This window comes from Salmo salar, chromosome ssa01, assembly GCF_905237065.1.
Source record: "Salmo salar chromosome ssa01, Ssal_v3.1, whole genome shotgun sequence".
NCBI lineage: Eukaryota > Metazoa > Chordata > Actinopteri > Salmoniformes > Salmonidae > Salmo > Salmo salar.
Window position 1 is genome coordinate 2,458,119 of NC_059442.1, and position 72,089 is coordinate 2,530,207.

The 72,089-nt window shown below is 43.1% G+C and overlaps 2 protein-coding genes across 2 annotated transcripts in view; both read left to right on the forward strand.

Annotated features, from left to right (window-relative positions):
* The first annotated feature begins 5,142 nt into the window (after positions 1-5,142).
* Positions 5,143-54,193, forward strand: LOC106560213 (phospholipase B1, membrane-associated). Its single transcript, XM_045705021.1, has 16 exons — positions 5,143-5,276; positions 5,447-5,505; positions 5,592-5,667; positions 5,915-5,973; positions 7,591-7,658; positions 11,933-11,976; positions 13,115-13,235; positions 13,707-13,758; positions 23,729-23,809; positions 26,980-27,045; positions 27,579-27,670; positions 28,412-28,493; positions 28,670-28,771; positions 31,633-31,728; positions 32,244-32,315; positions 53,602-54,193. The coding sequence occupies exons 1-16, from the start codon at positions 5,222-5,224 to the stop codon at positions 53,713-53,715; spliced, it is 1,239 nt and encodes a 412-aa protein (XP_045560977.1). The 5' UTR covers positions 5,143-5,221; the 3' UTR covers positions 53,716-54,193.
* Positions 54,194-60,372: 6,179 nt separating this feature from the next.
* LOC106601271 (membrane-associated progesterone receptor component 2) overlaps positions 60,373-72,089 on the forward strand; it is an 18,720-nt gene continuing 7,003 nt past the window's right edge. Inside the window, exon 1 of the mRNA XM_014193723.2 lies at positions 60,373-60,734. Within this exon, the coding sequence (XP_014049198.2) occupies positions 60,410-60,734 (325 nt within the window). The 5' untranslated portion in view covers positions 60,373-60,409. The remainder of the gene's footprint in view (positions 60,735-72,089) is intronic.

Here is a 72,089-nt window from a genome sequence, read left to right on the forward strand (position 1 = left end):
GAGTATCCTCTTTTTGACTCAGCCACATGAGGTGAAGCAAATGTCTAAGATTGTATGTGGAGGTTCTACTTTTTAATATGAGGTAAAATCTTCTCCAGCCTCATGGCTAGTACTTTGGAGAGCACCTTGCAATCACCTCCAATTAAATCTATGGTCCGAAGCCTCCAGTGATGATCCATGGCACAAAGCCTCCAGTGATGATCCATGGCCCGGAGCCTGTAGGGATGATCCATGGCGTGGAGCCTGCAGCGATGGTCCCCAGTCCGGAACCTCCTGAGACGGCCTACGGTCCTGAACCTCCAGCGACGTTCCCCGGTCCGGAGCCTTCGGCGACGTTGCCCAGTCCGGAGCCTCCGGCAGCGGTCCATGGTCCGGTAATACAAAAGCGGAGGGATCAGCGGGCAGAGCAGGGGCTACGCCCCGAACCGGAGCCGCCGCCATGAGTAGATGCCCACCCGGACCCTCCCCTATAGGTTCAGGTTTGCGGCCGGGAGTCCGCACCTTTGGGGGGGGGTACTGTCACGCCCTGACCTTAGAGAGACGTTTTATTTCCCTCTAGTTTGGTTAGGTCAGGGTGTGATATGGGGTGGGCATTCTAGGTTGTTGTATTTCTATGTTCCATTCTATGTTTTCTATTTCTTTGTGTTTAGCCGAGTGTGGTTCCTAATCAGAGGCAGCTGTCTATCGTTGTCTCTGATTGGGAATCATATTTAGGCAGCCCTTTTCCCCTCCTTCAGTTGTGGGATCTTGTTTTTGTACAGCTCAGTAAAGCCTGCAGAACGTGACGTTCGTTTTCCGTTATATTGATTTTGTGTTCTGAGTTACAATAAATATAAATATGAGCACTTTCCACGCTGCACCTTGGTCTCCTTCACCTTACGAAAACCGTCACAACAGGAGCATCCAACTGGGACGCCGTCTAATCCTGGTGACTTTCCAGACTTCATTGAGGTGATGGCTGTTCTTAAATCAGATCCTTGTATAGGAGCATCTACCTGGAAAGCCATTTAATACTGGTGACTTCCCACAATTTGTTGAGGTGATGACTGTTCTTATCTCAGATTCTAGTATAGGAGCATCCAACTGGGAAGCCGTCTAATCCTGGTGAATGCTGCTCTTATCTCAGATTCTAGTATAGGAGCATCCACATCCTGTATTTGGCCCTCGGAAGCTCTATCTTATAAAGAATGGCGTTACATTTAGTTGGGTCTCAGTAACATTCAGACTTATAAAGAGCTGAATGAAAGTCACAAGACACATTGCTAATATCTTTTGTACCAGTCATTACCTCCCACTTCCATTTTTGATAGCAGTTATTATGAAACTGGCTTCTTTTTGTTTAAATTGTCTAGCCAATAATTTACCAAAAACATTCACCACATTCATCAGTTTGTCGTCATCCTTTTTGTTATAGATCTCTTGTAATTGGAACTTCAGATCACAGACTTGTTTCGACAGTGACTCAGTATTTCTTTTGAATAACTATTTCTCCAGCTCTTTGATTTGAGACTCCAGCTTTTCAACTCTCTCTATCTTCCTTTTTCTTTCTACTGGTCTGTGCTATTATTTTGCCCCTGACATAAACTTTGGTCCTCCCATACTGTACTCAATTTGTCAGTGGAACGAATGTTTGTTTGCAACAAAAAAAAACTTGAGCTCTTCATTCAGGTGAAATGTTTTGTCTTGGAATAAGGACGTATTCATCCTCCATCTAACGCTTTCCTCAGCCATATCAGCCTCCACTGCTATACATAATCCCACTGTTGTGTGATCAGTCAAATCAATAACCCCTATTTTACTATCTATCACATCTTTAGTCATACTCTTGGAAATTAGGAAGTAATTTATCCTGGAATGAGATTTATGGTTATGCGAATAAAACGTATATTCCTTCTCTCTAGGATTGACAAGCCTCCATATATCTACCAGACCCAGATCCCTCATTAATAGGTGTGTCGCTGCTCTGTCCCTTGGTACAGTTTTAGAATTACTAGTTTTATCAAGTATACCATCTTGAACCTGGTTAATTTAGGGCTAGGCGTCCCGCCTGCGGGACACCTGTCGATAACTTCCTGTGAAATTGGAGGGAGCGCAATTCAAATAAACAGTCATAACAATTATGGATTTTAAACATTTAGGTACATACAACTGTCTTATATCGGTTAAAAGTTTACATGCTTGTTCATCTAACTGCATTGTCCGATTTACAACAGGCTTTACAGTGAAAGCATGCCATGAGATTGTTTGAGGACGGCGCCCTACATCAACATATTTTTCCACCGGCACAGGCTTCATAAAATCACAAACAGCGATTAAATATTCACTTACTTTTTGAAAATCTTCCTCTGATTTGCAATCCAAAGGGTCCCAGCTACAACATGTATGGTCGTTTTGTTAGATAAAATCCTTCTTTATATCCCAAAAAGTCTGTTTAGTTGGCGCCATCGATTTGAGTTCAACATGCAGAGAAAGGAATCCAAAAAGCTACTGCTAAACTTTGTTAAAACAAGTCAACCTACGTTTCTATTCAAACCTCAGGTACCCTAAAATGTGATTAAACTATAATATTTCATACGGAAAGAAGTATGTTCAATAGAAAAGTAAAATTAGCAAGTGCGCATCCTCTTCGTCACGCGCCCACAGACTGATTTCCAACTGTGACTCCCTGTACCAAAACTCAAACTTCTTCCTCGTTTTGGAAGAAACAAGCCTGAAACCTTGAACAAAGACTGTTGACATCTAGTGGAAGCCATAGGAATTGCAATCTGGGAGCTGGAATTGCATAGGACCCATAGCTTTCCATTGAAAGAGAATGGGCTCTCCAAAAAAAATATTCCGGTTGGTTTTTCTTTGGATTTTCTCCTACCATATCAATTGTGTTATAGTTTTCTATCCAATGGTACCAATTATATGCATATCCTGGCTTCTGGGCCTGAGTAACAGGCAGTTTACTTTGGGCATGTCAGTCAGGCGGAAATTCTGAAAAAAGGACCCTAGCCCTAACAAGTTTTTAAAGCCCTCCCTTACTCGGTCCGCGAGAGACTACAAGTGGTCACCCTAGTCCCAAGCCCCTCCCCCAATCCCCTCCCCTTCTCAATTTAGCCATCTACTTGAAAATATACAGCACACCTTAGTAAAATATTAAAGGGAATATGAAAGAGTGCCTTCCACTTATTTAACCAGCATATAGCTAACAATACTTGTATTCACCCACCAATTGGCAATAAGTAAAAAGAGTAGAGAATAAAAATAAACAAAACTGAAATTAAGGAAAGGGAAACCATATAAAATCAGATCAATCAACCTGTTGGGGCTAGGGGGCAGTATTGACACGGCTGGATAAAAAACGTACCCGATTTAATCTGGTTACTACTCCTGCCCAGTAACTAGAATATGCATATAATTATTGGCTTTGGATAGAAAACACTCCAAAGTTTCTAAAACTGTTTGAATGGTGTCTGTGAGTATAACAGAACTCAAATGGCAGGTCAAAACCTGAGAAGATTCCAAACAGGAAGTACCCTGTCTGACCATTTCTTGGCCTTCTTTGCCATCTCTATCCATTACAAAGGATCTCTGCTGTTACGTGACACTTCCTACGGCTGCCATGGGCTCTCAGAAGGCGGCAAAAAGCTGAATCGTGGCTTTGCAGGCTCTGGCTGAAAAAAAAGTAGCGCGTTTGGGTAGTGGCTGGTTACAGTACTGTGAGACTCAGGCTCGTGCCCGCGTCGACCGAAAGCTTTGTTTTCTTTCCTCTGTTTAGCTAAATGGAGATTCCCGGTCGGAATATTATCGCTTTTTTACGAGAAAAATGGCATAAAAATGGATTTTAAACAGCGGTTGACATGCTTCGAAGTACGGTAATGGAATATTTAGAATTTTTTTGTCACGAATTGCGCCATGCTCGTGACCCTTATTTACCATTTCGGATAGTGTCTGGAACGCACGAACAAAACGCCGCTATTTGGATATAACGATGGATTATTTTGGACCAAACCAACATTTGTTATTGAAGTAGCAGTCCTGGGAGTGCATTCTGACGAAGACATCAAAGGTAATCAAACTTTTGTAATAGTAAATCTGACTTTGGTCAGGGCTAAACTTGGTCGGTGTCTAAATGGCTAGCCGTGATGGCTGGGCTATCTACTGAGAATATTGCAAAATGTGCTTTCACCGAAAAGCTATTTTAAAATCGGACACCTCGATTGCACAAAGGAGTTCTGTATCTATAATTCTTAAAATAATTGTTATGTTTTTTGTGAACGTTTATCGTGAGTAATTTAGTAAATTGTTAGTAAATTCCCCGGAAGTTTGCGGGGGGTATGCTAGTTCTGAACGTCACATGCTAATGTAAAAAGCTGGTTTTTGATATAAATATGAACTTGATTGAACAAAACATGCATGTATTGTATAACATAATGTCCTAGGTTTGTCATCTGATGAAGATCATCAAAGGTTAGTGCTGCATTTAGCTGTCTTCTGGGTTTTTGTGACATTATATGCTAGCTTGAAAAACGGGTGTCTCATTATTTCTGGCTGGGTACTCTGCTGACATAATCTAATGTTTTGCTTTCGTTGTAAAGCCTTTTTGAAATCGGACAGTGTGGTTAGATTAACGAGAGTCTTGTCTTTAAAATGGTGTACAATAGTCATATGTTTGAGAAATTGAAGTAATAGCATTTCTAAGGTATTTGAAAATCGCGCCACGAATTTGTCCCGCCTAGCCCAGAGAGGTTAACCTCTCTAGGGTAGGTGGCACCAAATCGTCCCACCTACGCAACAGCCAGTCTAATCCCGTGGCGCGATATTCAAAAAGGTCGTCATTGAAAATAAGAATTTGTTCTTAACTGAATTGTCCGGTTAAATAAAACAAAAACAACTGAAAACATGATAATAATATTAAATTGTTTTCTGGTTTGGGTGAGAAGTTTACAAATGGGGAAATAAAATGAATCATATTGAGTAACTATGCCTAATGAAAGCAGTCTGATTCTATGCATTTGACTACATGGTACTCATGTATTTTCTATGCGCCTTCCACCATTATGTAATCAGATATGGCTGAGAACATCCTATCGTTACTCCCTACAATAATGACTGCAAGGCAGACTTTGCCACATTATTAATATTTATACAGCTGTGAGAAGGCTCACTCAAAGTCAATGATTCCAGATAACAGCTCATTGAAAACACTGTCCACTGTCCAGGGAGGGAAAAGATCATGATTGCTCCAGCCCTGTTTTCAGCCTGTATACTAGCCTGTTTTTGTGTTCATGGTAAGTACAGGTTGTTTTTTCCAGAGAGACAGTTATATTTATCAACACTTTAACTTCCTGAAATGACAGAGCATCACATTGTTCCAAGCCTCCATAGAATGTTACTCCATACAAAATTGCACACCAGTATGTATGTATGTATGTTTACTTTCTAATAATTTCTCTCCAAGGCAACGAAAGGTGGCAGGAGTCCAACCAGCCTCAGAATGAAGTGAAGGAGAATCTAAAGGTACTGTAGATTTACACATCCTCCACAAACATCCCCTTAGCTACATCAGCTAGTTCATCAGACATGTTTATTATTGTCTTGTCCAGGAGTTCCCTGCGACCACAATACACCCCGTCTTTCACTGCCCAGACATGAGCCCCTCTCCCACGGTTCCCACCTCAGGTGAGTCTCTCCTCTCCTCCTGTCCTTTCCTCTCCTTCTCAACCTCAGGTGAGTCTCTCCTCTCCTTCTCAACCTCAGGTGAGTCTCTCCTCTCCTTTCCTCTCCTTCTCAACCTCAGGTGAGTCTAATCACAAGACGCTGTCCTTAATTCAACTGAGAGAAAAACACACCGGACAAAGTTGTTTCAGAACACTGCAGCCAAACAGTCTCCGTGTGTGGTGTTAATGCTGATGTCCTTTGATTCCAGTGGAGTTGGTGAAAGCTGCAGATATCAAAGTCATAGCAGCCCTGGGGGACTCTCTGACGGTAGGGTAGAATCCGACATTAGTAGCTATTCATCTCAGTAAATATGTCACTTTCCTCCTTAACAAATGTGGTGAATATTGTCTATGATCAATGTGGTGAATATTGTCTCTGGCCAATGTGGTGAATATTGTCTATGATCAATGTGGTGAATATTGTCTCTGGCCAATGTGGTGAATATTGTCTATGATCAATGTGGTGAATATTGTCTATGATCAATGTGGTGAATATTGTCTCTGGCCAATGTGGTGAATATTGTCTATGATCAATGTGGTGAATATTGTCTCTGGCCAATGTGGTGAATATTGTCTATGATCAATGTGGTGAATATTGTCTATGATCAATGTGGTGAATATTGTCTATGATCAATGTGGTGAATATTGTCTATGATCAATGTGGTGAATATTGTCTATGATCAATGTGGTGAATATTGTCTATGATCAATGTGGTGAATATTGTCTCTGGCCAATGTGGTGAATATTGTCTATGATCAATGTGGTGAATATTGTCTATGATCAATGTGGTGAATATTGTCTCTGGCCAATGTGGTGAATATTGTCTATGATCAATGTGGTGAATATTGTCTCTGGCCAATGTGGTGAATATTGTCTATGATCAATGTGGTGAATATTGTCTATGATCAATGTGGTGAATATTGTCTATGATCAATGTGGTGAATATTGTCTATGATCAATGTGGTGAATATTGTCTCTGGCCAATGTGGTGAATATTGTCTCTGGCCAATGTGGTGAATATTGTCTATGATCAATGTGGTGAATATTGTCTCTGGCCAATGTGGTGAATATTGTCTCTGGCCAATGTGGTGAATATTGTCTATGATCAATGTGGTGAATATTGTCTCTGGCCAATGTGGTGAATATTGTCTCTGGCCAATGTGGTGAATATTGTCTATGATCAATGTGGTGAATATTGTCTCTGGCCAATGTGGTGAATATTGTCTCTGGCCAATGTGGTGAATATTGTCTATGATCAATGTGGTGAATATTGTCTATGATCAATGTGGTGAATATTGTCTATGATCAATGTGGTGAATATTGTCTATGATCAATGTGGTGAATATTGTCTATGATCAATGTGGTGAATATTGTCTCTGGCCAATGTGGTGAATATTGTCTCTGGCCAATGTGGTGAATATTGTCTCTGGCCAATGTGGTGAATATTGTCTATGATCAATGTGGTGAATATTGTCTCTGGCCAATGTGGTGAATATTGTCTATGATCAATGTGGTGAATATTGTCTATGATCAATGTGGTGAATATTGTCTATGATCAATGTGGTGAATATTGTCTATGATCAATGTGGTGAATATTGTCTATGATCAATGTGGTGAATATTGTCTATGATCAATGTGGTGAATATTGTCTCTGGCCAATGTGGTGAATATTGTCTATGATCAATGTGGTGAATATTGTCTCTGGCCAATGTGGTGAATATTGTCTATGATCAATGTGGTGAATATTGTCTATGATCAATGTGGTGAATATTGTCTCTGGCCAATGTGGTGAATATTGTCTATGATCAATGTGGTGAATATTGTCTCTGGCCAATGTGGTGAATATTGTCTCTGGCCAATGTGGTGAATATTGTCTCTGTTGCAGACAGCTATTGCTGCCAATGGCTCCACCATCCTGTCGGTCCCTGTTGAATATCGACATGTTTCATGGAGGTGATTTTTTTACTTCAACAACAATTAAAGTGTAACTCAAATCAAATGTTATTTGTCACATGCGCTGAATACAACAGGTACAATACAACCTTACAGTTAAATGCTTACTTACAAGCCAACAATACTTTAAGAAGTTAAGATTTTTTTTTTTAATAAGTGTTATGTAAAATAGATAAGTAAAAAAATAGAAAATAAAAGTAACATAATGAAACAGCAGTAAAATAACAAGCGAGGCTATATCCAGGGTATTACGGTACAGAGTCAATGTGGAGGCTATATCCAGGGTATTACGGTACAGAGTCAATGTGGAGGCTATATCCAGGGTATTACGGTACAGAGTCAATGTGGAGGCTATATCCAGGGTATTACGGTACAGAGTCAATGTGGAGGCTATATACAGGGGGTACCGGTACAGAGTCAATGTGGAGGCTATATACAGGGGGTACCGGTACAGAGTCAATGTGGAGGCTATATACAGGGGGTACCGGTACAGAGTCAATGTGGAGGCTATATACAGGGTGTTACGGTAAAGAGTCAATGTGGAGGCTATATACAGGGGGTACCGGTACAGAGTCAATGTGGAGGCTATATACAGGGGGTACCGGTACAGAGTCAATGTGGTGGCTATATACAGGGGGTACCGGTACAGAGTCAATGTGGAGGCTATATACAGGGTGTTACGGTACAGAGTCAATGTGGAGGCTATATACAGGGGGTACCGGTACAGAGTCAATGTGGAGGCTATATACAGGGGGTACCGGTACAGAGTCAATGTGGAGGCTATATACAGGGGGTACCGGTACAGAGTCAATGTGGAGGCTATATACAGGGGGTACCGGTACAGAGTCAATGTGGAGGCTATATACAGGGTGTTACGGTACAGAGTCAATGTGGAGGCTATATACAGGGGGGTACCGGTACAGAGTCAATGTGGAGGCTATATACAGGGGGTACCGGTACAGAGTCAATGTGCTGGGGGCGGTGAGTTGAGGTAATTGCGGTAATATGTACATGTAGGTAGAGTTAAAGTGACTATGCATAGATAATAAACAGAGAGTAGCAGCAGCGTAAAAGAGGGGTCTGGGTAGCCCTTTGATTAGCCGTTCAGGAGTCTTATGGCTTGGGGGGTAGAAGCTGTTAAGAAGCCTTTTGGTCCTAGACTTGGTGCTCCGGTACCACTTGCCGTGCGGTAGCAGAGAGAACAGTTTGACTAGGGCGGCTGGAGTCTTTGACAGTTTTTAGGGACTTCCTCTGACACCGCCTGATAGAGGTCCTGGATGGCAGGAAACTTGGCCCCAATGATTTTTACATTTACATTTACGTCATTTAGCAGACGCTCTTATCCAGAGCGACTTACAAACCACTTTACAATAGTACAATAGTACATCTATATCTTTTTTGGGGGGGGTTAGAAGGATTACTTTATCCTATCCCAGGTATTCCTTAAAGAGGTGGGGTTTCAGGTGTCTCCAGAAGGTGGTGATTGACTCCGCTGTCCTGGCGTCGTGAGGGAGCTTGTTCCACCATTGGGGCGCCAGAGCAGCGAACAGTTTTGACTGGGCTGAGCGGGAACTGTGCTTCCGCAGAGGTAGGGGGGCCAGCAGGCCAGAGGTGGATGAACGCAGTGCCCTTGTTTGAGTGTAGGGCCTGATCAGAGCCTGATATACTGGGCCGTACACACTACCCTGTGTAGTGCCTTTTTAAACTTTTATTTCACCTTTATTTAACCAGGTAGGCCAGTTGAGAGCAAGTTCTCATTTACAACTGTGACCTGGTCAAAATAAAGCAAAGCAGTGTGACACAAACAACAGAGGAACATGGAATAAAGAAACATACAGTCAATAACACAATAGAAAAAAGTGTATGTACAGCGTGTGCAAATAAGGTAAGATAAGGGAGGTAAGGAAATAAAACGGCCATAGTGGCAAAATAATTACAATTTAGCAATTTAAACACACGAGTCATAGATGTGCAGAAGATGAATGTGCAAGTAGAGATACTGGGGTGCAAAGGAGCAACAAAAAAATAGCAGTATGGGGATGAGGTAGTTGGATGGGCTATTTACAGATGGGCTATTTACAGATGGGCTATTTACAGATGGGCTATTTACAGATGGGCTGTGTACAGGTGCAGTGATCTGTGAGCTGCTCTGACAGCTGGTGCTTGAAGTTAGTGAGGGAGATATGAGTCTCCAGCGATTTATTTTTTCAATTCATTCCAGTCATTGGCAGCAGAGAACTGGAAGGAAAGGCGGCCAAAGGAGGAATTGGCTTTGGGGATGACCAGTGAAATATACCTGCTGGCACGCGTGCTACGGGTGGGTGCTGCTATGGTGACCACTGAGCTAAGATAAGGCGGGGCTTTACCTAGCATAGACTTATAGATGACCTGAAGCCAGTGGGTTTGGCGACGAATATGTAGCGAAGGCCAGCCAACGAGAGCATACAGATTGCAGTGGTGGGTAGTATATGGGGCTTTGGTGACAAAACGGATGGCACTGTGATAGACTGCATACAATTTGCTGAGTAGGGTGTTGGAGGCTATTTTGTAAATGACATCGCCGAAGTCAAGGATCGGTAGGATAGTCAGTTTTACGAGGGTATGTTTGGCAGCATGAATGAAGGAGGCTTTGTTGCGAAATAGGAAGCAGATTCTAGATTTAATTTTGGATTGGAGATGCTTAATGCGAGTCTGGAAGGAGAGTTTACAGTCTAACCAGACACCTAGGTATTTGTAGTTGTCCACATATTCTAAGTCAGAACCGTCCAGAGTAATGATGCTGGATGGGCAGGCAGGTGCGGGCAGCGATCGGTTGAAGAGCATGCATTTAGTTTTACTAGCATCTAAGAGCAGTTGGAGGCCACAGAAGGAGTGTTGTATGGATGAAGCTTGTTTGGAGGTTTGTCAGGTCCAAAGAAGGGCCAGATGTATACAGAATGGTGTTGTCTGCGTAGAGGTGGATCAGAGAATCACCAGCAGCAAGAGCGACATCATTGATATATACAGAGAAGAGAGTCGGCCCGAGAATTGAACCCTGTGGCACCCCCATAGAGACTGCCAGAGGTCCGGACAACAGGCCCTCTGATTTGACACACTGAACTCTATCAGAGAAGTAGTTGGTGAACCAGGCGAGGCAGTCATTTGAGAAACCAAGGCTGTTGAGTCTGCCGAAAAGAATGTGGTGATTGGCAGAGTCGAAAGCCTTGGCCAGGTCGATGAAAACGGCTGCACAGTACTGTCTTTTATCTGTGGCAGTTATGATATTGCTTAGGACCTTGAGTGTGTCTGAGATGCACCCATGACCAGCTCGGAAACCAGATTGCATAGTGGAGAAGGTATGGTGGGATTCGAAATGGTCGGTGATCTGTTTGTTAACTTGGCTTTCAAAGATTTTAGAAAGGCAGGGCAGGATGGATATAGGTCTGTAACAGTTTGGGTCTAGAGTGTCATCCCCCTTTGAAGAGGGGGATGACTGTGGCAGCTTTCCAATCTTTATGGATCTCAGATGATACGAAAGAGAGGTTGGACAGGCTAGTAATAGGGGTTGCAACCATTTTAGAAAGAGAGGGTCTAGGCCAGCTGATTTGGAGGGATCCCGATTTTGCAGTTCTTTCAGAACATCAGCTGTCTGGATTTGGGTGAAGGAGAAGCGAGAGGGAGGATTGAGCAAGTTGCTGCTGGGGGTGCAGAGCTGTTGGACGAGGTAGGGGTAGCCAGGTGGAAAGCATGGCCAGCTGTAGAAAAAAATGCTTATTGAAATTAGCGAATATTGTAGATTTATCGGTGGTGACAGTGTTTCCTAGCCTCAGTGCAGCGGGCAGCTGGGAAGAGGTGCTCTTGTTCTCCATGGACTTTACAGTGTCCCAAAACGTTTTGGAATTAGTGCTACAGGATGCAAATTTGTGTTTGAAAAAGCTAGCCTTAGCTTTCCTAACTGACTGGGTGTATTGGTTCCTAACTCCTGATGGAGGTTCCAGCTATAATGTATAAAAATAGCAGATCTGTACCACATTGGGTGAGGCAGGTTGCAGGAAAGTATATTTAGATCGTAGGTGGAAAGTGAGATTAAATTATACACGAAGAAAAAAAACGACGAAACCGACTATTTACGTGACGGGATAAGACGGGATAAGACGGGATAAGACGGGATAAGACAAACACACGTCCGACTGCTACGCCATCTTGGATCTTGACCCTTGACCCTCTGTTAGGAGTAGGGGTTCTGGGTAAGGTATCGGTGTCAGTTCATTGTCCCTTTCCTTTGTGTTATACAGTATTGGAGGTTACGGAACTTATCAAGATGTCATCACACTTGCAAGTAAGTTACAATATAAGTGTTACTGTTTTCAAACCAGAGATAAAAGTTAATTGAAAATGAACACAACATACACGTTTAGAATTGCTCTTTGCTTATTTCTTGTTTTCAGTTTTAATTACCTAACAAGAGTTCAGTGTCAAGAACCATGAGTAAGGTTCTGAGTATCCGTAACAACCGTGAGTAAGGTTCTGAGTATCCGTAACAACCGTGAGTAAGGTTCTGAGTATCCGTAACAACCGTGAGTAAGGTTCTGAGTATCCGTAACAACCGTGAGTAAGGTTCTGAGTATCCGTAACAACCGTGAGTAAGGTTCTGAGTATCCGTAACAACCGTGAGTAAGGTTCTGAGTATCCGTAACAACCGTGAGTAAGGTTCTGAGTATCCGTAACAACCGTGAGTAAGGTTCTGAGTATCCGTAACAACCGTGAGTAAGGTTCTGAGTATCCGTAACAACCGTGAGTAAGGTTCTGAGTATCCGTAACAACCGTGAGTAAGGTTCTGAGTATCCGTAACAACCGTGAGTAAGGTTCTGAGTATCCGTAACAACCGTGAGTAAGGTTCTAAGTATCCGTAACAACCGTGAGTAAGGTTCTGAGTATCCGTAACAACCGTGAGTAAGGTTCTGAGTATCCGTAACAACCGTGAGTAAGGTTCTGAGTATCCGTAACAACCGTGAGTAAGGTTCTGAGTATCCGTAACAACCGTGAGTAAGGTTCTGAGTATCCGTAACAACCGTGAGTAAGGTTCTGAGTATCCGTAACAACCGTGAGTAAGGTTCTGAGGAGCCGTAACAACCGTGAGTAAGGTTCTGAGGAGCCGTAACAACCGTGAGTAAGGTTCTGAGTATCCGTAACAACCGTGAGTAAGGTTCTAAGTATCCGTAACAACCGTGAGTAAGGTTCTGAGTATCCGTAACAACCGTGAGTAAGGTTCTGAGTATCCGTAACAACCATGAGTAAGGTTCTGAGGAGCCGTAACAACCGTGAGTAAGGTTCTGAGTATCCGTAACAACCGTGAGTAAGGTTCTGAGTATCCGTAACAACCGTGAGTAAGGTTCTGAGTATCCGTAACAACCGTGAGTAAGGTTCTAAGTATCCGTAACAACCGTGAGTAAGGTTCTGTTTCTCTGTGGTTCCAGACATCTTTAAGCTGTTTAACCCCGAGCTGCTGGGTCCGGCTCCACTGTGGACGCTCCATGGCTACCCTACTAGCATCAATAAGACAGGATTCAACTTCGCTGTGACAGGACACAACACTCTGTGAGGGACTGACTAGAACATTATATGTATTTACTGATGACAGAAAGGTCAACTGAGGCTGCGCTTAGAGGATGGATGTGAAATAACAAGCAGTGTGTACTTTGGGTTCAAATGTTTGTTTATTAACTTTAATAACTATGATAACACTTTATTGTTGCCATTTTATTACTGACGCAAAACCAATGAACCTCAAAGCTTTTTTCCAGATAACTGTATGTGTTTTTCCAGATAACTGTGTGTGTGTGTGTGTGTGTGTGTGTGTGTGTGTGTGTGTGTGTGTGTGTGTGTGTGTGTGTGTGTGTGTGTGTGCGTGCGTGCGTTTTGGGACTTTGTTGTACAAAATAATATAATGTCATATGTGTGTGTGTGTGTGTGTGTGTGTGTGTGTGTATAACGAGAGAGAGCTAGATGGTTTGGTCTGAATATATCTTAAATCATTAATGTTTTATTATTGATGTTTTTTCCTCTCAGGAATGTCTCTGACCAGACCAGACATATGATCGACACGTTTAGGTCCTACCCAGTAAGCCTCATCACTATTCACAGACACCTTCCTATTGGCTACTTCTATTTATTATGGATCCCCATTAGTTCCTGCCAAGGCAGCAGCTACTCTTCCTGGGGTTTAATATGGATCCCCATTAGTTCCTGCCAAGGCAGCAGCTACTCTTCCTGGGGTTTATTATGGGTCCCCATTAGTTCCTGCCAAGGCAGCAGCTACTCTTCCTGGGGTTTATTATGGATCCCCATTAGTTCCTGCCAAGGCAGCAGCTACTCTTCCTGGGGGTTTATTATGGATCCCCATTAGTTCCTGCCAAGGCAGCAGCTACTCTTCCTGGGGTTTATTATGGATCCCCATTAGTTCCTGCCAAGGCAGCAGCTACTCTTCCTGGGGTTTATTATGGGTCCCCATTAGTTCCTGCAAAAGCAGCAGCTACTCTTCCTGGGGTTTATTATGGGTCCCCAGTAGTTCCTGCAAAAGCAGCAGCTACTCTTCCTGGGGTCCAGCAAAATTAAGGTAGTTTATACAATTTTCAAAACATTACAATACATTCACAGATTTCACCAACACACTGTGTTCCCTCAGGCCACTACAACACCACATCTACGTGTGTGTGTGTGTGTGTGTGTGTGTGTGTGTGTGTGTGTGTGTGTGTGTGTGTGTGCCAATGTTTGTGTCTCTTCACAGTCCCCGCTGTTCCATAAGGTGTATTTTTTATCTGTTTTTTAAATCTGATTCTACTGCTGCATCAGTTACCTGATGTGGAATAGAGTTCCATGTAGTCATGGCTCTATGTAGTACTGTGCGCCTCCCATAGTCTGTTCTGGACTTGGGGACTGTGAAGAGACCTCTGGTGGCATGTCTTGTGGGGTATGTATGGGTGTCCGAGCTGTGTGCCAGTAGTTTAGACAGACAGCTCAGTGCATTCAACATGTCAATACCTCTCACAAATACAAGTAGTGATGAAGTCAATCTCTCCTCCAATTTGAGCCAGGAGAGATTGACATGCATATTATTAATATTAGCTCTCTGTGTACATCCAAGGGCCAGCCGTGCTGCCCTGTTCTGAGCCAATTGCAATTTTTCTAAGTCCTTTTTTGTGGCACCTGACCACACGACTGAACAGTAGTCAAGGTGCGACAAAACTAGGGCTTGTAGGATGTGGCGGATGAATCAGAATGTATCCCTTTGGACTCTTGGTGTTGGAAGCCTGAATTCTTCCCTCCGCTGGGGCTCAGTCACTTGGGGCCCAGAGATGGGAGAGGTCAGGCTTGTCTTTTACATATCCCTGGTGCTATGCAGAATATCAGAAAGGGAAGAGGACAGGATGGAACATTGTCTTCATATGTGAATGGATCTGTTAAACCATGTGAAGGGGTGGCGTGATTAATGGGGAACCAGTTACTTGTCTCCACAATGTCTGTGCGCAAGTCACTCCCTCCTTTGGCATTGGGGGGAGGGCATGGCAGTGTATGGCAGTGTCTGGAACCATTGTATGTCCTCTCTGATGTTGCACTTATCCTGGGATAGTGTATGACCTAGAGACTCACTCCCCTCAGTGAGCTTGTCCAGGAGTGGGGTCAAGAGGGGGTTTGCTTGAGATGGGAGTATCTAGAGTTGACAATTGATATATGCCATTGGATGAGATGGTGTTTTTGTGCTATGAAGTACCAGGAACGGGATTAGAACCTCGTTTTAGGGACCAAACTGAACGATAATTTATAGCGAATGCTATCTGGCTATGGGATACTCCTTTCTCAATTATAAAGTCCCTTTGTGAACTCTTCCTAAGATCTGTGGTTCGTCTTGTACGTTGAGAGGGGTGTATCTTGGCTATAAAAGATCTTTGTACTTTTGTGTTGTCACTCTCAACGGTTCATTAGAAATGGTGAATCGTTGAAAGTCTAGTGCTAATGCAAAGCTCTAATTATTAAAGATGTAGTTTAAGTATAACTCTGACTGGTGTGTGAAGTTTAACTCTCCTCATTTGGTAATGCAGAAATTAGCCACCACAAGGACCTGCCTTATTGATAGTGTTGTTAAGAAGGTAGAAACTAGGGCCTGTAGGAGCTGCCTTATTGATAGTGTTGTTAAGAAGGTAGAAACTAGGGCCTGTAGGACCTGCCTTGTTGATAGTGTTGTTAAGAAGGTCGAGGTCTAGGGCCTGTAGGACCTGCCTTGTTGATAGTGTTGTTAAGAAGGTAGAAACTAGGGCCTGTAGGACCTGCCTGGTTGATAGTGTTGTTAAGAAGGTAGAAACTAGGGCCTGTAGGACCTGCCTTGTTGATAGTGTTGTTAAGAAGGTAGAAACTAGGGCCTGTAGGACCTGCCTTGTTGATAGTGTTGTTAAGAAGGTAGAAACTAGGGCCTGTAGGACCTGCCTTGTTGATAGTGTTGTTAAGAAGGTAGAGACTAGGGCCTGTAGGACCTGCCTTGTTGATAGTGTTGTTAAGAAGGTAGAAACTAGGGCCTGTAGGACCTGCCTTGTTGATAGTGTTGTTAAGAAGGTAGAAACTAGGGCCTGTAGGACCTGCCTTGTTGATAGTGTTGTTAAGAAGGTAGAAACTAGGGCCTGTAGGACCTGCCTTGTTGATAGTGTTGTTAAGAAGGTAGAAACTAGGGCCTGTAGGACCTGCCTTGTTGATAGTGTTGTTAAGAAGGTAGAAACTAGGGCCTGTAGGACCTGCCTTGTTGATAGTGTTGTTAAGAAGGTCGAGGTCTAGGGCCTGTAGGACCTGCCTTGTTGATAGTGTTGTTAAGAAGGTAGAAACTAGGGCCTGTAGGACCTGCCTGGTTGATAGTGTTGTTAAGAAGGTAGAAACTAGGGCCTGTAGGACCTGCCTTGTTGATAGTGTTGTTAAGAAGGTAGAAACTAGGGCCTGTAGGACCTGCCTTGTTGATAGTGTTGTTAAGAAGGTAGAAACTAGGGCCTGTAGGACCTGCCTTGTTGATAGTGTTGTTAAGAAGGTAGAGACTAGGGCCTGTAGGACCTGCCTTGTTGATAGTGTTGTTAAGAAGGTAGAAACTAGGGCCTGTAGGACCTGCCTTGTTGATAGTGTTGTTAAGAAGGTAGAAACTAGGGCCTGTAGGACCTGCCTTGTTGATAGTGTTGTTAAGAAGGTAGAAACTAGGGCCTGTAGGACCTGCCTTGTTGATAGTGTTGTTAAGAAGGTAGAAACTAGGGCCTGTAGGACCTGCCTTGTTGATAGTGTTGTTAAGAAGGTAGAAACTAGGGCCTGTAGGACCTGCCTTGTTGATAGTGTTGTTAAGGTGAATGCACCAATTTGTAAGTCGCTCTGGATAAGAGTCTGCTAAATGACGTAAATGTAAATGTAAATGTTAAGAAGGCAGAGCATCGCTTTATTATAGACTCCTCCCCATCTTAGCTGCTACTGCATCAATATGTTTTGATCATGACAGTTTACAATCTAGGGTTACTCCAAGCAGTTTAGTCATCTCAACTTGCTCAATTTCCAAATTATTTATTACAAGATTTAGTTGAGGTTTAGAGTTTAAGGGGAAACTTTTAAATGTCTTGGAATGGTCTAATCAAAGCCCAGACCTCAATCCAATTGAGAATCTGTGGAATTACTTAAAGATTGCTGTACACCAGAGGAACCCATCCAACTTGAAGGAGCTGGAGCAGTTTTGCCTTGAAGACCGGGCAAAACTCCCAATGGCTAGATGGGCCAAGCTTATAGAGACATTTTATTTACCTTTATTTAACCTTTATTTAACCAGGTAGGCCAGTTGAGAACAAGTTCTCATTTACAACTGCGACCTGGTCAAGATAAAGCAAAGCAGTGCGACACAAACAACACAGGGTTACACATGGGATAAACAAACGTACAGTCAATAACACAATAGAAAAATCTATGTACAGTGTGTGCAAGTGTAGTAAAGTTAGGGAAGTAAGGCAATAAAAAAAAATGTAAATGTAAATAGGTCATAGAGGCGAAATAATTAATTAAGCATCAACACTGGAATGATAGATGTGCAGATGATGATGTGCAAGTAGAGATACTGGGGTGAAAAGAGCAACAACAAACAAAAACAATACAGGGATGAGGTAGTTGGACGGGCTATTTACAGATGGGCTATTTACAGATGGGCTATTTACAGATGGGCTATTTACAGATGGGCTATTTACAGATGGGCTATGTACAGATGGGCTATTTACAGATGGGCTATGTACAGATGGGCTATGTACAGATGGGCTATGTACAGATGGGCTATGTACAGATGGGCTATTTACAGATGGGCTATTTACAGATGGGCTATTTACAGATGGGCTATGTACAGATGGGCTATGTACAGATGGGCTATTTACAGATGGGCTATTTACAGATGGGCTATGTACAGATGGGCTATTTACAGATGGGCTATGTACAGATGGGCTATGTACAGATGGGCTATGTACAGATGGGCTATTTACAGATGGGCTATTTACAGATGGGCTATGTACAGATGGGCTATTTACAGATGGGCTATTTACAGATGGGCTATTTACAGATGGGCTATTTACAGATGGGCTATTTACAGATGGGCTATTTACAGATGGGCTATTTACAGATGGGCTATGTACAGATGGGCTATTTACAGATGGGCTATGTACAGATGGGCTATTTACAGATGGGCTATTTACAGATGGGCTATTTACAGATGGGCTATTTACAGATGGGCTATTTACAGATGGGCTATTTACAGATGGGCTATTTACAGATGGGCTATGTACAGATGGGCTATGTACAGATGGGCTATTTACAGATGGGCTATTTACAGATGGCTATTTACAGATGGGCTATGTACAGATGGGCTATTTACAGATGGGCTATTTACAGATGGGCTATGTACAGATGGGCTATTTACAGATGGGCTATTTACAGATGGGCTATTTACAGATGGGCTATGTACAGATGGGCTATGTACAGATGGGCTATGTACAGATGGGCTATTTACAGATGGGCTATTTACAGATGGGCTATGTACAGATGGGCTATTTACAGATGGGCTATGTACAGATGGGCTATTTACAGATGGGCTATTTACAGATGGGCTATTTACAGATGGGCTATGTACAGATGGGCTATGTACAGATGGGCTATGTACAGATGGGCTATGTACAGATGGGCTATTTACAGATGGGCTATTTACAGATGGGCTATTTACAGATGGGCTATTTACAGATGGGCTATTTACAGATGGGCTATTTACAGATGGGCTATGTACAGATGGGCTATTTACAGATGGGCTATTTACAGATGGGCTATTTACAGATGGGCTATTTACAGATGGGCTGTGTACAGATGGGCTATTTACAGATGGGCTATTTACAGATGGGCTATTTACAGATGGGCTATTTACAGATGGGCTATTTACAGATGGGCTGTGTACAGATGGGCTGTGTACAGATGGGCTATTTACAGATGGGCTATTTACAGATGGGCTATTTACAGATGGGCTATTTACAGATGGGCTATTTACAGATGGGCTGTGTACAGATGGGCTATTTACAGATGGGCTATTTACAGATGGGCTATTTACAGATGGGCTATTTACAGATGGGCTATTTACAGATGGGCTGTGTACAGATGGGCTATTTACAGATGGGCTATGTACAGATGGGCTATGTACAGATGGGCTATTTACAGATGGGCTGTGTACAGATGGGCTATTTACAGATGGGCTATGTACAGATGGGCTATTTACAGATGGGCTATTTACAGATGGGTTATGTACAGATGGGCTATTTACAGATGGGCTGTGTACAGATGGGCTATGTACAGATGGGCTGTGTACAGATGGGCTGTGTACAGATGGGCTATGTACAGGTACAGTAAGCTGCTCTGACAGCTGATGCTTTAAACTTAGTGAGGGAGATATGAGTCTCCAGCTTCAGTGATTTTTTTTTGTTGCAATTCGTTCCAGTCATTGGCAGCAGAGAACTGGAAAGAAAGGCGGCCAAAGGAGGAATTGGCTTTGGGGATCACCAGTGAAATATACCTGTGATGTAGTGATGCTAGTCGGGTGGGCGGGCGGGAGCAGGCAGCGAGCGGTTGAAGAGCATGCATTTAGTTTTACTTGCATTTAAGAGCAGTTGGAGGCCACGGAAGGAGTGTTGTATGGCATTGAAGCTCGTCTGGAGGTTAGTTAACACAGTGTCCAAAGAAGGGCCAGAAATATACAGAACGGTGTCGTCTGCATAGAGGTGGATCAGAGAATCACCAGCAGCAAGAGCGACATCCTTGATATACACAGAGAAGAGAGTCGGCCCGAGCATTGAACCCTGTGAAACCCCCATAGAGACTGCCAGAGGTCCGGACAACAGGCCCTCCGATTTGACATACTGAACTCTGTCTGAGAAGTAGATGGTGAACCAGGCGTGGGAATAATTTGAGAAAACAAGGCTGTTGAGTCTGCCGATAAGAATGCGGTGATTGACAAGTCGAAAGCCTTGGCCAGGTCGATGAAAACGGCTGCACAGTACTGTCTTTAATCGATGGCGGTTATGACCTCGTTTAGGACCTTGAGCATGGCTGAGGTGCACCCATGACCAGCTCGGAAACCAGATTGCATAGTGGAGAAGGTATGGTGGTATTCAAAATGGTCGGTGATCTGTTTGTTAACTTGGCTTTCGAAGATTTTAGAAAGGCAGGGCAGGATGGATATAGGTCTATAAAAGTTTGGGTCTAGAGTGTCACCCCCCCCTTCGAAGAGGGGGACTACCGCGGCAGCTTTCCCATCTTTAGGGATCTCAGATGACACGAAAGAGAGGTTGAACAGGCTAGTTATAGGGATTGCAACAATTTTGCTGGATCATTTTAGAAAGAGAGGGTCCAGATTGTCTAGCCCGGCTGATTTGTAGTGATCCAGATTTTGCAGCTCTTTCAGAATATCAGCAGTCTGGATTTTGGGGAAGGAGAAGCGTGTGGGGGGGGGTGCTTGGGCAAGTTTCTGCTGGGGGTGCAGAGCTGTTGGACGGGGTAGGGGTAGCCAGGTGGAAAGCATGGCCAGCCGTAGAAAAATGCTTATTGAAATGATCAATTATCTTAGATTTATCGGTGGTGACAATGTTTCCTAGCCTCAGTGCCGTGGGCAGCTGGAAGGAGATGCTCTTATTCTCCATGGACTTTACAGTGTCCCAAAACCTTTTGGAATTAGTGCTACAGGATGCAAATTTCTGTTTCAAAAAACTAGCCTTAGCTTTCCTAACTGATAGACTGTGTATATTGGTTCCTGACTTCCCTTAAAAGTTTAATTTCGCGGGGGCTATTTGATGCTAATGCAGTACGCCATAGAATGTTTTTGTGCTGGTCAAGGGCAGTCAAGTCTGGGGTGAACAAAGGGGTACATCTGTTCTTAGTTCTATATTTTTTGAAAGGGGCATGCTTATTTAAGATGGTGAGGAAGGCACTTTTAAAGAATAACCAGGCATCCTCTACTGACGGAATGAGGTCAATATCCTTCCAGGATACCCGGGCCAGGTCGATTAGAAAGGCCTGCTCACTGAAGTGTTTTAGGGAGCGTTTGACAGTGATGAGTGTTGGTCGTTTGGCCGCGGACCCATTTCGGACGCAGGCAATGAGGCAGTGATCGCTGAGATCTTGGTTGAAAACAGCAGAGGTGTATTTAGAGGGCAAGTTGGTCAGGATGATATCTATGAGGGTGCCCATGTTTACGGATTTGGGGTTGTACCTGGTAGGTTCCTTGATAATTTGTGTGAGACTGAGGGCATCTAGCTTAGATTGTAGGACTGCCGGGGTGTTAAGCATGTCCCAGTTTAGGTCACCTAGTAGCACGAGCTCTGAAGATAGATGGGGGCAATCAATTCACATATCGTGTCCAGGGCACAGCTGGAGGCAGAGGGAGGTCTATAACAGCTGGGGGCTGAGAAGGGTCTATAACAAGCGACAACGGTGAGAGACTAATTTCTGGAGAGATGGGTTTTCAAAAGCAGAAGCTCAAACTGTTTTTTTGTTGTGTTTTTTAGGCCTGGATAGTAATTCTGCAGAGTTCTGTCAATCTCTGCAGTAGGTTGAAACTCTGATGTTAACATGCATGAAACCAAGGCTTTTACGGTTGCAGAAGTCAACAAATGAGAGCGCCTGGTGAATAGGTGTGGTGCTGGGGTCAACAGGGCCTGGGTTAACCTCTACATCACCAGAGGAACAGAGGAGGAGTAGGATGAGGGTACGGCTAAAGGCTATAAGAACTGGTCGTCTAGTGAGTTGGGGACAGAGAATAAAAGGAGCAGATTTCTGGGCGTGGTAGAATAGATCCAGGGCATAATGTACAGACAGGGGTATGGTGGGGTGTGGGTACAGTGGAGGTAAACCTAGGCATTGAGTGACAATGAGAGAGCTTGCATCTCTGGAGACACAAGCTAACCCAGGTGAGGTCTCATGTGTGACAAAAAGAGCTATCTAAGGCATGTTGAGCTGGACTAGGGGCTCTACAGTGAAATAAAACAACTACCCAAAACAGCAGAAGACAAGGCATATTGACATTAGAGAGAGTCATGTGTAGCCGAGGGATCATAGGGTCCAATGAGCAGCAATAGGTGAGTCCGGGAGCCATTCGGTAGTCGCTACTATGCTAGGTGAGCGGAAGTCACGGCATTCGGAAATCTAGCGGGCCGGGGCTAGCAGATGGGTCTTCGGCACGTCACAACGGAAAAGCCTGTTGAAACCTCCTCGGAAGATTACGTCGGCAGACCAGTCGTGATGGATCGGCGGGGCTCCGTGTCGGCAATAAAGGGTCCAGGCCAATTGGTAAAAGAGGTTTTGGTGCCCAGGAATTAGCTGGTGGACTTCTTCGGCTAGCCGGGAGATGGGCCTAGCTCGAGGCTAACTCAAGGCTAACTGGTTCTTGCTTCGGGACGGAGATGTTAGCCAGGAGTAGCCAATCGGATTGCAGCTAGCTAGCTGCGATGATCCGGTGTAAAGGTCCAGAGCTTGTGGTACGAATCCGGAGATGTGGTAGAGAAAAAGCAGTCCGATATGCTCTGGGTTGATATTGCGCTGTGCAGACTGGCAGGTATTGACCGAACTGAGGCTGGCTGATGTCCGAGTTAACGGTGAGGACCGCTAGCAGTGGCTAACTGACTGACTAGTAGCTAGTTAGCTGGCTAGGTTCTGATGGGGGTTCTGGTTCTAAGGTATAAAAATAGCAGATCCGTACCACATTGGATGAGCCGGGTTGCAGGAGAGTGTATTCAGTCCTTAGATGGAAAGTGAGATTGAAATATATACGAAATATATACCAAAAAAATGAGGAAAACGACATTTACTCGGGACAGGACAAGACAAAACACACGTCCGACTGCTACGCCATCTTGGACTTGTAACTGTAATTGCTGCCAAAAGTGGCTCTGCAAAGTATTGACTTTGGGGGGGTGAATAGCTATACACGCTCAAGTTTACTGTTTTTTTTATGTCTTATTTCTTGTTTGTTTCACCCAAAAATATATTTTGGATCTTCAAAGTGGTAGGCATGTTGTGTAAATCAAATGATACAAACCCCCCAAAAATCTATTTTAATTCCAGATTGTAAGGCAACAAAATAGGAAAAATTCCAAGGGGGGGTGAAGACTTTCGCAAGCCACTGTAGGTAAATGTGATATTTCCATTTTTTATTTGGAAATTAGCAACATTTCTAAAAACCTGTTTTGGCTTTGTCATTATGGGTTATTGTGTGTAGATTGATGAGGGGGAAACTATTTAATACATTTTAAGGCTGTAACCTAACCAAATGTGGAGAAAGTCAAGGGGTCTGAATACTTTCCGAAGGCACTGTATGCACATCTGGCACAAAAGTGTTTCGTTATCGTAGAAATACGGGACGTGTGGAGGGTCGTTACAAGGCTGGACAAATTCCAGAAACTGTACGTTTTCAGACTTGTGCACTGGAGTGTTCGAGCCATAAGTGTGGCTTTCCATGCAGAGATGAACTACAAAATGCATTTATATGACATAATATTACTATATTTCAGGGACTGAACTACAAAGACGATTGGAAGCTGGTGACAGTGCTTATTGGAATGAATGACATCTGTGATTATTGTAAAAACAAAGTAAGGAAAAACATTTTTTTTCATAGATTGTTGGATATAAAGTCACCCCTGCCCAGTAGATGCAGTCACTCCTGCCCAGTAGATGCAGTCACTCCTGCCCAGTAGATACAGTCACTCCTGCCCAGTAGATGCAGTCACTCCTGCCCAGTAGATACAGTCACTCCTGCCCAGTAGATGCAGTCACTCCTGCCCAGTAGATACAGTCACTCCTGCCCAGTAGATGCAGTCACTCCTGCCCAGTAGATACAGTCACTCCTGCCCAGTAGATACAGTCACTCCTGCCCAGTAGATACAGTCACTCCTGCCCAGTAGATGCAGTCACTCCTGCCCAGTAGATACAGTCACCCCTGCCCAGTAGATACAGTCACTCCTGCCCAGTAGATACAGTCACTCCTGCCCAGTAGATGCAGTCACCCCTGCCCAGTAGATGCAGTCACCCCTGCCCAGTAGATACAGTCACTCCTGCCCAGTAGATACAGTCACTCCTGCCCAGTAGATACAGTCACTCCTGCCCAGTAGATACAGTCACTCCTGCCCAGTAGATGCAGTCACTCCTGCCCAGTAGATACAGTCACTCCTGCCCAGTAGATGCAGTCACTCCTGCCCAGTAGATACAGTCACTCCTGCCCAGTAGATACAGTCACTCCTGCCCAGTAGATGCAGTCACCCCTGCCCAGTAGATGCAGTCACTCCTGCCCAGTAGATACAGTCACTCCTGCCCAGTAGATGCAGTCACTCCTGCCCAGTAGATGCAGTCACTCCTGCCCAGTAGATACAGTCACTCCTGCCCAGTAGATGCAGTCACTCCTGCCCAGTAGATACAGTCACTCCTGCCCAGTAGATACAGTCACTCCTGCCCAGTAGATGCAGTCACCCCTGCCCAGTAGATGCAGTCACTCCTGCCCAGTAGATGCAGTCACCCCTGCCCAGTAGATACAGTCACTCCTGCCCAGTAGATGCAGTCACTCCTGCCCAGTAGATACAGTCACTCCTGCCCAGTAGATGCAGTCACCCCTGCCCAGTAGATGCAGTCACCCCTGCCCAGTAGATACAGTCACTCCTGCCCAGTAGATACAGTCACTCCTGCCCAGTAGATGCAGTCACTCCTGCCCAGTAGATGCAGTCACTCCTGCCCAGTAGATGCAGTCACTCCTGCCCAGTAGATGCAGTCACCCCTGCCCAGTAGATGCAGTCACCCCTGCCCAGTAGATGCAGTCACCCCTGCCCAGTAGATACAGTCACCCCTGCCCAGTAGATACAGTCACTCCTGCCCAGTAGATGCAGTCACTCCTGCCCAGTAGATGCAGTCACTCCTGTCCAGTAGATGCAGTCACCCCTGTCCAGTAGATGCAGTCACCCCTGCCCAGTAGATGCAGTCACCCCTGCCCAGTAGATGCAGTCACTCCTGTCCAGTAGATGCAGTCACTCCTGCCCAGTAGATGCAGTCACTCCTGCCCAGTAGATGCAGTCACCCCTGCCCAGTAGATACAGTCACTCCTGCCCAGTAGATGCAGTCACCCCTGCCCAGTAGATGCAGTCACTCCTGTCCAGTAGATGCAGTCACTCCTGCCCAGTAGATGCAGTCACTCCTGCCCAGTAGATGCAGTCACCCCTGCCCAGTAGATACAGTCACTCCTGCCCAGTAGATGCAGTCACTCCTGCCCAGTAGATGCTGTCACCCCTGCCCAGTAGATGCTGTCACTCCTGCCCAGTAGATGCAGTCACTCCTGCCCAGTAGATGCAGTCACTCCTGCCCAGTAGATGCAGTCACTCCTGCCCAGTAGATGCAGTCACTCCTGCCCAGTAGATGCAGTCACTCCTGCCCAGTAGATGCAGTCACTCCTGCCCAGTAGATGCAGTCACCCCTGCCCAGTAGATGCAGTCACTCCTGCCCAGTAGATGCAGTCACTCCTGCCCAGTAGATGCAGTCACCCCTGCCCAGTAGATGCAGTCACCCCTGCCCAGTAGATGCAGTCACTCCTGCCCAGTAGATGCAGTCACCCCTGCCCAGTAGATGCAGTCACTCCTGCCCAGTAGATGCAGTCACCCCTGCCCAGTAGATGCAGTCACCCCTGCCCAGTAGATGCAGTCACCCCTGCCCAGTAGATGCAGTCACCCCTGCCCAGTAGATGCAGTCACCCCTGCCCAGTAGATGCAGTCACCCCTGCCCAGTAGATGCAGTCACCCCTGCCCAGTAGATGCAGTCACCCCTGCCCAGTAGATGCAGTCACCCCTGCCCAGTAGATGCAGTCACCCCTGCCCAGTAGATGCAGTCACCCCTGCCCAGTAGATGCAGTCACCCCTGCCCAGTAGATACTGTCACTCCTGCCCAGTAGATGCAGTCACCCCTGCCCAGTAGATGCAGTCACCCCTGCCCAGTAGATGCAGTCACTCCTGCCCATTTAGTCTTTCTGCCCTACTTTAGATACATTGCAATGTTTGTTAACTCAAATAACTAGAATATCTGTTATCTAAACTCACCAGATGATCTGTTATCTAAACTCACCAGATTATCTGTTACCTAAACTCACCAGATTATCTGTTACCTAAACTCACCAGATTATCTGTTACCTAAACTCACCAGATTATCTGTTACCTAAACTCGCCAGATTATCTGTTACCTAAACTCGCCAGATTATCTGTTACCTAAACTCGCCAGATTATCTGTTACCTAAACTCGCCAGATTTTCTGTTACCTAAACTCGCCAGACTATCTGTTACCTAAACTCGCCAGACTATCTGTTACCTAACCTCGCCAGATTATCTGTTACCTAAACTCGCCAGATTATCTGTTACCTAAACTCACCAGATTATCTGTTACCTAAACTCACCAGATTATCTGTTACCTAAACTCACCAGATTATCTGTTACCTAAACTCACCAGATTATCTGTTACCTAAACTCGCCAGATTATCTGTTACCTAAACTCACCAGATTATCTGTTACCTAAAGTCAGCAGATTATCTGTTACCTAAAGTCAGCAGATTATCTGTTATCTAAACTCACCAGATTATCTGTTATCTAAACTCACCAGATTATCTGTTACCTAAACTCACCAGATTATCTGACAGAGTAATAATCGGTGTATATTAAACAGAGAAATAGAGCAGTGCTGTTCTAGCTGCTGTAAGACTGATACTGTTTAACTATTGGTTATTAATATTCCACAGACTCTCTTCTCAGCGGACAACTTCATCTACTACATGACAGAGATGCTTGACACGATGATGAACGAGGTATAGTCAAGTTATTTTGTAACATTTTATTATGCACTGAAGGGGATTCTATGATGACTAATATTGTGGTCCTTTATTCTTCACTGATTTCTCTTTCCGTCTCTTTTCTCCCCCCTCACTTCTCTCTCTCTTCTCTCTCCCTCTTCTCTCTTTCCCTCTTCTCTCTCTTCTCTCTCCCTCTTCTCTCTTTCCCTCTTCTCTCTCTTCTCTCTCCCTCTTCTCTCTCTTCTCTCTCCCTCTTCTCTCTCTTCTCTCTCCCTCTTCTCTCTCTTCTCTCTCCCTCTTCTCTCTTTCCCTCTTCTCTCTCTTCTCTCTCCCTCTTCTCTCTCTTCTCTCTCCCTCTTCTCTCTTTCCCTCTTCTCTCTCTTTTCTCTCTTCTCTCTTTCTTCTCCCCCTCGCTCTCTTCTCCCCCTCTCTCTCTTCTCCTCTCTCTCTTCCCCTCTCTCTCTCTTCCCCTCTCTCTCACTTCCCCTCTCTCTCTTCCCCCTCTTGTTCTCGTTCTTTCTTTCTTTCTCTCTCTCTCTCCCACTCAGGTCCCTAGGATGATCGTGAACATTGTGCAGATCCTACCCATGGAGGCTCTCAGAGAAGTTCAGAGGCCCTCCATCGGCTGTGAGCTCCAAAAGTAGGACTGCTCTCCCTAACCTTGATACAATTCCACTCAAGTGTCTTTAAATGTTGTAATTTCTACCACGGAGGTTCTGCTCCCGCTTGGTGTTACCAGAGGATAACTCTACTGACCTGAAGGAACTAGGGTTTGGTGTTACCAGAGGATAACTCTACTGACCTGAAGGAACTAGGGTTTGGTGGTACCAGAGGATAACTCTACTGACCTGAAGGAACTAGGGTTTGGTGGTACCAGAGGATAACTCTACTGACCTGAAGGAACTAGGGTTTGGTGTTACCAGAGGATAACTCTACTGACCTGAAGGAACTAGGGTTTGGTGGTACCAGAGGATAACTCTACTGACCTGAAGGAACTAGGGTTTGGTGGTACCAGAGGATAACTCTACTGACCTGAAGGAACTAGGGTTTGGTGTTACCAGAGGATAACTCTACTGACCTGAAGGAACTAGGGTTTGGTGGTACCAGAGGATAACTCTACTGACCTGAAGGAACTAGGGTTTGGTGGTACCAGAGGATAACTCTACTGACCTGAAGGAACTAGGGTTTGGTGGTACCAGAGGATAACTCTACTGACATCTGTTAGGGGTTGGGGTTAAATTACTGAAATGTTGTAATCTCTACCAAGGAGGTTCTGCTCCTGCTTGGTGTTACCAGAGGATAACTCTACTGACCTGAAGGAACTAGGGTTAGATGTTAGGGGTTGGGGTTAAATTACTGAAATGTTGTCATCTCTACCAAGGAGGTTCTGCTCCTGCTTGGTGTTACCAGAGGATAACTCTACTGACCTGAAGGAACTTATAGAACTCAACTTTGAATTTCAGGTGCGTGTTGATACAACCCTCTATCCCAGGGGTGGGCAACTCCGGTCCTCAAGGGCCTGATTGGTGCCCACCCCTGCTCTATCCCAGCATGCAACTTGTGTGTACACTTCCCTATCTTCCACTGAGTACCCTTGAAATGATACTGTATTGATACCTATCTCCCATTGTGTTTCCAGTGGAGGCTGGAGAAGCTTCTGGAAAGCGACCGCTTCTTCAAAGAGGACTTTGCTGTGGTTCTGCAGCCCTATCTTCAAAACATCCAGCCACCAAGATTGCCTGTTCGTTCCCTACCCATGAACCTCTAACCTCTAACCCCTACCTATAACGCTCCCAACCACCAAGATGACCTGTTGTCATTTCCTAACCCCTAACCCCTAACCCCTACCTACAATACGCCCAATCACCAAGACTAACTGTTCGTTCTCTAACCCCTAACCCCTAACCCCTACCTACAACACACCGAACCACCAAGACTAACTGTTCGTTCTCTAACCCCTAACCCCTAACCCCTAACCCCTACCTACAACAAGCTAAACCAGACTAATCGTTTGTTCACTAACCCCTAACCTCTAACCCCTAACCTCTACCTACAACAAGCTAAACCAGACTTATCGTTTGTTCACTAACCCCTAACCCCTAACCCCTAACCTCTACCTACAACAAGCTAAACCAGACTAATCGTTTGTTCCCTAACCCCTAACTCCTAACCCCTAACTCCTAACTCCTAACCCATAACCCCTAACCCCTAACCTCTACCTACAACAATCTAAACCAGACTAATCGTTTGTTCCTTCAGGCCAAAGAGTTCAATCTTGGTTTCATCAGACGAGAAAATCTTGTTTCTCATGGTCTGAGAATCCTTTAAGTGCCTTTTGGCAAACTCCAAGCGGGCTGTCATGTGGCTTTTACTGAGGAGTTGCTTCCGTCTGACCACTAACCACAAAATGCCTGATTGGTGGAGTGCTGCAGAGATGGTTGTCCTTCTGGAAGGTTCTCCCATCTCTACAGAGGAACTCTGGAGCTCTGTCAGAGTGACCATCGGGTTCTTGGTCACCTCCCTGACCAAGGCCCTTCTCCCCCGATTGCTCAGTTTGGCCGAGCGGTCAGCTCTAGGAAGAGTCTTGGTGGTTCCAAACTTCTTCCATTTAAGAATGATGGAGGCCACTGTGTTATTAGGGACCTTCAATGTTTTGGTACCCTTCCACAGATCTGTGCCTAGACACAATCCTGTCTCTGAGCTCTACGGACAATTCCTTCGACCTCATGGCTTGTTTTTTCTCTGACATGCACTGTCAACAGTGAGACATGTTAAAGGATGCACCTGAGCTCCGTTTCTAGTCTCATAGTAAAGGCTCTGAATACCAATGTAAATAAGGTATATATATATTTTTTTTAAATGTTTATTTCTAAAAACCTGTTTTGGCTTTGTCATTACGGGGTATTGTCTATAGATTGATGAGGAAAGGTTTTTATTTAATCAATTTTAGAATAAGGCTGTAATGTAACAAAATGTAGAACAAGGGGAGGTTTCTGAATACTTTCTGAATGCCCTGTAAGTAACTCTACATGAAGCATATAGGAGTACCTGTGTCCTTTTTGACCGCTCTACACAGAATGGCCACATGAGGGCGCTCCCTCAAATCCTTTGGAGAAAACATCCTTTCTATTTTATTCAGCTTTGTTCAATTATATTCCTCATACTATAAAATAATGCCATGGAATTCTGAGCAAATCTGTAGAACAGCCATATGGCATAACCACATCAGGACCTTAACATCAGGACAACTCAGAGGATGCTATTCTGTTCTTCTGAAATAGACTACATTTTCTTCATATCATGTTTCTTTAAACCTGTCTAAAATAAATAATGGATTTATTGTGAAGGTGTAGGCTATATTACATGGGTTTATTAGACTTTTTACATAACCCATTAAATGTTAAGGAGCCTTTTGGACCTAGACTTGGCGCTCCGGTACAGCTTGCCGTGAGGTAGCAGAGAGAACAGTCTATGACTTGTGTGAGTGGAGTCTTAACCCCTAAACCCTAACCTCTAACCCTTAGCTACAACACGCGCAACCACCATGACTACTGGTTTTCATTTCCTTACCTCTAACCCCTATCTATAACACCCCAACCATTAAGAAAAAAGGTTTGTTTCCTAACCCCTAACCCTTACCCCCTAAACCCTAACCTCCAACCCCTACCTACAACAGGCCCAAACACCAAGACTACCTGCTCGTTCCCTAACCCCTAACCCCTAACCCCTAACCCCTACCTACACTACAACAGACTGCCTATTAGTTCCCTAACCCCTACCCCCTAACCCCTACCTACACTACAACAGACTGCCTATTAGTTCCCTAACCCCTACCTACACTACAACAGACTGCCTATTAGTTCCCTAACCCCTACCCCCTAACCCCTACCTACACTACAACAGACTGCCTATTAGTTCCCTAACCCCTAACCCCTACCCCCTAAGCCCTACCTACAACATTCCCAACCACCAAGACTACCTGTTTTGTTCCCTAACACCTACACCACAACAGACTGCCTATTAGTTCCCTAACCCCTACCCCCTAACCCCTACCTACACTACAACAGACTGCCTATTAGTTCCCTAACCCCTACCTACACTACAACAGACTGCCTATTAGTTCCCTAACCCCTACCCCCTAACCCCTACCTACACTACAACAGACTGCCTATTAGTTCCCTAACCCCTACCCCCTAACCCCTACCTACACTACAACAGACTGCCTATTAGTTCCCTAACCCCTAACCCCTAACCCCTACCTACACTACAACAGACTGCCTATTAGTTGCCTAACCCCTACCTACACTACAACAGACTGCCTATTCGTTCCCTAAACCCTACCTACCCTCCAACCGAGGCTGCCTGTTTGTTCCCTACCCCCTAACCCCTACCCCCTAACCCCTACCCTCTAACCTCTAACCTCTAACCCCTTCCTACAACACGCCCAACCAACCAAGATTTACACAGTATTCAATAAATCAAGTCGATCTGCAATCTATGATCTATGATTTTACTAAATAACCGAATCACTTAAAAATATATATGTTTTAGCATAGCACCCTTGATAAATTAATGAAAGTCTGTTATTGATTTTCACTTTAGGATGGAAAAATAGATCTCAGCTTTTTCACCGCAGACTGTTTCCACTTCAGAGTGAAGGGCCACGAGGAGCTGGCCAAGGGTTTATGGAACAACATGGTGAGTTAGGGGTAAAGGTTAAAGGGTTAAGGTTAGGAGCTGGCCCAGGAACAATGAAACAACATGGTGAGTTAGGGGTTAAGGTTAGGTTAAAGGGTTTAGGTTAGGAGCTGGCCAAGGAACAATGGAACAACATGGTGAGTTAGGGGTAAAGGTTAAAGGGTTAAGGTTAGGAGCTGGCCCAGGAACAATGGAACAACATGGTGAGTTAGGGGTTAAGGTTAGGTTAAAGGGTTTAGGTTAGGAGCTGGCCAAGGAACAATGGAACAACATGGTGAGTTAGGGGTTAAGGTTAGGTTAAAGGTTTTAAGGTTAGGAGCTGGCCAAGGAACAATGGAACAACATGGTGAGTTAGGGGTTAAGGGGTTAGGATTTAGGGGTTTGGGTTAGCAGTTGGGACTAACCTTTCTATGTTAAATAACGATATGGGAAAATATTGCATACATTTTTTTGCAAGACAACACCGAGTTGTGGTTTTGTTAATTTGAGCATAATGTCCTCCCATTTTTTTCCAGTTCCAACCGGAGGGACATAAAGAGTTGGTGAACACATTCTCAAACCCTATCAAACTCATCTGCCCTCCCAAGGTACTTGTATTGTATTTATTATGGATCCCCATTAGTTCCTGCCAAGGCAGCAGCTACTCTTCCTGGGATCCTGCAAAATTAAGATAGTCGTATACAATTTTAAAAACAACAATAAATTTCAAAACCGATTTCACAACACATTAAGTGTTACTCTACAACACAAAATCCATGTGTACGTGTGTGTATAGTTCGTATGTTATAGTGTGTGTGTACAGTATGCATGTGTCTGTGTGTGTGTGTGTGTGTGTCTCTAAGATGGCGCAGACAGACATGGCCGCTCTGCTTCTGGCTCCAAAGCAACTTTGCAATATTTTTTTTATTTTTGTGTGTTATGTCTTACATTATTGGCCCAGAAATGTTTTTCCATTATTACATTCAACCAGAAATAAGTTTTGGATATCAGAGCGATGGTAATTCACTAGCATTCTGACCAGAAATACGACCGAATTGTTGATACCCCCCCCAAGGCAATGTAACTTATCCCAGAGGCTGCTCCAAGATCACACCGGCGGAGAAGAGGTTTTTGGAGTGGACTTCTAGTCCGACTCATTAGGTGTGCACACCATCCACCACTTCCGAGTATATTACTCGCTAATGTTAAGTCTCTGGACAATAAAGTAGACGAACTCAGGGCGAGGATCTCCTTCCGGAGAGACATCAGGTACTGTAACATACTCTGGGTTCTCAGTACATTGCGCAGACAGCAATAAAGAACTCTCCAGGAAGAAGAAAGGTGTATGTTTCATGGTTAACTACTCATGGTGTGATTGTCGTAATGTATAGGAACTCAAGTCCTTTTGTTCACCCGACCTAGAATCGCTCACAATCAAATGCCAACCGTATTACCTCCAAAGAGAATTCTCTTCGGTTATAGTCACAGCCGTGTATATTCCCCCTCAAGCCGATACCACAGCGGCCCTCAAGGAACTACACTGGACTTTGTGTTAACTAGAAACCACATATCCTGAGGCCACAAATATTGTAGCTGGGAACTTTAAATAAAGCAAATCTGAGGAAAACTCTACCGAAGTTCTATTAACACATTGCCTGTAGTATTCGTGCTTCAAAAACTCTCAACCATTGTTCCTCCCCCTTCCGGGATGGCTACAAGGCACGACCCCACCCTCCCTTTGGGAAATCAGATCACGACTCCATTCTGCTCCTCCCTTCTTATAGGCAGAACCTCAAACAGGAAGTACCCATGCTAAGGTCTATTCAACGCTGGTCTGACCAATCAGAATCCATGCATCAGGATTGTTTTTAAACACACAGACTGGGATATCAATTTATCAATCAAATGTATTTATTAAGCCCTTCTTACATCAGCTGATGTCACAAAGTGTTGTACAGAAACCCAGCCTAAAACCTCAAACAGCAAGTAATGCAGGAATAGAAGCACGGTGGCTAGGAAAAACTCCCTAGATAGGCCAGAACCTAGGAAGAAACCTAGAGAGGAACCAGGCTATGAGGGGTGGCCAGTCCTCTTCTGGCTGTGCTGGGTGGAGATTATAAGCAGAACATGTTCATAGATGACCAGCAGGCTCAAATAATAATCACAGTGGTTGTAGAGGGTGCAACAGGTCAGCACCTCAGGAGTAAATGTCAGTCGGCTTTTTCATAGCCGATCATTGAGAGTATCTCTACCGCTCCTGCTGTCTCTAGTGAGTTGAAAACAGCAGGTCTGGGACAGGTAGCACGTCCGGTGAACAGGTCAGGGTTCCATAGCCGCAGGCTGAACAGTTGAAACTGGAGCTGCAGCACGGCCAGGTGAACTGGGGACAGCAAGGAGTCATCAAGCCAGGTAGTCCTGAGGCATGGTCCTAGGGCTCAGGTCCTCCGAGAGAGAGAAAGAAAGAGAGAATTAGAGAGAGCATACTTAAATTCACACAGGACACTGGATAAGACAGGATAAATACTCCAGATATAACAGACTGACCCTAGCCCCCCGACACAAACTGTTGCAGCATAAATACTGGAGCATGAGACAGGAGGGATTGGGAGACACTGTGGTCCCGTCCGATGATACCCCCGGACAGGGCCAAACAGGCCGGATATAACCCCACCCACTTTGCCAAAGCACAGCCCCACACCACTAGAGGGATACCTTCAGCCACCAAGTTACTACTCTGAAACAAGACCGAGTATAGCCCACAAAGATCTCCCCCACGGCACGAACCCAAGGGGGGGAGCCAAACCCGGACAGGAAGATCACGTCAGTTACTCAACCCACTCAAGTGGCGCACCCCTCCTAAGGACGGCATGGAAGAACACCAGTAAGCCAGTGACTCAGCCCCTGTAATAGGGTTAGAGGCAGAGAATCTCAGTGGAGAGAGGGGAACCAGCCAGGCAACGACAGCAAGGGCGGTTCGTTGCTCCAGTACCTTTCCGTTCACCTTCACACTCCTGGGCCAGACTACACTCAATCATAGGATCTACTGAAGAGATGAGTCTTCAATAAAGACTTAAAGGTCGAGACCGAGTCTGTCTCTCACATGGATAGGCAGACCATTCCATAAAAATGTAGCTCTATAGGAGATAGCCCTGCCTCCAGCTGTTTGCTTAGAAATTCTAGGGACAATAAGGAGGCCTGCGTCTTGTGACTGTAGAGTACGTGTTGGTATGTATGGCAGGACCAAATCAGAAAGATAGGTAGGAGCAAGTCCATGTAATGCTTTGTAGGTTAGCAGTAAAACCTTGAAATCAGCCCTTGCCTTAACAGGAAGCCAGTGTAGAGAGGCTAGCACTGGAGTAATATGATCACATTTTGGGGTTCTAGTCAAGATTCTAGCAGCCGTGTTTAGCACTAACTGAAGTTTATTTAGTGCTTTATCCAGTAGTCTAATCTAGAAGTGACAAAATCATTGATACATTTTTCTGCATAATTTTTGGACAGAAAGTTTCAGATTTTTGCAATGTTATGTAGATGGAAAAAAGCTGTCCTTGAAACAGTCTTGATATGTTCGTCAAAAGAGAGATCAGGGTCCAGAGTAACGCCGAGAACCTTCACAGTTTTATTTGAGACGACTGTACAACCATAAAGATTAATTGTCAGATTCAACAGAGGATCTCTTTGTGTCTTAGGACCTAGAACTAGCATCTCTGTTTTGTCCGAGTTTAAAAGTAGAACATTTGCCGCCATCCACTTCCTTATGTCTGAAACACAGGCTTCCAGGGAGGGCAATTTTGGGGTTTCACCATGTTTCATCGAAATGTACACCTATGTGTCGTCCGCATAGCAATGAAAGTTAACATTGTTTCCGAAATGACATCACCAAGAGGTAAAATATATAGTGAAAACAATAGTGGTCCTAAAACAGAGCCTTGAGGAACACCGAAATGTACCGTGGATTTGTCAGAGGACAAACCATCTACAGAGACAAGCTGATATCTTTCCCGACAGATAAGATCTAAACCAGGGAAGAACTTGTCCATGTAGACCAATTTGGGTTTCCAATCTCTCCAAAAGAATGTGGTGATCGATGGTATCAAAAGCAGCACTAAGGTCTAGGAGCACGAGGACAGATGCTCCTAGACCTGATGCCATTAAAAGGTAATTTACCACCTTCAGAAGTCTCGGTGCTATGCTGGGGTCTAAAACCAGACTGAAGCGTTTCGTATACATTGTTTGTCTTCAGGAAGGCAGTGAGTTGCTGCGCAACAGCTTTTTCAAAATTGTTTGAGAGGAATGGGAGATTCGATATAGGCCGATAGTTTTTTTATATTTTCTGGGTCAAGGTTTGGCTTTTTCAAGAGAGGCTTTACTACTGCCACTTTTAGTGAGTTTGGTACACATCCGGTGGATAGAGAGCCGTTTAATATGTTCAACATAGGCGGGCCAAGCACAGGAAGCAGTCTTTCAGTAGTTTAGTTGGAATATGGTCCAGTATGCAGCTTGAAGGTTTAGAGGCTATTTGTTTTTTCATCAATGTGTCAAGGGATATAATATTTAAAAAACTTGAGTATCTCCCTTGATCCTAGGTCCTGGCAGAGTTGTGCAGACTCAGGACAACGGAGCTTTGGAGGAATACGCAGATTTAAAAAAAGATTTAAAAAGGAGTCCGTAATTTGCTTTCTAATGATCATGATCTTTTTGTCAAAGAAGTTCATGAATTTATCACTGCTGAAGTGAAAGCCATCCTCTCTTGGGAAATGTTGCTTTTTAGTTAACTTTGCGACAGTATCAAAAATAAATTTTGGATTGTTCTTATTCTCCTCAATTAAGTTGGAAAAATAGGATGATCGAGCAGCAGTGAGGGCTCTTCGATACTGCACGGTACTGTCTTTCCAAGCTAGTCGGAAGACTTCCAGTTTGGTGTAGCGCCATTTCCGTTCCAATTTTCTGGAAGCTTGCTTCAGAGCTTGGGTATTTTCTGTATACCAGGGAGCTAGTTTCTTATGACAAATGTTTTTTTGTTTTTAGGGGTATGACTGCATCTAGGGTATTGTGCAAGGTTAAATTGAGTTCCTCAGTTAGGTGGTTAACTGATTTCTGTCCTCTGACGTCCTTGGGTAGGTGGAGGGAGTCTGGAAGGGCATCTAGGAATCTTCGGGTTGTCCGAGAATTTATAGCACGGCTTTTGATGATCCTTGGTTGGGGTCTAAGCAGATTATTTGTTGGAATTGCAAATGTAATAAAATGATGGTCCGATAGTCCAGGATTATGAGGAAGAACATTGAGATCCACAACATTTATTCCACGGGACAAAACTAGGTCCAGAGTATGACTGTGGCAGTGAGTAGGTCCGGAGACATGTTGGACAAAACCCACTGAGTCGATGATGGCTATGAAAGCCTTTTGGAGTGGGTCTGTGGACTTTTCCATGTGAATATTAAAGTCACCAAAAATGTGAATATTATCTGCCATGACTACAAGGTCCGATAGGAATTCAGGGAACTCGGTGAGGAACGCTGTACATGGCCCAGGAGGCATGTAAACAGTAGCTATAAAAAGTGATTGAGTAGGCTGCATAGATTCCATGACTTCCAGCTCAAAATATGAAAATGCAGTCGTTTATTTTTGTAAATTTAAATTTGCTATCGTAAATGTTAGCAACACCTCTGCCTTTGCGGGATGCGCGGTGATATGGTCACTAGTGTAACCAGGAGGTGAGGTCTCTTACCACAATAAATTCATCAGGCTTAAGCTATGTTTCAGTCAGGCCAGTCACATCAATATTATGATCAGTGATTAGTTCATTGACTATAACTGCCTTGGAAGTGAGGGTCTAACATTAATTAGCCCTATTTTGAGATGTGAGATATCACAATCTCTTTCAATAATGACAGGAATGGAGGAGGTCTTTATTCCAGTGAGATTGCTAAGGCGAACACCGCCATGTTTAGTTTTGCCCAACCTAGTTCAGGCACAGACACGGCCTCAATGGGGATAGCTGAGCTGACAACACTGACTGTGCTAGTGGCAGACTCCACTAAGCTGGCAGGCTGGCTAACAGCCTGCTGCCTGGCCTGCACCCTATCTCATTGTGGAGCTAGAGGAGTTAGAGACCTGTCTATGTTCATAGATAAGATGAGAGCACCCCTCCAGCTAGGATGGAGTCCGTCACTCCTCAACAGGCCAGGCTTGGTCTTTTTTGTGGGTGAGTCCCAGAAAGATGGACAATTATCTAGAAATTCTATCTTTTGGGAAGTGTAGAAAACAGTTTTCATTGAGTTGTGAGACTCTGCTGTACAGCCCATCACTCCCCCTAACTGGGAGGGGGCCAGAGACAATTACTCGATGCCGACACATCTTACCAACTGATTTACACACTAAAGCTATGTTGCGCTTGGTGACCTCTGACTGTTTCATCCTAACATCGTTGGTGCCGACGTGGATAACAATATCTCTATACTCTCTACACTCGCCAGTTTTAGCCTTAGCCAGCACCATCTTCAGATTAGCCTTAACGTCGGTAGCCCTGCCCCCTGGTAAACAGTGTATGATCGCTGGATGATTCATTTTAATTCTAATACTGTGGGTAAGGGAGTTGCCAATGACTAGGGTTTTCTCTTTGTCAGAGCTAATGGTGGGAGGCTTCGGTGTCTCAGACCCCGTAATGGGAGGATGAGAGACCAGAGAAGGCTCGGCCTCTGACCCCGTAACGGGAGGAGGAGAGACCAGAGAAGGCTCGGCCTCTGACCCCGTAACGGGAGGAGGAGAGACCAGAGAAGGCTCGGCCTCTGACCCCGTAACGGGAGGAGGAGAGACCAGAGAAGGCTCGGCCTCTGACCCCGTAACGGGAGGAGGAGAGACCAGAGAAGGCTCGGCCTCAGACCCCGTAACGGGAGGAGGAGAGAACGGAGAAGGTCTCGGCCTCTGACTCCGACCCGTTGCTTAATGGGGTGAACCGGTTCAAAGTTTCTGTCGGCTGAATGAGCGGCACCGGTTGAGCATTCCTACAGCATTTCCTTCCAGAAGCCATGAGAAAGTTGTCCGGCTGCGGGGACCGTGCGAGGGGGTTTATACTAACGTTACTATCTGTACTTACTGGTGGCACAGACGCTGTTTCATCCTTTTCCTACACTTAAATGACCCTTGCCTAACGATTGCATCTGAAGCTGGGCTTGCAGCACAGCTATCATCGCCATAAGGCGATTGTTCTCCTGTATATTATGAGTACAGCGACTTCAATTAGAAGGCATCATGTTAATGTTACTAATTAGCTTCGGCTGGTGGAGGCCCTGACGAACCACGTCCAGAAAAAGTTGAAATATAATAGTTGAGCAAGGGGGAAAAATAAAAACCGTAAAGTTGTCAGGTAGCAAAATAAGGCTAGCAACAAAACGCCCAGCAGCACGTAAACAAGTCCACAAGCTGTGACAGGAAATGACGTCATCAACCCCTTCATATAGCTATAGTTTATCATGTGTCTTCAGATGATGAATACTTTAGTGCCTTGTTGCAAACAGGATGCATTTTTGGAATATTTATATTTGTTCAATTAGGACCTAGACAATGAGGTGAGGGGTGTTCCTTACAATTCAGCGACCAATTAGGGTTTCCAATCTCTCCCCCCCAAAAAAGTGGGGATCGATGGTCTAGGAGCACGAGGACAGATGCAGAACCTTGGTCTGATGCAATTAAAAGATAATTTACCATTTTCACGAGTGCAGTCTCAGTGCTATGATGGAGTCTAAAACCAGACGGAAGCGTTAAGTATGGTGTATAGGTCAGGGTTCCAGCAGGTCTGGGACAGCAGGTCTGGGACAGGTAGCACGTCCGGTGAACAGGTCAGGGTTCCAGCAGGTCTGGGACAGCAGGTCTGGGACAGGTAGCACGTCCGGTGAACAGGTCAGGGTTCCAGCAGGTCTTCGACAGCAGGTCTGGGACAGGTAGCACGTCCGGTGAACAGGTCAGGGTTCCAGCAGGTCTGGGACAGCAGGTCTGGGACAGGTAGCACGTCCGGTGAACAGATCAGGGTTCCATAGCTGCAGGCAGAACAGTTGGAACGGGATCAGCAGCACGGCCAGGTGTCTAAAACCAGACTGAAGCGTTAAGTATGCATTGTTTGTCTTCAGGAAGGCAGTGAGTTGCTGCGCATCAGCTTTTTTTTCTGGGTCAAGGTTTGGCTTTTCCAAGAGAAGCTTTATTACTGCCACTTTTAGTGAGCTTGGTACACATCCGGTGGATGTGGAGAGCCATTTATTATGTTCAATATAGGAGGACCAAGCACAGGAAGCAGCTCTTTCAGTAGTTTAGTTGGAATACGGTCCAGTACGCAGCTTGAAGTTTTAGAGGCCATGACTATATACATGAATGTACCAAGAGATATAGTATTAAAACACTTGTCTCCATGGCAGCGTTTAACTTCTTTATATTTTGTAAAAAATTACACTTTGACATTATGGGGGTATTGTGTTTAGGCCGGTAACAAGAAATCTAAATTCAATCTATTTTAAATTAAGGTTGTAACACAAGAAAATGTAAAAAGTCAAGCGACGTGAATACTTTCTGAAGGCAATATATAAGACTTTCCATTCACCCCAGGGTGGGAGCGTTAGAATGAGGCTTGGACTTTCCATTCGCACCAGGGTGGGAGCGTTAGAATGAGGTTTGGACTTTCCATTCACCCCAGGGTGGGAGCGTTAGAATGAGGCTTGGACTTTCCATTCGCCCCAGGGTGGGAGCGTTAGAATGAGGCTTGGACTTTCCATTCGCCCCAGGGTGGGAGCGTTAGAATGAGGCTTGGACTTTCCATTCGCCCCAGGGTGGGAGCGTTAGAATGAGGTTTGGACTTTCCATTCGCCCCAGGGTGGGAGCGTTAGAATGAGGCTTGGACTTTCCATTCACACCAGGGTGGGAGCGTTAGAATGAGGCTTGGACTTTCCATTCACCCCAGGGTGGGAGCGTTAGAATGAGGCTTGGACTTTCCATTCACACCAGGGTGGGAGCGTTAGAATGAGGCTTGGACTTTCCATTCACCCCAGGGTGGGAGCGTTAGAATGAGGCTTGGACTTTCCATTCACACCAGGGTGGGAGCATTAGAATGAGGTTTGGACTTTCCATTCGCCCCAGGGTGGGAGCGTTAGAATGAGGCTTGGACTTTCCATTCGCCCCAGGGTGGGAGCGTTAGAATGAGGCTTGGACTTTCCATTCGCCCCAGGGTGGGAGCGTTAGAATGAGGCTTGGACTTTCCATTCACCCCAGGGTGGGAGCGTTAGAATGAGGTTTGGACTTTCCATTCGCCCCAGGGTGGGAGCGTTAGAATGAGGCTTGGACTTTCCATTCGCCCCAGGGTGGGAGCGTTAGAATGAGGCTTGGACTTTCCATTTGCACCAGGGTGGGAGCGTTAGAATGAGGCTTGGACTTTCCATTTGCACCAGGGTGGGAGCGTTAGAATGAGGCTTGGACTTTCCATTCGCCCCAGGGTGGGAGCGTTAGAATGAGGCTTGGACTTTCCATTCGCCCCAGGGTGGGAGCGTTAGAATGAGGCTTGGACTTTCCATTCGCCCCAGGGTGGGAGCGTTAGAATGAGGCTTGGAAAAGAGGAATCATTCAGGAGATGGCAAGCACTCAATAAATAATGGCACGTATTTGAATGCTGCATATTGTTAAGTTGTCCGGCTGCGGGGACTGTGCGATGGGATTTATACTACTATCTGTACTTATTGGTGGCACAGACGCTGTTTCATCCTTTTCCTACACTTAAATTACCCTTGCCTAACGATTGCGTCTGAAGCTGGGCTTGCAACACAGCTATCCTCGCCATAAGGCGATCGTTCTCCTGTATATTATGAGTACAGCGACTGCAATTAGATACAGTCAGTATCTGGATAATACATCTGAAATGCTTGATAATGTACAGTGGTTCTTCCTTTAAAAGTTGCATCGTACAGCAGCACAGCTTGTTATTTAAGTGTCAGGCATTGTTGCCATTAATGGTAGTTAGTGTTACTGCTGTTTTAGTGTAACTTACTTATTGGCATAAAGGCCTACTTAAATATACAGTACATCAATCAATCACTCATTCATTTGTGCATGTCATCACACAGCATACAAGTCATCCATGTCTTTAAATACAGTCAAGCATTTTAGTTATAAAACAAACACATTTTACAATCACGGCTAAAGTGATTTAATTAGGGGTTTCCGTTAGGGGAAATATGGCGCTGTACAATGTGACTGGTCGGGAGTAGGCCTAGGCTACTAAGTGACAGAGTAAAGAGCAAAATAATCTTTACATTTCCACATAAAAATCTGATTGATTTATAAAGACCCATGCTCTGTCATTCAGTGATATTTATTTGCCTCGCAAACATCCATTAATACTGTACATTTAAAGTCCCTAAACTGTGCTGACCAACTGGCAGGTGTCTTCACTGACATTTTCAACATGTCCCTGACCCAGTCTGTAATATCAACATGTTTTAAGCAGACCACCATAGTCCCTGTGCCCAAGAGCACTAAGGTAACCTGCCTAAATGACTACAGACCCGTAGCACTCACGTCCGTAGCCATGAAGTGTTTGAAAGGCTGGTCATGGTTCACATCAACACCATTATCCCAGAAGCCCTAGACCCACTCCAATTTGCATACCAAACCGCCCAAACAGATCCACAGATGATGCAATCTCTATTGCACTCCACACTGCCCTTTCCCACCTGGACAAAAGGAACACTTATGTGAGAATGCTGTTCATTGACTACAGCTCAGCGTTCAACACCATAGTACCCTCAAAGCTCATTAATAAGCTAAGGACCCTGGGACAAAACACCTCCCTCTGCAACTGGATCCTGGACTTCCTGACGGGCCGCCCCCAGGTGGTGAGGGTAGGTAGCAACACATCCGCCACGCTGATCCTCAACACTGGAGCTCTCCAGAGGTGCGTGCTCAGTCCCCTCCTGTACTCCCTGTTCACCCACGACTGCATGGCCAAGCACAACTCCAACACCATCATTAAGTTTGCAGACGACACAACAGTGTCGTCTGCAAACTTGATCACCGACAACAATGAGATAGCCTATAGGTAGGAAGTCAGAGACCTGGCCGGGTTGTGCCAGAATAACAACCAAGACTAAGGAGATTATTGTGGACTACAGGAAAAGGAGGACCGAGCACGCCCCAATTCTCATCGACGGGGCTGTAGTGGAGCAGGTTGACAGCTTCAAGTTCCTTGGTGTCCACATCAACAACAAACTAGAATGGTCCAAACACACCAAGACAGTCGTGAAGTGGGCACAACAAAGCCTATTCTCCCTCAGGAAACTAAAAAGATTTGGCATGGGTCCTGAGATCCTCAAAAGGTTCTACAGCTGCAACATCGAGAGCATCCTGACTGGTTGCATCACTGCCTGGTACGGCAATTGCACGGCCTCTGACCGCAAGGCACTACAGAGGGTAGTGCGTACGGCCCAGTCACCCCAGTCATAGACTGTTCTCTCTACTACCGCATGGCAAGTGGTACCGGAGAGCCAAGTCTAGGACAAAAAGGCTTCTCAACAGTTTTTACCGCCAAGCCATAAGACTCCTGAACAGGTAATCAAATGGCTACCCAGACTATTTGCATTGTGTGCCCCCCCAAACCCTCTTTTTACGCTGCTGCTACTCTCTGTTTATCATATATGCATAGTCACTTTAACTATACATTCATGTACATACTACCTCAATTGGGCCGACCAACCAGTGCTCCCGCACATTGGCTAACTGGGCTATCTGCATTGGGTCCCACCACCCGCCACCCACCAACCCCTCTTTTACGCTACTGCTCCTCTCTGTTCATCATATATGCATAGTCACTTTAACCATATCTACATGTACATACTACCTCAATCAGCCTGACTAACCGGTGTCTGTATGTAGCCTCGCTACTTTTATAGTCTGTCTTTTTACTGTTGTTTTATTTCTTTACTTACCTCTTGTTCACCTAATACCTTTTTTGCACTATTGGTTAGAGCCTGTAAGTAAGCATTTCACTGTAAGGTCTACTACACCTGTTGTATTCAGCATTTCACTGTAAGGTCTACACCTGTTGTATTCAGCATTTCACTGTAAGGTCTACTACACCTGTTGTATTCAGCATTTCACTGTAAGGTCTACTACACCTGTTGTATTCAGCATTTCACTGTGAGGTCTACTACACCTGTTGTATTCAGCATTTCACTGTAAGGTCTACACCTGTTGTATTCAGCATTTCACTGTGAGGTCTACTACAGCTGTTGTATTCAGCATTTCACTGTGAGGTCTACTACAGCTGTTGTACTCAGCATTTCACTGTAAGGTCTACACCTGTTGTATTCAGCATTTCACTGTGAGGTCTACTCTGTTGTATTCAGCATTTCACTGTGAGGTCTACCTACACCTGTTGTATTCAGCATTTCACTGTGAGGTCTACACCTGTTGTATTCATCATTTCACTGTAAGGTCTACTACACCTGTTGTATTCAGCATTTCACTGTGAGGTCTACTACACCTGTTGTATTCAGCATTTCACTGTGAGGTCTACTACACCTGTTGTATTCAGCATTTCACTGTACGGTCTACTACACCTGCTGTATTCAGCATTTCACTGTAAGGTCTACTACACCTGTTGTATTCAGCATTTCACTGTAAGGTCTACACCTGTTGTATTCAGCATTTCACTGTGAGGTCTACTACACCTGTTGTATTCAGCATTTCACTGTAAGGTCTACTACACCTGTTGTATTCAGCATTTCACTGTAAGGTCTACTACACCTGTTGTATTCAGCATTTCACTGTGAGGTCTACTACACCTGTTGTATTCAGCATTTCACTGTGAGGTCTACTACACCTGTAGTATTCAGCATTTCACTGTGAGGTCTACTACACCTGTTGTATTCAGCATTTCACTGTAAGGTCTACACCTGTTGTATTCAGCGCACGTGACAAATAAACTTTGATTTGAACTCGGCAAGAGGACTATTGTCCTGCTGATAGCCCATCAAGGGTGGTGGCTTCCAGCCCATCAAGGGTGGTGGCTTCCAGCCCATCAAGGGTGGGTGGCTTCCAGCCCATCAAGGGTGGGTGGCTTCCAGCCCATCAAGGGTGGTGGCTTCCAGCCCATCAAGGGTGGTGGCTTCCAGCCCATCAAGGGTGGGTGGCTTCCAGCCCATCAAGGGTGGTGGCTTCCAGCCCATCAAGGGTGGTGGCTTCCAGCCCATCAAGGGTGGTGGCTTCCAGCCCATCAAGGGTGGTGGCTTCCAGCCCATCAAGGGTGGTGGCTTCCAGCCCATCAAGGGTGGTGGCTTCCAGCCCATCAAGGGTGGTGGCTTCCAGCCCATCAAGGACACATTGTTTGCAGAGTTCACAAACAGGAGCTGGAGTTCCAGAGCTCACAGGTGTGCCTGGTGGATTGTGACTCTATGCACAATAATAAATTCCCCCATTGTATTTATCCAAGTTTTCTCTTAACTCCAGGACCACTGACAGTTTCTGTTGTTGTTACCTGATGCAGGACTCTATTGCCAGGGAGGAGAGACTCTCAGACTGAAAACGGCTCCATTAATTTACGAAAAGATTGTCAATTTGTTGTTGTTTAGATTACCGATAGATCAGCGTTCTAACGTTTAGTTGTTTAGATCAGCGTTCTAACTCCCCCTTGTGCAATGACAGAATGCCACCATCTACCACTAACCGTCGCGGCATAAGCTCAAAATTTTAAAGGAAGAACCACTGTATGTGATTTCAACAGAGAATAATATTTTCTGGGTAATTTAAATATTGACTGGCTCTCATCAAGCTGCCCACTCAAGAAAACTTCAAACTGTAACCAGTGCCTGCAACCTGGTTCAGGTTATCAGTCAACCTACCAGGGTAGTTACAAACAGCACAGGAATAAAATCATCAACATGTATTGATCACATCTTTACTAATGCTGCAGAAATGTGCTTTAAAGCAGTATCCAAATCCATAATGTAGTGATCACAATATAGTAGCCATATCTAGGAAAACCAAAGTTCCAAAGGCTGGGCCTAATATAGTGTAGAGGTCATACAATAAGTTTTGTAGCGATTCATATGTTGATGATGTAAAGAATATCTGTTGGTCTGTGGTGTGTAATGAGGAGCAACCAGACGCTGCACTTGACATATTTATGAAATTTCTTATTTCAGTTACTAATAAGCACCCATTAAGAAAATGACTGTGAAAACTGTTAAATCCCCGTGGATTGATGAGGAATTGATCAATTGTATGGTGGAGAGGGATGAGACAAAACGAACGGCAAATTAACAAATCATGTGACTAAACTAAATAAATAAAAATAAAAAACCTATACTATGAAACTAAAATAAATGATATACAGAATGACAGTCAAAAGCTTTGGAGCATCTCAAACTCAGCACCATCACTCATTGAATCAGATGCCCATTTATCACAAAGCCCACTGATATTGCAAACTACTTTAATTACTTTTTCATTGGCAAGATAAGCAAACTTGGGGATGACATGCCAGCAACAAACGCTGACACTACACATCCAAGTATATGGGACCAAATTATGAAAGACAAGAATTGTACTTTTGAATTCTGTAAAGTCAGTGTGGAAGAGGTGAAAACAATTATTGTTGTCTATCAACAATGACAAGGCATCGGGGTCTGACAATCTGGATGGAAAATTACTGAGGATAATAGCAGATGATATAGAATAGAATAAAACTTTATTGTCCATCCAGGATGGAAATGTTTCTTTGGCATCACCTTCATTAAAATAATCACATACACATACATTGTCACATGACATTTAAACCAGTCAGTCCATCATGTTACATACACTAACAACACAGAGGACATTAACACATTCACTCACAACACAGAGGACATTAATACATTCACTAACAACACAGAGGACATTAATACATTCACTATCAACACAGAGGACATTACTACATTCACTAACACAGAGGACATTAATACATTCACTAACAACACAGAGGACATGAATACATTCACTAACAACACAGAGGACATTAATACATTCACTAACAACACAGAGGACATTAATACATTCACTATCAACACAGAGGACATTAATACATTCACTAACAACACAGAGGACATTAATACATTCACTAACAACACAGAGGACATTAATACATTCACTAACAACACAGAGGACATTAATACATTCACTAACAACACAGAGGACATTAATACATTCACTAACAACACAGAGGACATTAATACATTCACTAACAACACAGAGGACATTAATACATTCACTATCAACACAGAGGACATTAATACATTCACTAACACAGAGGACATTAATACATTCACTAACAACACAGAGGACATTAATACATTCACTATCAACACAGAGGACATTAATACATTCACTAACAACACAGAGGACATGAATACATTCACTAACAACACAGAGGACATTACTACATTCACTAACAACACAGAGGACATTAATACATTCACTAACAACACAGAGGACATTACTACATTCACTAACAACACAGAGGACATTAATACATTCACTATCAACACAGAGGACATTAATACATTCACTAACAACACAGAGGACATTAATACATTCACTAACAACACAGAGGACATTACTACATTCACTGTCAACACAGAGGACATTCATACATTCACTAACACAGAGGACATTAATACATTCACTAACAACACAGAGGACATTAATACATTCACTATCAACACAGAGGACATTAATACATTCACTAACAACACAGATGAAATTAATACATTCACTAACAACACAGAGGACATTAATACATTCACTAACAACACAGAGGACATTAATACATTCACTCACAACACAGAGGACATTAATACATTCACTAACAACACAGAGGACATTAATACATTCACTAACAACACAGAGGACATTAATACATTCACTAACAACACAGAGGACATTAATACATTCACTAACAACACAGAGGACATTAATACATTCACTAACAACACAGAGGACATTAATACATTCACTAACAACACACAGGACATTAATACATTCACTAACAACACAGAGGACTTTCACACATTCACTAACAACACAGAGGACATTAATACATTCACTATCAACACAGAGGACATTAATACATTCACTAACAACACAGAGGACATGAATACATTCACTAACAACACAGAGGACATTACTACATTCACTAACAACACAGAGGACATTAATACATTCACTAACAACACAGAGGACATTACTACATTCACTAACAACACAGAGGACATTAATACATTCACTAACAACACAGAGGACATTAATACATTCACTAACAACACAGAGGACATTAATACATTCACTATCAACACAGAGGACATTAATACATTCACTAACAACACAGAGGACTTTCACACATTCACTAACAACACAGAGGACATGAATACATTCACTATCAACACAGAGGACATTAATACATTCACTAACAACACAGAGGACATTACTACATTCACTAACAACACAGAGGACATTAATACATTCACTAACAACACAGAGGACATTAATACATTCACTAACAACACAGAGGACATTAATACATTCATTAACAACACAGAGGACATTAATACATTCACTAACAACACAGAGGACATTAACACATTCACTAACAACACAGAGGACATGAATACATTCACTATCAACACAGAGGACATTAATACATTCACTAACAACACAGAGGACATGAATACATTCACTAACAACACAGAGGACATTACTACATTCACTAACAACACAGAGGACATTAATACATTCACTAACAACACAGAGGACATTAATACATTCACTAACAACACAGAGGACATTAATACATTCACTAACAACACAGAGGACATTAATACATTCACTATCAACACAGAGGACATTAATACATTCACTAACAACACAGAGGACATTAATACATTCACTAACAACACAGAGGACATTAATACATTCACTAACAACACAGAGGACATTAATACATTCACTAACAACACAGAGGACATTAATACATTCACTAACAACACAGAGGACATTAATACATTCACTAACAACACAGAGGACATTAATACATTCACTAACAACACAGAGGACATTAATACATTCACTATCAACACAGAGGACATTAATACATTCACTAACAACACAGAGGACATTAATACATTCACTAACAACACAGAGGACATTAATACATTCACTAACAACACAGAGGACATTAATACATTCACTAACAACACAGAGGACTTTCACACATTCACTAACAACACAGAGGACATTAATACATTCACTATCAACACAGAGGACATTAATACATTCACTAACAACACAGAGGACATGAATACATTCACTAACAACACAGAGGACATTACTACATTCACTAACAACACAGAGGACATTAATACATTCACTAACAACACAGAGGACATTAATACATTCACTCACAACACAGAGGACATTAATACATTCACTAACAACACAGAGGACATTAATACATTCACTAACAACACAGAGGACATTAATACATTCACTAACAACACAGAGGACATTAATACATTCACTAACAACACAGAGGACATTAATACATTCACTAACAACACAGAGGACATGAATACATTCACTATCAACACAGAGGACATTAATACATTCACTAACAACACAGAGGACATTACTACATTCACTAACAACACAGAGGACATTAATACATTCACTAACAACACAGAGGACATTAATACATTCACTAACAACACAGAGGACATTAATACATTCATTAACAACACACAGGACATTAATACATTCACTAACAACACAGAGGACTTTCACACATTCACTAACAACACAGAGGACATGAATACATTCACTATCAACACAGAGGACATTAATACATTCACTAACAACACAGAGGACATGAATACATTCACTAACAACACAGAGGACATTACTACATTCACTAACAACACAGAGGACATTAATACATTCACTAACAACACAGAGGACATTAATACATTCACTAACAACACAGAGGACATTAATACATTCACTAACAACACAGAGGAAATTAATACATTCACTATCAACACAGAGGACATTAATACATTCACTATCAACACAGAGGACATTAATACATTCACTAACAACACAGAGGACATTAATACATTCACTAACAACACAGAGGACATTAATACATTCACTAACAACACAGAGGACATTAATACATTCACTAACAACACAGAGGACATTAATACATTCACTAACAACACAGAGGACATTAATACATTCACTAACACAGAGGACATTAATACATTCACTATCAACACAGAGGACATTAATACATTCACTATCAACACAGAGGACATTAATACATTCACTAACAACACAGAGGACATTAATACATTCACTAACAACACAGAGGACATTAATACATTCACTAACAACACAGAGGACATTAATACATTCACTAACAACACAGAGGACATTAATACATTCACTAACAACACAGAGGACATTAATACATTCACTAACAACACAGAGGACATTAATACATTCACTATCAACACAGAGGACATTAATACATTCACTAACAACACAGAGGACATTAATACATTCACTAACAACACAGAGGACATTAATACATTCACTAACAACACAGAGGACATTAATACATTCACTATCAACACAGAGGACATTAATACATTCACTAACAACACAGAGGACATTAATACATTCACTAACAACACAGAGGACATTAATACATTCACTAACAACACAGAGGACATTAATACATTCACTAACAACACAGAGGACATTAATACATTCACTATCAACACAGAGGACATTACTACATTCACTAACAACACAGAGGACATTAATACATTCACTAACAACACAGAGGACATTAATACATTCACTAACAACACAGAGGACATTAATACATTCACTATCAACACAGAGGACATTAATACATTCACTAACAACACAGAGGACATTAACACATTCACTAACAACACAGAGGACATTAATACATTCACTAACAACACAGAGGACATTAATACATTCACTAACAACACAGAGGACATGAATACATTCACTAACAACACAGAGGACATTACTACATTCACTAACAACACAGAGGACATTAATACATTCACTAACAACACAGAGGACATTAATACATTCACTAACAACACAGAGGACATTAATACATTCACTAACAACACAGAGGACATTAATACATTCACTATCAACACAGAGGACATTAATACATTCACTAACAACACAGAGGACATTAATACATTCACTAACAACACAGAGGACATTAATACATTCACTCACAACGACCACTGTCCCAACTACACTTGCCACTCCTATTTGCCACATCTTCAATTTAAGCCTACTAGTGTGTGCCCTCAGGCCTGGAGGGAAGCTAAAGTCATTCCGCTACCTAAGAATGGTAAAGCCCACTTTACTGGCTAAAATAGCCGACCAATCAGCCTGTTACCAACCCTCAGTAAACATCTGGAAAAAATTGTCTTTGACCAGATACAATGCTATTTCACAGAAAACATATTGACAAGACTTTCAGCATGCTAATAGGGAAAGACATTTAACAAGCACAAAACTTACACAAATGACTGATGATTGGCTGAAAGAAATTGATGATAAAAGATGGTGGGGGCTGTCTTGTTAGACTTCAGTGCAGCTTTTGACTTTATCGATCATAGTCTGCTGCTAGAAAAATGTAGGTGTTATGGCTTTACACCCCCTGCTATATTGTGGATAAAGAGTTACCTGTCTAACAGAACACAGAGGGTGTTCTTTAATGGAAGCATCTCAAACATAATCCAGGTAGAATCAGGAGTTCCCCAGGGCAGCTGTTTAGGCCCCTTACTTTTTTCAATCTTTACTTATGACATGCCACTGACTTTGAGTAAAGCCATTGTGTCTATGTATGCTGATGACTCTACACTATACACGTCAGCTACTACATCTAGTGAAATGACTGTAGCACTTAACAAATAGCTGCAGTTAGTTTCAGTGGGTGGCAAGGAATAAGTTAGTCCTAAATATTTCCAAAAGTAAAAACATTGTATTTGGGACAAATCATTCACTAAACCCTATACCTCAACTTGAAATTGAGCAAGTTGAGGTGAATAAACTGCTTGTAGTAACCCTGGATTGTAAACTGTTATGGTCAAAACATGTTGATGCAACAGTAGGTAAGATGGGGAGAAGTCTGTCCATAATAAAGTGCTGCTCTGCCTTCTTAAAAACACAAGGCAGGTCCTACAGGTCCTAGTTTTGTCACATCTTGACTACTGTTCAGTCGTGTGGTCAGGTGCCACAAAGAGGGACTTGGGAAAATTGCAGTTGGTTCAGAACAGGGCAGCACGGCTGGCCCTTAAAAGTACATGGAGAGCTAACATTAATTATATACATGTCAATCTCTCCTGGCTCAAAGTAGAGGAGAGATTGACTTCATTACTACTTGTTTTTGTAAGAGGTGTTGACAAGCTGAACGTACCGAGCTGTCTGTTTAAAATACTCAGACACCCACACATACCCCACAAGACATGCCACCAGAGGTCTCTTCACAGTCCCCAAGTCCAGAAGAGACTATGGGAGGAGCACAGTACTACATAGAGCCATGACTACATGGAACTCTATTCCACATCAGGTAACTGATGCAGCAGGAGAATCAGATTTAAAAAACAGATAAAAATACACCTTATGGAACAGCGGGGACTGTGAAGAGACACACACACACACCAAGGTACAGACACATACATACACACACATTGTGATATTGTTGTATGGTGGTATTATACATGTTGTATTGTAGATATGTAGTGGTGTAATAATGTTATATGATGAACTGTTTTATCTTTTGTTTTATATGTAATGTAAGTGGTGTCTTAATATGTTTGGACCCCAGGAAGAGTAGCTGCTGCCTTGGCAGGAACTAATGGGGATCCATATTAAACCCCAGGAAGAGTAGCTGCTGCCTTGGCAGGAACTAACGGGGATCCATAATAAACCCCAGGAAGAGTAGCTGCTGCCTTGGCAGGAACTAATGGGGATCCATATTAAACCCCAGGAAGAGTAGCTGCTGCCTTGGCAATGGGGATCCCTAATAAATACAAACCCTATATATTTTACAGTAGCCCCTATGTCAACCCTATGTCAGCTCTGTCTTCCACAGTAGGCCCCATGTCAACCCTACGTCAGCTTTATATATTTTACAGTAGGCCCCATGTCAACCCTGTCAGCCCTGTATATTTTACAGCAGGCACTATGTCAACCCTATGTCAGCCCTATATATTCTACAGCAGGCACTATGTCAACCCTGTATATTTTACAGTAAGCCCCATGTCAACTCTATATATTTCATAGTAAACTCAATGTCAACTATATATTTTACAGTAAGCCCCATGTCAACCCTACGTCAGCTCTATATATTTTAGAACAAGCCCCATATCAACCCTATATATTTTACATAGGAACTATGTCAACCCTATGTGTTCCACAATAGGCCCCATGTCAACCCTGTGTCCGGTCTATGTATTTTACAGTAGGCCCTATGTCAACCCTGTCAGCCCTATATATCTTACACTAAACCCCATGTCTACCCTATGTCATTCCTATATATTTTACAGTAAGCCCCATGTCAACCCTATGTCAGCCCTATACATTTTACATAGGCCATATGTCTTCCACAATAGGCCCCATGTCAACCCTATGTCAGCCCTATATATTTTACATAGGCCCTATGTCTTTGAATCTTGAATTACTCTTAAGTGAGATGTATGAACTAATGAATTGAAGACATTCACAGCTATCTGTTAATAATGGGGATGTTTTGTGATTTAGGATCATCCTTACATCTACACAAGACCCAGAGCTGTGTCTGCAGGACCACCACTGACCCTCCACATGCCCATGGTCATCCTCCTGCTACTCCTTACAATGTCTGCAATCTACTGATCTACATGACTGTTTCCAATGGTCTGATAATCCACATGACTGTTTCCAATGGGCTGATAATCCACATGACTGTTTCCAATGGGCTGATAATGCACATGACTGTTTCCAATGGGCTGATAATCCACATGACTGTTTCCAATGGGCTGATAATCCACATGACTGTTTCCAATGGGCTGATAATCCACATGACTGTTTCCAATGGGCTACTCTTCATGCAGTCACTGATATACTTTTATTTACAAAGCCATTTTGAGTTTACTACCATTTCATTTTGGCATTTTTATTGTTCAGAAATGTGGTGGGTCGTCTCTTCGTTCGCTGGACTTTATCCTGCTAACTGTTCCAAATGTCCGAACTGAATTTGGTAAAAGGGCTTTTATGTACTCTGCGCCATCGCCTTGGAAACGCCTTACAAAATACTTTTAAACTGGAAGAACTTGGTCCCGATTGGTGTTTTTAAATCACTGATGATCTGGAGGCTGATTCCCTGACATGTCAATGTTTTTAATTTGCTGTTTTTGATTTTGTTATACTCTTGTAAATTCTATGGTTTTTACTAGATTACTTGGAGTTTTTCATGTTGTCTGTCTTTAATTGTGTAATGACAAAACGACACTTCATGTTATCTATGGGACCCTTTGGATGATACATTCTGAAATCTTGCTCTGATTTAAGTACACATTTCACCTTCAGAGGTGAATTTATCAAACCTATCACAGTGAAAAAAAGTGTTTTGTTGTTAGGAGCTCTCCTCAAACAATAGCATGGCATTTTTTCACAGTAATAGCTACTATACATTGGACAGTGCAGTTATATTAACAAGAATTTAAGCTTTCAGCCAATATAAGACACTTATATGTACCGACATTTGTTGTTTCTCTTAAATCTGCGATGGTGACATAAGGCGCTGCATGATTTACAACTGTCCCGTTAACGGGATGCCTATCCCTAATGAAACACGGACATGAACAGCGTCTGGACAGGGGGAAAATAACGACATCAATGCTGACACAGGGAACAAACTGAGGAGCAGACAGATATAGAGGTGTAATCAACAAAGTAATGGAGTCCAATATTGCGCAGCTGCGCGTAATGATGGTGACAGCTGTGCGTAATGAAGGGCAGCCTGGAGGCCCTCGAGCGCCAGAGAGGGGGAGCGGGAGCAGGCGTGACACAGGTCAGCTTTGCAATAAATAACTTCAGCCAGACCCCCTTTCACCCGCAGAGGGGAACTGGTGGGGGGTTGACAGCTCACACCCTGTTGTAAATCAAAGACAAGAACATTCAACTATCTCCCTCTTCAAATTCACCAAAGAAATGTGCCTTTGTCTACACAGCCATTTTCCCGCCAAAACTCGAACACTTTCTGAAGAGAATACTGGAACATTATTTCTAACAGAGAACATGGGGAATGGTCAGAGGCGATCTAAAGAATAATAATGTAATTTGGTTGTTATTTTGTGATGTCATTAAAAATGTTATACAGGAAATACTGTAAATTGAAAAGTATACACAGTACATGTATGAAGTCTCCATCCTCTACATTGTGTACGAAATATGAAAAATTATGAAAGTGTTTTTTTGCTAAGAGAGGGATGTGACTGGTAGTGTATTGGAGCCCTGTGCAAGGACCAAGTTAGGCCTTACTGTTGAATTCAGTCTACATGAATTAAGTAGCAAATTATGTTATACACCAATAGAGCTGTAGGCAGGATTATCGTTCAGAGTATGTCTGTGTGTTTCCTTTTGACCCAGATAGCAGGGAAAGATTGACTCCGGTGTTGTATACCTGACAAAGGGTCAGAGTGTGTAGGATGAATTATTACGTTTCCAGAGCTAGGACATAAGAAAAGATATTTGTCGAGTAGTCTCGGCGAGTATTAATTTCCAGAGCTAGGACAAAAGGGCCAGCCGATTTAAGGAAATTTGAGTAATACATTTGTTTGGCCGAAGCGAAGTATTATCTCTCTGTCTATCGCGCTTCAGGAGCGTGAGTAACTTTGAGACGGCGAGTATTTATTTATGTCACCGAGTGTTCCGGTAACGTTGCTAGCAAGAAACGCTGATTGGGTTGAACGTGAGACGTTGTTAATAAACTCCGTTCCCGAATTGAAGGGGACCTTTTTGTGCTTGAAGTAAACATTCTGGTACAAGAACGGCTAGCTTTGCATTAGAGGCTAAGCTAACAAAGAGAGAGAATCCATTCTCCTTTGTTTACAGCGAAATCCTGCGCCTTGTGCGACGGAAGTCCTGCCTTTGCTGGAATCCCGTGTGATTTCAGCTTTCAGGGGTAAGTGACCCCTTATGGTGAAGTAATTATTTTTTGAGAAAAAAAAATCTAATGTGAGGGAAAATGTATTCTCACATCTGTAACAACTGGTTACACTTTATAATATCCAACGAATCTCAACTGATTGGATATCATTGTCTCATTCGATTTAACAAGGAAATTTAAATTGCCAAACAAATCACTAGGTTGATCACTCAGATAAGTTAATTTGTTCCAACGAATGAGACATTTTAAACTTGTCAATCTTAACTTGGATACAACGACGCTTCCAGGTTAATTAAAGTTTAATTCCCAGATAGCCTATACGGATATGATTAATAATGAACTTTACATTTGTAATAAGTGTTGACAAGCTGAATGCACCAATCTGTCTGCCCCTGACACCCATCCATACCCCACAAGACATTCTACCAGAGGTCTCGTCACAGTCCCCAAGTCCAGAACAGACTATGGGAGGCGCACAGTACTACATAGAGCCATGACTACATGGAACTCTATTCCACATCAGGTAACTGATGCAAGCAGTATAATCAGAAAAAAACAGATAAAAATTCACCTTATGGAACAGCGGGGACTGTGAAGAGACACACACAAAGGTACAGACACATGCATACACACACACACACACACGCTGGACATGCCCACAGATGAGTTCAGATTGGTCTGCCATGTAGCACGCTTCTGTTAATAACATGAGCTGCTCAGTATGTGTAGGTAATCCTTTCTAACAGCTTTTTATATAGACATCACAAAAAAACTGCAAAAAACCTCTGTCTCCGGATTACATCTTCAAACTAAGGGAAACCAATGCATCTGTGACAGAGACGGAGAAGCGTTCATCCATGTATACGGGTAAGAGAGTCTAGCTAGCTACATTTTCAGATATTATACGTTTCTAATGCTGTCAGAAAGTTGTTTTCATTGCAAGTTAAAGCATACTGCTAGCTAGCTAGCTAACGTTACGTGTATGATCTGTGTAGTATTATTATTCATATCTCAATCCATTTGCATTGCTAGATATAGCATAATGTTAGCTAGCTATCTAACGTTGAACCTAACTTTAGCTACCTGTAGATTCATGCAGGGTAGTAACGTTATGAGTTGGGATTATGGTTCATTGTTTAGCTAGCTAGATAAAGGTTTAAACAGAAGACTCCACTATGAAAGTAACCATTTCACTGTACCGTTTACACCTTCTGTATCCTGTGTATGTGTCAAATAAACGATAGTTTTTATTTGATATAGTGTGTGTTTACCAGAGACGGTAATGTGAAGAACAACATGACCTGCACCAAAGTCAAATAAGGATATAACGTTAGGCCAACGAGACCTTGTCCAAGTCCTAAAATTCTCCGGTAGAATGCCCTGCTTTTATAACCGTATGCTATTTTCTGTAATTAGCTTGCCGTTAACTTGGAAATATTCATCTTGTTGTAAGTTTATTTTCCTGCAATAGTGAATAGAAATTAGCTAAAGTAAAGACGTTACTAACTTAACGTTAGCCAGCTAGCTAACAAGCTAGAAACTAACCAAAACATTGTTTACAAAGTTGCTTTTAGTTGTCTGGTTTGCTAGATTGACATATACTAAGTTCATGTTTAAATGGATGGGTTAATTGGTGTTAAAATACACCAGTTATGCTATTTTGAACAACCAGGCTGCTGATGTCATGTAGCCTGCAGTTTTTGTGTTTACAGTTTTTCATTAGGACAACGACAAGTTTGATGTTGGACGACAATATAATGTTCATGATTTCACTATGACAACTGTCCACAGACATGTCGTTAGATGTAATATAAACAGTCTTGCAATCTTTGGTTGTTTAGTACACTCACACTGTTTAGCACATGGCCTCACGTGAATCCTTAAAGAGAAAGGTGGGGCTAAGGCGTAAGTGCTTGTGAAAAATACTGAATGGGTGTAGACAAAGAAGAGCTCTCCATTAGGTGTACCCAAAACATTTAAGGGCCATTTTCTCAAACGTGAGTTTACAAGTTTATGAACTTTCAAAGCAGAATTACTTTCCCATTGTTCCTGAACTGTAGTGTATGATATACAATTTTTTAGCTCTGAGCCTCTACTTTTATCCATTGTAAAAAATAAAAAAATAAAGATTTTGCTACATAGATCGAGGCGGTCGGTCACATATGAATGCCATCTGTTACTAGCAAGTTATTTATTTCATGAACCTTGTTTGAGGTCGGGGCTCTGTGCAGGCCAGTCAAGTTCTTCCACACTAATCTCAACAAATTATTTCTGTATGGACCTCGCTTAGTGCACAGGGGCATTCTCATGCTGAAACAGGAAAGGGTCTTCCCCAAACTGTTACCACAAAGTTAGAAGCACAGAATAATTGAGAATGTCATTGTATGCTGTAGTGTTAATTTCTCCCTTCACTGTAACTAAGGGGCCTTGCCCACAACATGAAAAACAGCCCCAGACCATTATTCCTCCTCCACCAAACTTTACAGTTAGCATTATGCATTGGGGCAGGTAGCATTCTCCTGGCCACTGCTCCAGAGCGGCGAGCTTGACACCACTCCAGCCAACAATTGGCATTGCGCATGGTGATATTAGGCTTGTCAGTCATGGAAACCCATTTCATGAAGCTCCTGACGAACAGTTATTGTGCTGACGTTGCTTCCAGAGGCAGTTTGGAACTCGGTAGTGAGTGTTGCAACCGAGGACAATCGATTTTTACTCGCAACGCGCTTTAACACTCGACGGTCCCGTTCTGTGAGCTTGTGTGGCCTACCACTTCACGGCTGCGCCGTTGTTGCTCCTAGATGTTTCCACGTCATAATAACAGCACTTACAGTTGACCAGGGCAGAAATTTGACTAACTGACTTGTTGGAAAGGTGGCATCCTACGAAAATGCCACGATGAAAAATACCTGTACTCTTCAGTAAGGCCATTCTACAATGTTTGTTTATGGATATTTCATGGCTGTGTGCTCAATTTTATTCACCTGTCAGCAACAGGTTAGGGTTAGGCCAAATCCACTAATTTGAAGGGGTGTCCACATACTTTTGTATATATAGTGCATGTTAATGTGGGCTATTTTGAGCACTTTTATGGGATTCTTGATTGTTTGTATTGCTTTACTGGGAAGCTTATCAGAAGTAGACATGTCAATTTTATTTACAGTGCATTCGGAAAGCATTCAGACCCCTTTAACTTTTCCCACATTTTGTTACGTTTCAGCCTTATTCTAAAATTGATTTTTTAAAATATTCTCATCAATCTACACAGTACCCCATAATGACATCACAGTACCCTATAATGACATCACAGTACCCCATAATGACAAAGTGAAAACAGGTTTTTATGACCAGAAAATGTTTAACTTTTGATGGATAGGTGCCAGCCAACTTTGTCAAGACGGGTCACCACAACGTTTCCCCAGACGACTGGTTCACCAAAGAATATTTATAACTGAACCAAGATAGACCACCACCTGTCGTTTCAAATGGCAATACATTTGTCATAGTGGGCAGAACAAGCAAGGAGTTCGGCACCAGTGCAATAATTCAATTCGCCTTTTTACTCCTTCTAAACAACGCAAAAAAAAAAGTGTACACCTTTGTCAAAGGATTATGTCTACGACACGTAGTCCACTGTTCGTAACAGATTCTAGTTTTGGAAACCAAAAACTGTATTGAGATTAAATTTTTTACCGATGAGAAAATGTGCAGAATTTCGGCCAAAATCCATCTCGTTCCATCTTCTCCCACTGGGCTTCCTGTCACTACCATATTTGGTAGAGAGCGGAAACGCTAACCGGAAGCTTCACATTTAAACATCTGGTGAAATATCTGTCTCTTTGTTATATCTGTGGTTTCACTAAGTGGCTGTTAATGTCAAGTTACGTGAGGTTTAACCCACCAGGTTTACGCTAGTAAATGTCATTGCTACCAACAGCGAAGCTAGCATTGATGGGTTGGGAACACCGCGTTCAATAACTATTAGGAACTGTCAGGGTGAAAAATGGCCTAAAATAAGTCCTGGTTTCCGCTTTTACTTCAAAACTACGGCAACACAGCTAGGACAGAAGGTAATATTATGAAACTGGAATCCATGGCGGATGCAATAAATTGATTTGCATCAGGGGGGAGAAAAAAAAAGCGTTGTTAAATAAAATGCCTACAAACTATTGTTATTTATTTCACAAGAAATACCTGTCCTTAATCCTTACTCTAAATGTGTTTAGTGCCCTTAAGAAACTGCTAATTGCATTCCCTCGCCTAACAAAAAAAAAAAAACACAAATTGTCACTTTTCACTTCAACAAATAGCAATTTTGTCGTGTTGTGTTTGTCCCTGAATTATTGACGCAGGCCAATCATATTGGATGAGGAGCCCCAAATGAGGGGTGTTTTGTGGGTAAAGGAAGCTATCGACAATATGGCGGACGATGGAGACAGGGCGAGTGGAGGGCTGGGGACTTCAGACGACTCGGACTCCTTCAGTCTCGGCGGGATGTTATTAAATTTAACTATTTTAGTTTTACTTGTTACGATCTGCTATGTTATTTATCGACGATGGGGTAAACGGATTGGTACTGACGCCGCTAAACGAAGCGAGGCCTCGTCTCTTCCGAAAATGAGAAGACGGGATTTCACTTTGGAGCAACTTGGGGAATACGATGGACTGCAAAACCCCCGCATCATGATGGCTGTCAATATGAAAGTATTCGATGTTACCACCGGAAAAACGTTTTATGGCCGAGGTAAGAATCCGGTAACGGGAAATAAAACACACTGGATGACCATCGGTTGTTTGTGCGCAATAGTTAGCTTCTACTAGCTCGGTAAAGTTAGCCTGCTAACTAACTCCATTTAAAGCAAGTTAGCAGCTAGCTACCTAAACAGTTAATTTTACTGTTTTTATTTAGCACCGTTAGCCAACTAACTTAGCTGGTTAGTTAGTCTGGCACTGGCTTGTTTAGTTAACTTTTAGTTAGTTTATTCTAGGTTGTAGTTAGACACGTGTGCATGCTTACTGTACTAGTTTAGGTTAGCTGGCTAACGCTAGTTGAGCTAGCTACAAAAGCAACGCTACACTGACGCATGTTAACTAGCTAACGTTACATCACCCAGTTAAAGTATTACGGAAATGTCCACAAAAACCTGCATCAGAGGTTGTTTTAAAAAAAATGTAGTATGCAACTATAGACCTAGCTAGCGTTAGCTAGCTGGTGATTTAATGTTAATGTAACTAGCTAGTTCAAGTTAACTTAGCGTTAACGTTTGCGTTACTTGTTGTTACATAGGTAAGGTACAAATGCAGATTAACTCGTTAGCTAAACAGACTGATTAGCGTTTGCTTCAACGGGGACCAAGAGTAAACTAACGTTAGTTAATTAACGTTAGCTATCTAGCTAGTTATTCCCTAAAGCGTGTCAAAACCCGAGCCCCTGTTAGTTAGTGGTGGGGAGTCGACTCCAAAAGAATCGACTTCTTGTCCGTGGACTCCTATTTCTGGGTGTCAAAGCTTGGAATCGACTCCTAAGATTCAGTATTTTTTGCAGAAGAGGAAACCGTAGTCTACTTGGAACACACTCCCATGTTTCACAGGAGGAAGAGCGAGATGGGAGGGGTAGGCATGTCGGCCACGGGGCAGACCGTCATAACCGGTCAGCAAAAATGGCTCCCGTTTGGCGCAGCGGTCTAAGGCACTGCATCTCAGTGCTAGAGGCCTCACTGTAGACCCTGGTTCGATCCCGGGCTGTATCACAACTGGCCGTGATCGGGAGTCATATAGGGCGGGGCACAATTGGCCCAGCGTTGTCCTGGTTAGGGGAGGCCTGTTAGGCCGTCATTGTAATTAAGAATTTGTTCTTAACTGACTTGCCTTTTTAAACAAAAAATATATAGGCTATCGCAATGCTGTATTTTGCAATTTCTTGGCTTGCAATGACTCGTACAAGTTCACTAATGTAGGGGCTGTCAATGAGTAGGCTGAGCTATTCTACACGCAACAGTCCGAAGACCAAACTGGTGTTTGTCATGGCGACAAGGGAGAGGGGCGGGAGAGGGGCGGGCGAGGGAGAGGCGAGGGAGAGGGGCGGGCGAGGGAGAGGGGCGGCGGGCGAGGGAGAGGGGCGGCGGGCGAGGGGGAGAGGGGCGGCGGGCGAGGGGAGGGAGAGGGGGGGCGGGCGAGGGAGGAGAGAGGGTGAGGGGGGGAGAGGGGCGGGCGGGCGAGGGAGAGGGTCAGAACCGTGTGCATAGGCTAAATCTTGGTAATCTTGCAATGCCTCAAACTCACCAAAAGTATATTAAAGTATATATTAGGCTATCAATGAGTGTGGCTAAGCAATTCTTCATAGTGCCAGTGGATTGAAGTTGAACGTCACCAAATACATCAGTTTAATTGGGCCTAAATCGTCTTACCTGTGGCTCAGTTGGTAGAGCATGGTGTTTGCAACGCCAGCATGGTGTTTGCAACGCCAGGGTTGTGGGTTCGATTCCCACGGGGGACCAGTACGGAGAAAAAAAATGCATGAAATGTATGCATTTACTACTGTAAGTTGCTCTGGATAAGAGCGTCTGCTAAATGACTAAAATGTAAATGTAAATAGCTTATTTAAAGAAACCCTGGCTGGCTTTTGGCGTCCTAGGTCTAGGCTCTCCAACCTCTTCCTGGAAAGCTACCTTCCTGTAGGTTTTCACTACAACCCCAGTTGTAACTAACCTGATTCAGTTCATCAACCAGGTAATTATTTAAATCAGATGCACTAGATTAGTGTTGGAGTGAAAACCTACAGGATGGTGACTCTACACAGACAGGGTTGGAGAGTCCTGTCCGAGGCAATAGATCACAAAGCAGCATACCACTAAACTTTTGGGAAATGGCAAGTTCACTTTCTCATCTGTAAACAGTCAAGTGCAAATACTGTTCAGCTGCTCAAATAGAATGAGGTGCATTGTTATACATTTTACATTTACATTTTAGTCATTTAGCAGACGCTCTGATCCAGAGCGACTTACAGTAGTAAATGCATACATTTCATCCATTTTTTTTTTCTTCTCCGTACTGGTCCCCCGTGGGAATCGAACCCACAACCCTGGCGTTGCAAACACCATGCTCTACCAACTGAGCCACACGGGACCCGTGTGGAAGGGCATCTACCATGGATGGATTGCTAAAATGATGATTATGATCACACTTTTAAATGTCATGGGGAGACCGATACAGTACATTTGGCAGCCAAGCACGAGTTGTCAGTGTAGCGTATTATTGTCTAGACGTGACGTATACAATAAAAACATCCAGGCTTCCGTCACGAGTCAATTTAAATGTGAAAATATTAAGAATTACAGAGGGCAGTTCAGAAGAAAAAAAACGAATCATGTATGAATCGTCCTCTGGAATAACGCACATGCTTGTATAATAATTACAAAACCAACGTCTAGTAAAAACCTGTCTGAACAGGGCTGTAACATGGCAAAGAATAGGCTTATCAGCGCTGCATCATCCCATGGGATCTGTCAAGGCTGCACACAGCAGAAATATCACAGTTCCTATACATCACCTTCTATATTCAAACAAAAAGCCCTTTCATAGGCAGATGGGCGGTATCATGCTCATGTCAGTCCTTTAAAACGCAGATGTAGTCTTCCTCGTAGGACTCTGTAATAATGGCTAAATTATCCTACTGATATCTAACGGTTTTGAGATCATATCACGTTAGCTAGCAACGTTAGCTAGCAAAGTTAACCAGCATATTGGTGTTGAGAACAATGTGGCGGAGGCAGCAGCAGAGGGAGGAGATGAGGAAACAGACCTTGACTTATTGTCTAAGGAAAGGGAGGAGAGAGGGAACAGACCTTGACTTATTGTCTAAGGAAAGGGAGGAGATGAGGAAACAGACCTTGACTTATTGTCTAAGGAAAGGGAGGAGAGAGGGAACAGACCTTGACTTATTGTCTAAGGAAAGGGAGGAGAGAGGAAACAGACCTTGACTTATTGTCTAAGGAAAGGGAGGAGATGAGGAAACAGACCTTGACTTATTGTCTAAGGAAAGGGAGGAGAGAGGAAACAGACCTTGACTTATTGTCTAAGGAAAGGGAGGAGATGAGGAAACAGACCTTGACTTATTGTCTAAGGAAAGGGAGGAGAGGGGGAACAGACCTTGACTTATTGTCTAAGGAAAGGGAGGAGAGAGGGAACAGACCTTGACTTATTGTCTAAGGAAAGGGAGGAGAGAGGGAACAGACCTTGACTTATTGTCTAAGGAAAGGGAGGAGAGAGGGAACAGACCTTGACTTATTGTCTAAGGAAAGGGAGGAGAGAGGGAACAGACCTTGACTTATTGTCTAAGGAAAGGGAGGAGAGAGGGAACAGACCTTGACTTATTGTCTAAGGAAAGGGAGGAGAGAGGAAACAGACCTTGACTTATTGTCTAAGGAAAGGGAGGAGAGAGGGAACAGACCTTGACTTATTGTCTAAGGAAAGGGAGGAGAGAGGAAACTCCAACTTAATTATGTCTATAATCCATTGCCTTACTGTTAATGTGCCGGGCTTTACGACTCATCCATATGCTGTATATGTACAGAATTGAGATAGATCATGCTTCTGTTTGACTGTTTGGTTGATAGTCTACTGATTCTGTGAGCACCAATTCTCATGCAACAATTTCACAAATTCGGCTGTTTTTAATCTTTGCTGTAATAAAGTCTTTAGACCAGCCTCTGGTATTATTTATCATTCATTTATTGTTTACACTAGTGATGCACCGATGTGACATTTTTGGCCAATATCCAATATTTTCCTTGCCAAAAAAAACAATACCGATAGAAAAATGTTTTGCGGCCTTTTAAGCATCCTAGTATAGTTAACACACAGGGACGCAGCATCCTAGTATAGTTAACACACACAGGGACGCAGCGGTCTAACACGGAACCCAAACCGGCTGAGCACATGCGCCATCGTGCATAAATGTATGTTGTCCCCCCCACATCAAACGCGATCACAACCCGCAGGTTAAAATATCAAAAACTCTGAACCAATTATATTAATTTGGGGTCAGGTCGAAAAGCATTAAACATGTATGGCAATTTAGCTAGCTAGCTTGCACTTGCTAGGTAATTTGTCCTATTTAGCTAGCTTACTGTTGCTAGCTAATTGGTCCTGGGATATAAACATTGAGTTGTTATTTGACCTGAAATGCACAAGGTCCTCTACTCCACCAATTAATCCACACATAAAACGGTCAACCGAATCATTTCTAGTCTCTCTCCTCCTTCCAGGCTTTTTCTTCTCTTGACTTTATAATGTGATTGGCAATTAGCCAGGTACTTAACAGCTATCTATTTATTTTCATGAACAGAAGTTCAATAGGTGAACAAGTGTCAACATAGCTAATACTTACAAGGATTCCTAAATCATTGCTAAGAATGAAAATGACTGCAGTTTTTACTGGTCATTGTTTTCAGGCTGGTTGTATTGGTGCTAGCTAGGTACCAAGCTAACGCTAGCTACCCCAGAAGTTGCGGTCGAACAAATAATGCTTTATTACCAGCGCGGTATTGTAAACACATCGTACGTGGACGGTGTTCGCTTGTTTGCTGACATTTTTTTTGTACAGCTTTGACAGTGCTAATGTGTTTTTTGACACGCTAACGGCGTTCCGTAGTATGTATGTCGTGATGCTAATAGCAGTGACGCTATTACTGTGTTACTCCGGTAGGGCAACATCTGAAAAATAGCGCACTTGGTAGTGTGTACCGGTGCTCGACCAGTCGGCGAAAGCCAACATCACCCACGACAGAGAACGGTTGATTGTCAAGGGCAATGAATTCCATTATCTTGGCTTTAATGGATTTCGCCTTTGAGTTGTCACGCTGAAATTTTGACTTGTTGACTTCTCGATCCACACAGCAGACATTGTGGGCTAGTTTAGGAACACTGGGTTGCACGTACAGCACAACACTTTACCTGTACCTTCGTTATATAGGTACGTCAGCTTTGACATCGGGCGTTAAACTAGACATCGGCCGATACCGATGTTGGCATTTGTAGCTAATATCGGCTGATTTACGCTATGTTCACCGATATATCATGCATCCCTGGTTTAGACTGTTCCAAATTGTGAAATTATAACAATAACCCTCCTTTTTCCTTGTTCTACTTATTGTTGACATTATTATAATGATGATAATAATATCATTAGTAGGCTTAGTATAGCAGACTTGTATAACCACCATCAAGCTGTAGGGCTAAGAGCGCATCCTGTTTAGTCTTAACACCTTAACTTACTTGGGCCTAAATTTCAATACTTGCAGTGCATTCGGAAAGTTGTCAGACCTCTTGACTTTTTCCACATTTTGGTAAGTTAGACTTAATCTAAAATAGATCAAATAAAAAAAGAATCCTCATCAATCTACACACAATACCCCGTAATGGCGTCACAATACCCCGTAATGACGTCGCAATACCCCGTAATGACATCACAATACCCCGTAATGACGTCACAATACCCCGTAATGGCGTCGCAATACCCCGTAATGACGTCGCAATACCCCGTAATGACGTCGCAATACCCCGTAATGACGTCACAATACCCCGTAATGATGAAGCAAAAAACAGGTACTTTTTTTGATTGCAAATGTACAGTACCAGTCAAAAGTTTGGACACCTACTCATTCAAGGGTTTTTCTTTTTACTATTTTATACATTTTATAATACAAAATTCAAAGGCACTCGCACATCTGAGCAATCTTTTTGCATGTGCATGGCAACAGTTGAATAAGGATAAAGGAAACCGCACACTGCTCTTGATGGTATCACTGATCTTTAATAAGCTTTACATATCGGCCTCACGGTCTTCCTCAGAGCTTTTGACCTAATGATGACCTAAAACATGACATTTCTATCTTTAGATTTTGTGGTATAGAGAAAGTTAAGATGTCAGACAGGGGAGGTGATATTAATAATACTCTTGAGCAAAAGAGAATGTTTTGGGATTTTCACCCTCCAGACATTATTTCCTAATGGTCTTAATGATGAAATGCCTCTGTGTGTTATGTTGTGAATTTGAAATATGTCCCCATTTCAGATTCCTCTGATGCTTTTCGTACGATGTACCCAATGATGAATGAAAACTTGCTGTGTCCTCATTGTGGTTTTATGGACGTGTTTAATGCGTCTTATTTATACACTTTGTGGTGTTTGTGAAATGCATATTGTTATGTTTGGTAGCACCTATTTATTTTTCCTTCGCCTCCAACCCCTTTCCATGCGTGGAACGGATGTGGGTGGGGCTACATAGGGGTGCTGTTTTTTTTTTTTTTTATCGCAAAAGCTCTGAGGAAGGCCGTGAGGCCGATACGTAAAGCTTATTAAATATCAGTGATACTATCAAGAGTGCGGTTTCCTTTTTCCTTCATTTTATAATAATAGGGAAGACGACTATGAAATAACACATTGCATCGTGTAGTAACCAAAAAAGTTATTTTAGATTCTTCAAAGTTGCCACCCTTTGCCTTGTTGACAGCTTTGCACACGCTTGGCATTCTCTCAACCAGCTTCACCTGGAATACTTTTCCAACAGTTTTGAAGGAGTTCCCACATATGCTGAGCACTTGTTGGCTGCTTTTCCTTGACTCCGCGGTCCAACTCATCCCAAACCATCTCAATTGGGTTGAGGTCAGGTGATTGTGGAGTCCAGGTCATCTGATGCAGCACTCCATCACCCTCCTTGGTCAAATAGCCCTTACACAGCCTGGTGGTGTGTTGGGTCATTGTCCTGTTGAAAAACAAATGATAGTCCCACTAAGCGCAAACCAGATGGGATTATGTATCGCTGCAGAATGCTGTGGTAGCCATGCTGGTTAAATGTGCCTTTTTAATTCTAAATGAATCACTGACAATATCACCAGCAAAGCACCATCACACCTCCTCCTCCATGCTTCACGGTGGGAACCACACATGCAGAGAGAGAGTAGGTGAACAAATTGTCTCACGAAGACACGGTGGTTGGAACCAAAAATCTGGACTCATCAGACCAAAGGACAGATTTCCACCGGTCTAATGTCCATTGCTCGTGTTTCTTGGCTCAAGCAAGTCTCTTCTTCTTATTGGTGTCCTTTAGTAGTGGTTTCTTTGCAGCAATTTGACCATGAAGGCCTGATTCACGCAGTCTCCTCTGAACAGCTGATGTTGAGATGTGTCTGTTACTTGAACTCTGTGAAGCATTTATTTGGGCTGCTATCTAAGGTGCCGTTAACGCTACTGAACTTATCCTCTGCAGCAGAGGGAACTCTGGGTCTTCCTTTCCTGTGGCGGTCCTCATGAGAGCCAGTTTCATCATAGCGCTTGATGGTTTTTGTGACTGCACTTGAAGATACTTTCAAAGTTCTTGAAATTTTCCAGATTGACTGACCTTCATGTCTTAAAGTAATGATGGACTGTCATTTCTCTTTGCTTGAGCTGTTTTTGCCATAATATGGACTTGGTCTTTTACCAAATAGGGGTGGTATACAGAAGATAGCCCTACCTTGTCACAACACAACTGATTGGCTCAAACGCATTAAGAAGGAAAGAAATTACACAAATTCACTTAACAAGGCACACCTGTTAATTGAAATGCATTCCAGATGATGGAAGCTGGTTGAGAGAATGCCAAGAGTGTGCAAAGCTGTCGTCAAGGCAAAGGGTGGCTACTTCGAAGAATATAAAACATATTTTGTTTAGGACTTTTCTAGTTACTACTATGATTCTATATGTGTTATTTCATAGATTTGATGTCTTCACTATTATTCTACAATGTAGAAAATAGTCAAAATTTGAAGAAAAACCCTTGAATGAGTAGGTGTCAACTTTTTACTGTATTCGGGATGAAACAGTTACCAGTTTCACAATAAACCACGGTAAAATTCCCGACGGTTAGTATTACTGTTTCAAATTTTAATTATCATTAAAACCGTGTTTGATTACCGCGGTTTGAAAAACTCACTGTAAATACTGTCCAGCATCAACCGAAGTTAGCAACAGTCTGATGCAGCTGCAACGCGGGGTTTGTTTTGTGTGGAAACACGGCGGGAGGCAGCGACAGCGCTCAGGAGGTTTTTTAGCCTTCTAAGAGGACTACATCTGAAGTGTGGTCGTATTTTGGGTTTTTACAAGAGTGCTGAGGGAAACTTAAATCGAAGATGGTCACCCTGTCTGCAGAACATGCAACAACAAAAAATGAAAATCTCTGCGAAAGAGGACAACAACTCATCTCTCGAGTCATTTTTTTTGTGACCATCATCCACAACTTTATAGCGAATGCAAAGTAAGTTAATTTAACTCCATGCATGATGTGGGGGACTTGGGAACGGGGGAAAATGTAATGGTTTGTCCGTCTAACTTACTAATAGCTTGTCAATGTAAACTGAAGCTTCCAGTCTTACCTACTCTTGTAAAAACACTGCACGTCGTTCTGCTGCTGTACGAGTCGTGTGTCTGCAGACTCTATTCGCCAACACGTGATGTAGTTTAGTCACCCAACCTACATATTTTATTCATTTAAAATCCTTCAGTCGTCGACTTGGTTGTAAAAAGTGTTCCAACAGGAGAATCACTGTATACTCCTGTACAAAGACTCCTGTATTTATGTCAAATTGTTGGGCTCATTGCAGTTAATCGCCGTCTTAAGACTCATTTTGTATTTATGTAAATCTTGCATGGGGTCATTTTGCATATACTCAAATGCAACACAGAAGAAAGACGTGAGTTAATAATTATAAATGTAACTAATATATTTTCTATTCCCTTGTTTACAGAGTGGGCGTGCTGCAGGCAAACCCAGTGACGCTACTGGTCCATCTACAGTTGTGACACAGACACTAGACCAAGTGTTTTAAAAGGCAGGCTGCAACCAAGTGTTTTAAAAGGCCGGCTGCAACCAAGTGTTTTAAAAGGCCGGCTGCAACCAAGTGTTTTAAAAGGCCGGCTGCAACCAAGTGTTTTAAAAGGCCGGCTGCAACCAAGTGTTTTAAAAGGCCGGCTGCAACCAAGTGTTTTAAAAGGCCGGCTGCAACCAAGTGTTTTAAAAGGCCGGCTGCAACCAAGTGTTTTAAAAGGCCGGCTGCAACCAAGTGTTTTAAAAGGCCGGCTGCAACCAAGTGTTTTAAAAGGCCGGCTGCAACCAAGTGTTTTAAAAGGCCGGCTGCAACCAAGTGTTTTAAAAGGCAGGCTGCAACCAAGTGTTTTAAAAGGCCGGCTGCAACCAAGTGTTTTAAAAGGCCGGCTGCAACCAAGTGTTTTAAAAGGCCGGCTGCAACCAAGTGCTGGTAATTTTGTTTGTTTGTTTGTTTGATTTGCTTACTTAAGGTTGTTGATTAAAACCTGCACTAGGGAACCTTACCTCTCATGGCCACATGGTGTCATCTTTAATGTTTATGCACACAAAAAGTGCAGTGCTGCTAATTTTGTTGGTTTTCAATAGAAAACGGGTGAAATTTCAGTGTATCAGTACTTTTTGAACATTTCCAGCACATTAACAATACCGTGATAGTACTTTTTGAACATTTCCAGCACATTAACAATACCGTGATAGTACTGATAATACTGATAACGTGATGATACTGATAGTACTGATGATACTGATAGTACTGATAACGTGATGATACTGATAGTACTGATAACGGGATAATACTGATAGTACTGATGAACATAATAATGTGATAATACTGATAGTACTGATAACACTGATAACGTGATAATACTGATAGTACTGATAACGTGATAATACTGATAGTACTGTTGTGTCTTTGGCTATGCCGGATTAACCTGTTGGGGATAGGGGGCAGTATTGACACGGCTGGATAAAAAACGTACCCGATTTTAATCTGGTTACTACTCCTACCCAGTAACTAGAATATGCATATAATTATTGGCTTTGGATAGAAAACACCCTAAAGTTTCTAAAACTGTTTGAATGGTGTCTGTGAGTATAACAGAACTCCTATGGCAGGCCAAAACCTGAGAAGATTTCAAGCAGGAAGTGGCCTGTCTGAGAAGTAGTGTTTCATCTTGGCTCTTTTTATTGAAGACTCAGGATCTGTGCAATAACGTGACACTTCCTACGTCTTCCATAGGGTCTCAGAGCCCGGGAAAACGTTGAACGATATCGAGGCAGACTCTGGCTTGCCAACACTTTATCTCTTTTGGCAAGTGGCCACTCAGAGTACTATGGGCTTAGGCGCGTGCCCGCTTCGACCGAATGCTTTCTTTTCCTTTGTCTGTTTATCTAAACGCAGATTCCCGGTCGGAATATTATCGCTAAAATTGATTTTAAACAGCGGTTGACATGCTTCGAAGTACGGTAATGGAATATTTAGAATTCTTTTGTCACGAATTGCGCCATGCTCGTCACCCTTATTTAGCCTTTAGGATAGTGTATAGAACGCACGAACAAAACGCCGCTGTTTGGATATAACGATGGATTATTTTGGACCAAACCAACATTTGTTATTGAAGTAGAAGTCCTGGGAGTGCATTCTGACGAAGACAACAAAGGTAAGAACATTTTTCTTATAGTAAATCTGACTTTGATGAGTGCTAAACCTGCTGGGTGTCTAAATAGCTAGCCCTGTGATGCCGGGCTATCTAATGAGAATATTGCAAAATGTGCTTTCACCGAAAAGCTATTTTAAAATCGGACATATCGAGTGCATAGAGGAGTTCTGTATCTATAATTCTTAAAATAATTGTTATGCTTTTTGTGAACGTTTATCGTGAGTAATTTAGTAAATTCACCGGCAGTGTTCGGTGGGAATGCTAGTCACATGCTAGTCACATGCTAATGTAAAAAGCTGGTTTTTGATATAAATACGAACTTGATTGAACAAAACATGCATGTATTGTATAACATAATGTCCTAGGGTTGTCATCTGATGAAGATCATCAAAGGTTAGTGCTACATTTAGCTGTGGTTTGGGTTTGTGACATTATATGCTAGCTTGAAAAATGGGTGTCTGATTATTTCTGGCTCGGTACTCTGCTGACATAATCTAATGTTTTGCTTTCGTTGTAAAGCCTTTTTGAAATCGGACAGTGTGGTTAGATTAACGAGAGTCTTATCTTTAAAATGGTG

What these genes read in the sequence shown, in the direction of transcription:
- LOC106560213 (XM_045705021.1), top strand. Translation starts at nt 5,222, where the DNA reads ATGATTGCTCCAGCCCTGTTTTCAGCCTGTATACTAGCCTGTTTTTGT. An exon ending in GTGATTATTGTAAAAACAAA is followed by an intron (nt 23,810 to 26,979) that starts GTAAGGAAAAAC and finishes AATATTCCACAG; the next exon opens with ACTCTCTTCTCAGCGGACAA. An exon ending in AGGGTTTATGGAACAACATG is followed by an intron (nt 31,729 to 32,243) that starts GTGAGTTAGGGG and finishes ATTTTTTTCCAG; the next exon opens with TTCCAACCGGAGGGACATAA.